Genomic DNA, 72,089 nt, shown 5'->3' on the forward strand with positions numbered 1-72,089 from the left:
ATCTCTGTGTGTGTATCTGTGTGTGTGTGTGTGTGTGTGTGTGTGTGTGTGTGTGTGTGGGTGTGTGTGTGTGTGAGTGTGGTGTACACTAATAACTGAATGTAGGTGGAGGAGGAGCTGGTGTGTGTGTGTGTGAGTGTGTGTGTGTGTGTGTGTGTGTGTGTGTGTGTGTGTGAGTGTGTATGTGTGTGTATCTCTGTGTGTGTATCTGTGTGTGTGTGTGTGTGTGTGTGTGTGTGTGTGTGTGTGTCGCATGTGAAACAGATGCAAATACAGTGAATCCATGAGTGCAGTCATCAGTTGTAACCAGTACTGGAGCGGTAAAAAATAAAAAAATCGAGGGGCACGGTGGATTTCATCCTATGGGGGCAGATCATTTGTGTGCAGAGGGGAGGAGCCTAAACTGTAGCACTGGGATTATCATTAACCCTTTCACTCCAGTGGTCAGTCCAGTGGTCAGTCCAGTGGTCAGTTCTCCTCCAGCTGTTCTCTTGTATATTCATGGGTTTAGTTGTTTCACTTCCATATGAGCCAACACAGCAGACACTAATGCACCATCCCATAATAATCCACGTACATTCAGACCAGTACTGTACCTGTTCTGTTCTTTTATCGAAATCAGCTGCTAATTGTTATTAGACTGTAATTAACCCTTTCATGCATGAATTATGAGAACCTTAATCATAGTTTTTTCCTGAGTGTTTTTATTCCTCTTTAGGCATGAAAAAAAAGATGCGACTGAAAATTTTCTTCTGAAAAATAAATAAAAAAATAAATGAAATAAAATTAAAAAAATAAAAAATACATTAAAAAAAAAAAATAATAATAATGAAAAAAATTTCTTATGAACCTATTTTTCATGAAGTTGCACAAATGTGCACTCAGCTGGACAGCACATGTTGAATTTTTGACGCAGAAACATGTATTTACTGATAAACTGTGTGAAAACTGTGGGGAGGGCTGTGATTCTGGGGGTTTATGCTCAGGAGAGATCTACATAATGTCACCAATTCATGTCAGAAAAGATATGGAGTGTCTTAAAACTTTAATAAAGATATGTGTTAAAAAAAAAAAAAACAATGAAAAGAACAACCAAACCCATGAATATATAAGAGAACAGCTGTAGAATAACTGTCCACTGGAGTGAACACTGTCCATGAAAGGGTTCATAAAGTTGTTTTTTTTTTTTTTAACAAAAAGTTGTTGTTTTTTTGGATATTATCTGAGTGAGTAATAACTGGTATTGTAGTTTGTTCAAATGTGAGAAAACATCCGATTAGCAGCATTAACCTCCTGAGACCCAGGAAAATTAAAATTTTAGCTTTTTTCCATTCAACAATTGTCTTGTTTGGAAACTGCATAATGCAACCGTTTGTTTTTTTTTTTGTTTGTTTTTTTTCAGATACATTTTTTGAAATTCTTTTTATTTCTTTATTTTTTAATGGAATGTCCTTTACAATGGACAGCATTTTTTAAGTCAAACTGTCCAACTTTGGTCCCCTACAGAGGACACAAATGCACTGCTGGGTCTCAGGAGGATAAACATGTTTGTATTTCATAGTTTTCACACAGTATGTCAGTAAATACATGTTTCTGAGCTTCAAACATTAAACCAACGGTGTTCAGCTGAGTGGACATTTTTTTAATTTCATGAAAAATATGTTCACAAAAAAAAAAAAAAAAATCAATCACATTGTGTTTTTTTCCACGCCTAAAGAGGAATAAAAACACTCAGGAAAAAAAAAATCTTGATTCAGGTTCTGATAATTCATGCATGAAAGGGTTAAAATCCTTAATTATTAGGCTATTCTCCTTAAACAGCTTGCATGTTATGGACGTTATTTATTTTATTTATTTATTTCGAACATGCAAAGAAACAAAATAAAACGAAACGAAGCAAATTAAGACGAAAACCAAATAACATTTAAATGAACAGACTCTATCTTCAAACACATACAAGTCTGAGTTTAGCTGAAGGAGCAGAAGTATCTGTCAGATGTTCTTCTGGAACTGCTCTGGAATAAGGCACCACAGGGCTGGAGTCCTCCCCTGGTTGCCATGGTTACCACTGCTCCTTTATACTCAGGGTCAAATGCAGAGGACACATTTTCCCACTCAGATCAGTCCAGGGTAACGTCATACTGATGGAGGGGCAGTTTTAGAAGGGGGCTGAATTTGACTGTTTATACTTCGGGGGTGGGGTGGGGTGGGGTGGGGGCGGCATCCCCCCTCATTTGCTGTAACATATCCTGGTCATACAGTCCTTTTTAACAGAGCACGGTTTGGTTAAATCTAATGTGACCTTTGTTTTCCTAGTGAAATCCAGTCTGTGGTGTTTTCTGTTTCAGCTGAGGACAAACAGATGGAAGGGGAGGCCATGTATCGACTGGGACTGGCCTATCAGAGCGCAGGAGACCACCACACCGCCAAACAGGTATGTGAGCATGTGCAAAAGGGATGGAACTGTCCTCCAACCCACTGAGAAGAACGGACCATGGACCAGCACCAACCTGGAAACACACAACCTCCAGAACACAGGTGTCAAACATGTCAAATCTGGCCCCCCAAAGGCTCCGGTCCGGCCCTGGGATCAATTTAACAAATGCAAAAATTACACTGAGGATATGAACAATCACAGACGTTCAAACTGTTCTAGGTCAATTCAACCTAAAGTGGTCAGACCAGTGAAATACTACCAGAATAACCTAGAAATAATGGAAACTGCTCTTTGTTTTAGTGTAAAAAAAAGTTACATTTCACAAAAAAGTTTACATTTACAGACTAACCTTTTAGAAAACATGTGAATAACCTGAAAACTCTTAATACATGTACACTGTAAAAAAAACAAAAAACAAAAAACAAAACCTTTTTTTTAATTTTTTTTATTTTTTAATGTTTAATAAAGAATATTTCCATGTATTAAAACAATCCAATTCCCTATAAATATATATATATATAAATAATTTTCAGTCAGACTCAGTTGTCCAACCCACTGATAAAAACTGTATTTGGACAGTTTATCAGTGCTTATACATGTTATACATTCACAAAAATACATTAATTCAACAGTTTTGTTGTGAAACCTCCTGTAATTACACAAGGTATTTGTCAATGAACAAACAAGTCTGGTTCAACTGACAGAACTAATACTTCTGTTACCGTTGTTATGGAAATGTTCAACTGATAACCCACACACAAACAGGAGGAGAGAAAGTTAGAGTTAAAAGAAATAAATGCATTTATTGAGAAGTCAATCACAGAGAAACTCTGTAAGTGAAGTCTGATTAAACAAGAGAAAACTAAAGATTATATAGAACCAAATCCAACCCCCTCAAACTATGATGTCATTCCTTACGTACATCGTACCACTCCCATACTACTCCTTCTCTGCTCCGTGAAGTGGTCATGATGACCTCTTCACTCTAACCTTGCTTGGATCCTATCTGAAGTACAGGCGCCATCCTCTATCTACACATTCAGACATTTAGGTGTTTGGGTTTTAACTCAAGGCAAGAAAGAACTCGATTCCTGGGTCGGGGGTGTTACAGAGTGGTAAACATCACACATAATGACTAATGACTCAGCATTAAAAGAAGATGTACTAACAGTATTAAAGATTATATTAAAAGTATAAAATATAAAGAGTATAAAATATGAAAAGTAAATTTTTCCACCACACCATTAATTGTCAGTAATTTTATCTGGTTTTATTATTTGTTTTACAGTATTAAACTTTAAATTAACAGTTTAATCTCATGAATAGAAACGAAATATTTGTGAAATTAAGCAACATTTGCAAATGTATTTTAACTGTATTTTTCTGTGAAAAAAGAAAAAAATTCTTTTAAAAAATGTAATTTTTTTTTTTGCTTATTCACAGTTGCAGTTTTTTCCTGTTCTTTTCCATTTGACATGTAAAATCACAGTCTGGTTTTGTCATTTCATTGATATTTTCCTGTATCTGAAAAATACAGGAAAAATCTGTCAAATAAACAGTGAAAATTCTGTTAAATTACAGATTTTTTTTTTAGTGTATGTGGGATTTTACTAATACTCTGCCTGTTACTAAATGTTTGTGTATTTGCAGATCCGCTGTGACCTGTTCGTTGTGATTCACATGTATAAATGTAAACTAAGGCGTATATTGTTAACATTGCACTTTGAATTTTCAGGTTGTTCATATTTGTTCATGTTATGTTCAAGTACAGTTTGTGGATTCAAACATGTTCATTATGGAATTGTACTTTTTTCACTCAAAAGTTCTTCTCCTATTATTTCTGTTCTTTTCCTGGTTCAGCCCAGATTAGATCAGATTAGTCTGAATGTGGAACTGAACTCACAGGAGTTTGACAGACCTGCTCTAGAAGCTGAGTTAGCAATATGTCAAGATCACTGATTCTATTTGTCATTGAAATAATACTAAATTTCAGTTTATGAAACTTATACAGACAGTCAAGTACAAAAATGAACTCAGTTTGTCCGCAGTGTTTCTAAAATTCTGTTCTTTGGGGGGATTCCAATGGAGACGCAGTGTGAACACTGTGTGTTAATGCACAGAAACTTTTACATCTGAAAATAGAAACAAATTATTGTGTCCACAGCCTCAGATTTACAGACTGAAATACTGAATGTGGTTTTGGGCTCTGACAGCAGTATGAAGTGGTTCAGCAGAAGAAAAAAAAAAACCTACACTGTAAAAAAAAATCTGTAATTTAACAGAATTTTCACTGTTTATTTGACAGATTTTTCTGTATTTTTCAGATCCAGGAAAATATCAATGAAATGACAAAAGCAGACTGTGATTTTACATGTCAAATGGAAAAGAACAGGAAAAAACTGCAACTGTGAAGAACCAGAAAATTTACATTTTTTAAAAGAATTGTTTTCTTTTTTCACAGAAAAATACGGTTCAAATACATTTGCAAATGTATCATACTTTCACAAATATTTCTTTTCTATTTAAAATGTTAATTTAAAGTTTAATACTGTAAATAAATAAATAAATAAATAAATAAAACCAGATAAAATTACTGACAGTTAACGGTAACAGAAGTATTAGTTCTGTCAGTTGAACCAGACTTGTTTGTTCATTGACAAATATCTTGTGTAATTACAGGAGGTTTCACAACGAAACTGTTGAATAAATGTATTTTTGTGAATGTATAACATGTATAAGCACTGATAAACTGTCCAAATACAGTTTTATCAGTGGATTGGACAACTGAGTCTCACTGAAAATTATTACCTCCGCCAAGGAGGTTCTGTTTTTGCCAGGGTTTGTTTATTTGTCTGTTTGTCTGTCCTCAAAAAGTTATGGACAGATTTGGATGAAATTTTCAGGGTTTGTTGGAAATGGGATAAGGAAGAAATGATTAAATTTTGGTGGTGATCGGGGGTGGGGGGGCCCAGGGGGGTCCCATTTCCAACCAACCCTGAAAATTTCATCAAAATCTGTCCATAACTTTTTGAGTTATGTTGCACACTAACGGACAGACAAACAAACAAACAAACCCTGGCAAAAACATAACCTCCTTGGTGTGGGGGGGGCCCACAGGGGGGGCCACTGATCAGCCTTGGCGGAGGTCTGCGCTCTCCGAGTGCTTCTAGTTTATATATATATTTATAGGGAATTGGATTGTTTTAATACATGTAAATATTCTTTATTAAACATTAAAAAGTCAAAAAAAAATATGCAAAATCTCATGTAAAGTTAGGGCAAAAAACTGTATTTGAATTATGGAAAATTACTGTATTTTTATCAGATGGTTATTTTCTCTTATTTAACAGTATTTTTTCGGTGCCCCAGCTGAAGGAATAATACTGTTTTTTTACTGTTTTTTTTGTTTGTTTGTTTTTTTACAGTGTATGATCTCCTCACTTTTGCTCTGACAGCATGAAGTCATGTTTCTACCATGTGTGTGTACATGTGTGTACATGTGTGTACATGTGTGTACATGTGTGTGTTTGTGTCCAGTACTTGAAGGCCTACACACAGGTGTGCTCAGCTCTGCAGGATGGACCAGGCCTGGCTCTGGCCTACACAGCTGTGTCTAAGTCCTTCCAGAGGTAGGACCTCAGGCTTCTGCTTTGGGGGGGGGGTGTCTGTGGTGTTACTGGTTATGTATGTGTGGACCTACGCTGCTTTCGACCTCCGCGACTCTTACTACAGTGTTTGTCAAATGGTGGCGGTTGACGTGTGTTTTTAGGCCAGCAGAGGAGGCCTTGCAGGCCCTGAAGGACCACCACTGGAAGAAGTCCAGGGGGAACTAGAAATAGACTGAACAAGTTTTCATGGACTGAAGACAACATAAACAATGAGACTTCATACTGAAATATAAAACACAATAAATACATTCATATACTCAAACTGACACTTCTGACCTTATTTCATTTCAATAGTTTCAAAAACTCAGAGCGCCCCCCCCCCCCCCCCCCCCCCCCAAGCTTTGGTAACATTTTAAGAACAATTCTATTTCATATTATTCAAGATGAGTTTATTTGAATAATTCAGTAATTCTGTTTTGTTGTTGAGGAAAGGTTCATTTATTCGTTATTTTTCTTATCCATGAAAGAGGGCACTTTTAATTTATATTTTGACAAATTTACTCATACAGGTTTGTTCTATTTCATATATTATAGTTCAATATATGTAGTTTGTTTACAAAGTACAAAGGACTTGGATATAAAATGTATTTCAGGGGGTAGTCCACTGTAAAAAGTTGAAGAACCTCTGGACTACTAGATAAGTGTCACTGCAGAGCAAGGTTCTAACAGTTCTGGATTCTTCATTCTAGTTTAGTTTGATTTAGTTTGGACTTTTTTTTCTCTAATTCAGTTCATTTTAATTCATTTTTAGAGCAGGTTGGATAGTTTTTATTAGTTTTCGTTATTTTCTAAATGCTTAGTTTTAGTTTAGTTGTAGTTTAGTTTAGTTTTAGTTTAACTTGGTTTTAGTTTTAGTTTAGTTTAGTTTAGTTTTAGTTTAGTTTAGTTTAGTTTAACTTGGTTTTAGTTTAGTTTAGTTTAGTTTAGTTTAGTTTAGTTTAGTTTAGTTTAGTTTGAGTTTAGTTTAGTTTTAGTTCAGTTTCAGTTTAGTTTAGTTTTAGTTTAATTTAGTTTAGTTTAGTTTTAGTTTTAGTTTAGTTTAGTTTTAGTTTAACTTGGTTTTAGTTTAGTTTAGTTTTAGTTTAGTTTAGTTTAACTTGGTTTTAGTTTAGTTTAGTTTAGTTTAGTTTTAGTTCAGTTTAGTTTAGTTTTAGTTTAATTTAGTTTAGTTTTAGTTTAGTTTAGTTTTAGTTTAACTTGGTTTTAGTTTAGCTTAGTTTAGTTTAGTTTTAGTTCAGTTTAGTTTAGTTTTAGTTTAATTTAATTTAGTTGTAGTTTAGTTGTAGTTCAGTTGTAGTTTAGTTGTAGTTCAGTTGTAGTTTAGCTGTAGTTTAGTTGTAGTTTAGTCGTAGTTCAGTTGTAGTTCAGTTGTAGTTCAGTTGTAGTTTAGTTGTAGTTCAGTTGTAGTTCAGTTGTAGTTTAGTTGTAGTTCAGTTGTAGTTCAGTTGTAGTTTAGTCGTAGTTCAGTTGTAGTTCAGTTGTAGTTCAGTTGTAGTTCAGTTGTAGTTTAGTTGTAGTTCAGTTGTAGTTTAGTTGTAGTTCAGTTGTAGTTTAGCTGTAGTTCAGTTGTAGTTTAGTCGTAGTTCAGTTGTAGTTCAGTTGTAGTTCAGTTGTAGTTTAGTTGTAGTTCAGTTGTAGTTCAGTTGTAGTTTAGTTGTAGTTCAGTTGTAGTTCAGTTGTAGTTTAGTCGTAGTTTAGTCGTAGTTCAGTTGTAGTTTAGTTGTAGTTCAGTTGTAGTTCAGTTGTAGTTTAGTTGTAGTTCAGTTGTAGTTCAGTTGTAGTTCAGTTGTAGTTTAGTCGTAGTTCAGTCGTAGTTCAGTCGTAGTTCAGTTGTAGTTTAGTTTAGTTGTAGTTCAGTTGTAGTTCAGTTATAGTTCAGTTGTAGTTTACTTGTAGTTCAGTTGTAGTTCAGTTGTAGTTCAGTTGTAGTTTAGTTGTAGTTCAGTTGTAGTTCAGTTGTAGTTTAGTCGTAGTTCAGTCGTAGTTCAGTCGTAGTTCAGTTGTAGTTTAGTTTAGTTGTAGTTCAGTTGTAGTTCAGTTATAGTTCAGTTGTAGTTTACTTGTAGTTCAGTTGTAGTTCAGTTGTAGTTCAGTTGTAGTTCAGTTGTAGTTCAGTTGTAGTTCAGTTGTAGTTCAGTTGTAGTTCAGTTGTAGTTCAGTTGTAGTTCAGTGGTCTCTTTTCTCTTCTTCTCTGTGCTCCTATTCAAATCAATCCCAGACAGGACTCTGCTGCTTTAGTCTCCATGTTTCCAGGTAGAGTGGGGACCAGAAGACGACTGGAAACCACAAGTGAACACAAGTGACGGAGCAAAAAGTGTCGTATGGAGACAGCACAGAAAACTGAGAGAGACAAAGAAATCCATTGAACATCAATCTGACATTGACAAAGACCAAAACCAAGGGAATTTGATCCAGAATTTTCATCTGTTTTAGTTAGTTTAGTAAACACACAATACAGTTTCAGTTAGTTCTGTTTTTTTCTGTTAATTCTAGTTTTTATTTATTTCAGTTAATGAAAATGTTTTAACCATTCTAGTTTTGGTCATTTCATTAGTTTCGTTAACGATAATAACCTTGGTACTTAGGAGATACTTCATGTGAGGACTGGTTTCTGAAAGATGAAAAGCTGTTGTTAATGCTTTTGACAGTAAAAAGACTCTCAGGAGAAAATGGTTCAAGTCTGAAGCACCCACAGCAGAAGAATGGGTGGACATGGTACAGGACATTTACACTCTGGAGAAGTGGACATCTGGTTTTAAGGGTCAAAAGGAATCTTTTTTCACTATTTGGTCAAAATGGACAAACGATGTTAAATTTGTAATGGATGTGAAGTGACCACATGGGTGATGTGAAAACATTTACATGACATTCATTTGTGTTGAAGTTCTTGTAAACATACACACCTGAACACATGCAATGACAACAGCTCAGATAAGGACATATGTTTAACATATATCCTGACAATTCTAGTTTTGGTCATTTGGTTAGTTTTTGTTTACGATAATAACCTTGCTACAGATGTTTGTTTTGTGTGTGTGTGTGTGTGTGTGTGTGTGTGTGTGTCAGTCAGGGGAAAACAGATGAGTCGATCCAGTGTCTGCAGACGTTAAAGGACATCTGCTTCAGGAACAGCATGCCGCTCATCCTGTTGGACGTCTGCATGTGTCTGGGTGATATCTACTACAGCAGGGTACGAACACAGAGAGCAAAACAAAGAGTGAAAAGGCTGCAGTCTTCTTCTGCCTGTGTCCATGAGTTTGTGGTGCACCTTCCGCACTAACAAGTGCATTTGACTGAATCCAAACCCGAAGGCTGACAGCCTCTTTGTGCAGCGCTCCCTTCAGCTCATCCAGTCTGTGTCCTTGTGTTTGTGTAGAATCAGTTGGAACAGGCTGTGGAACACTACCTACAGAGTTATCAGATAGTCACTGAACTGAGACACACTGAACTCATGCACAAAACACAGGTACGTATGGTCACGTCTGTGTGCACTGTAAAAAAAATCTGTCATTTAACAGAATTTTCACTGTTTATTTGATAGATTTTTCCTGTATTTTTCAGATCCAGGAAAATATCAATGAACTGACAAAAAACAGACTGTGATTTTACATGTCAAATGGAAAAGAACAGGAAAAAACTAGAACTGTGAAGAACCAGAAAATTTACATTTTTTTAAAAGAACCTTTTCTTTTTTTACAGAAAAATACAGTTCAAATACATTTGCAAATGGATCGTAATTTCACAAATATTTCTTTTCTATTTATGAGATTAAACTGTTAATTTTAAGTTTAATACTGTAAAAAAAAAAAAATAAAACCAGATAAAATTACTGACAGTTAACAGTAACAGAAGTATTAGTTCTGTCAGTTGAACCAGACTTGTTTGTTCATTGACAAATATCTTGTGTAATTACAGGAGGTTTCACAACAAAACTGTTGAATAAATGTATTTTTGTGAATGTATAACATGTATAACAGTGGTTCTTAACCTGGGTTCGATCGAACCCTTGGGGTTCGGTGAGTCAGTCTCAGGGGTTCGGTGGAGGTCAAGACACACACTCGACAACGGCAGAAGTCACACTGATTTGCAGTAAATATTCATTATTATTGTAGCCTGATGGAAATTAGGTGATGGGTGTGTGTTAAAATGTTCAAAATGATAAATAGCATAAATACAATAAGTTCATTATTGGAATACATAAGGTTAAAAATTAAAACCATTTCAGTGTGGTTGTATTAAAAAAGGTCATGTCTTTGTGAAAAGGTATGGAATTTGTTGTGAGTTCATGCACTGTATTGGTTTTGTTCTTTGAACACAGTGATGTTAATGCACGGTTCATTTTGTGCACCAGTAAAACATATACCTGTGTCTTGAATTTGAAAAAAATCATATTTTATTTTTTAATAAAGAAGGGTTCGGTGAATGCGCATATGAAACTGGTGGGGTTCAGTACCTCCAACAAGGTTAAGAACCACTGATGTATAAGCACTGATAAACTGTCCAAATACAGTTTTTATCAGTGGATTGGACAACTGAGTCTCACTGAAAATTATTTATATATATATATTTATAGGGAATTGGATTGTTTTAATATATGTAAATATTCTTTATTAAACATTAAAAAGTCAAAAAATATGCAAAATCTCATATAAAGTTAGGGGAAGAAACTGTATTTGAATTATGGAAAATTACCATATTTTTATCAGATGGTTATTTTCTGTTATTGAACAGTATTATTATTTAACGTTTTTTTGGGTTGTTTTTTTTTTTTTTTACAGTGTATCACAACTCTGTGGATAAGTGAGTGCATCCCTTCTCAGATGCATTTTTCATTTGAAGGTTTTTATGCAGTCCTCACCTTTGCTGTTGCTTGTCAGTTTATACTGATTCCAGGTCAAGAAGACATTTATCTGAGGAGAGACGTGTGGTTTACTGAATGTTTTGAAGTCATCTGACAGGAAAACATGGCCCTTCTTCAGTGACTCACTGCCTTCTCTTCTCTTCCTGGTGTGTGGGACTCTCTCAGGTGTTAGTGGGAATCGCTCGTGCTCGCCTCCTGATCCCAGAGTTCAGCACTAACGTACTGTCGACCTCACCCAGCGCTGTGCAGCAGCTGATGACCTGGAAGGAGACCAGACAATGGAAGGGTCCATGTGCACACCCTGAAGAACACACAGCAGACGCACAACACTGGCTCCAACCCTGATGAAAATACAAATATATACCCAGCATGGCTGTTTTTACTGCGAAAACCCATTAAATGTTAAGGGACGTCCATTCCATCTAAATAAAAAGATTTCCTCCTACACTGTAAACCCAGACTGTGTTTTTACTAAAATGCTTTAATTCCAATGTCCTTAAATGATTTCAGTTTGATTCCATTTCTATAAAATGTTCAGTCTATTCTACTCATTTGTAGACATAGTGGAAAGTATGAAACAGTTTCAGCTGAATGATTTAAATCCCTCAGTTTTAGTCCTGACCACACCTTTGTGTCTGTGCAGTGCATTGTGGGTATTGCTCATGATGATTTTTTTCTTTTTTTTTCATAAATGTCAAATATAGATGCGTATAATGCTTTTCCGAGCATAACAAAGGAAGTACATGACAGTGTTAATTCAGCACTATTCCACAGCTGAATCCCACTGATTTGCTCTAATACAAAACGAAAAACTCACAATATAAAAGTTTTATTTACACACCTTTAGCACTGTTCCACAGTTGAATCCCTTTAAAAGAAATGCACCTTCTTTAAACTTCTTTTTTGTAGCTTTTTCTAACACAAATTCACATCCATCTTTCAACTCTTATTCACTTTCAGATGCTATAAAAAACAACCTTTTGCACACAATCTGGTAGTTTTTTTTTTTGTTTTTTTTTTTTTTGCTTAAACATGATTTGCATTATTCTATAATAAATCAAATCTGTAAACTTCAAATCATGACAATTTAAAAATAATGGATTAGTATGATCATAATATCCCACTTTATTTATGACACCTATGGCTCGTTTTTGTTGTAAAACAGTTTTATCAGTTGTGGTTTTAAAAGCAGATCTCCATAAAAGTTAATAAGGAAGTCTCAGTGAGCAGTAAGCTAAATATAAACCTTTGGGATTTGGAATGTCTTTTTCTTTTTTGTGTTTTTCTCCTTTTTTTCCTCTCCTTTTTCAGTGTACAGTGTGTTGTTGTTGTCCATACTGCCTTTACGGTAATGTACATGTAGTTGCGGCACTTTTCCACTCTTTACGGCCCGGCGGTTGCCCACGTGTCCGGAAGTGGCTCTGCTTCGGTTCTTGTGTTTTCAGGCTGAAAATCCGACACTGAGGAGCCGAAGAGTTGTCAAACTTCGGTCCGGCTGGTGTGAGTGGACCTGGGGGGGGTTGACCCGGTTCAGCCCGGGTCTGGGCCTGGACCATGGGCCTGCTGGCACGGATCCGGAAGGAATGGTTCATTATCGGGATAGTCCTGGTCATCTTATCGGCCAAAGTCCAGCCGAGCTTCGGTGTCAAAGGAGGTGAGAGGGTCCGAGTTAGGAATCACTCTGAAGCATTTTATTTTATTTTATTTATTTGACCAGGTCACACCCTACAGTTTAATCGGTTTACTTTAGTCATGTGTTGAACACAGTTTGCTTTAGTTTCATGTATAGTAGTTTTAACAACACTCACATCACACAGATTAAAGCAGGACATTTTCCAGTCCATAAACTCCTCTGCACACATCAGCTCTGCAGTATTTCTCCAGTTCCAGAGTCATGTGTTAGACAGAACCACAGTGTGGAGTTTGGCTCATCAGTTCAGTCCATCACCTCCATACTCCTGGTGTGTTCTGACTGTGGGAACAATAACAGGATCAGTTAGAAAGGACATTTTTGTGCCGAAAGAGACGAAAATGTAGATGTTGAAAATGAAATGTCAATAAATGGTTATGTTTGTTTGACTGAAGAGAATCTGTAAATTTCATACTTTTGTGAATGGGAATATAAACTGTGTGTGTGTGTGTGTGTGTGTGTGTGTGTGTGTGTGTGTGTGTGTGTGTGTGTCAGTTTAAGGACACGTTGCACTCAGATGAAAACACACCATCACGCCCCACAGCGGATGCCATTATTTAATGATGTGCGATCCCGTGTGCGCGCTCACAAATACTATGCCACCGGTTAGTTTAGTTACAGACTGAAATGAGAACAGCTGTTACCCACCTGTGTGTAATCAGATTAGGACTAAAGGAGGAGAAGTTCACTACATTTAAAGTGGAAGGTGTGTAATGATAAGACTGTTGTGGTTGTAGTGTCAGAGTTCAAACCAGTTTATGACCTTAAACTGATAAATGCACTCAGATAAACTGAAGCAGCTCCTTCATATCTGACCTGCTAGATTAGATAAACCTGTTCTGCTACTGTTCGGATGATGCAGACTTCTACTGCTGCTCACACACAATAACAATTTATGTCACAGTTTCAACATTCTTCTGTCATACTGAAGTTTGTCCTGAATAATTCTAAACACCAGAAAACTTTGTGGTGGTCAGTGTTGGAAAAAGGAAGATCCGTACCCAAAATTTTAATTAGTAGGGCTGTTAGAAAATATCGGTTCTACAATATATCGCGATATTTCATTTCACAATACTGTATCGATATTAAAAAGTACTGTATGGATATTTTTAGGGATTTATTCAAATGCAGATATTGTGGAGGTTCATTTGTGTTTTTTTGTTTTTCTTTATTGTTTCTATCTTATTTCTTATTATTTAACACTGTTTTATTCAATAGTGTTTATTTGAATCCTCCTAAAAGCATTTTTTTCTGTGTGAGAGGCAGATGTTGGTTCCTTTGTTTGGATTGAACTCAAATCCTGTTCTGATGTTAGTTGTGAACTAATAGAATCTGAACATTTGAACAGGATCTGAAACTGGAATGTCTGGAAAACAGAATTTCACTTTGAACACAGTTTGAACATTCGCTGATAGAACATTAGATCCTGTTGGGATCAAATACAAATGTGTTTAGGATTTGTGCAAATTTATGGTATAATTAAATTTTTCCAGGAAATAATCATTAAAAAAAGGCCTTTTTAACAGTATCATTATATATCATGATATATCATATCATAATCCTAGTATTGTGATTTGAATCATATCACCAGATTCTTGCCCATGCACAGCCCTAGTTTAGGACATTGTTGATTGTGTTTAGAGTGAGAAACAGACTTTTGCAAATTTGCAGAGATTATTCGTTTTAGTATGACAGGATGAAGAACATAGAAGGAGGTTTAATTTGAAACAGCAAAGGGTTTGAACTAATATAAAGAAAATGTGTATTTGTGTTGTGGGTGTCAGAATGTGGAATTCTGTGGCAGTGGAAGAGAAGAGCTGTACAAATATTTTTCAGTTTAAGAGGATGTATAAGGAAAGAACAGAGAAGCTTTATAAAAGCATGAAATGAAAGAATTTAACTTATGGATTTTGGATTTGTTTCATTTGCATTGACTGTAGAGCTGTGTATCGGCAAAAATCTGGCGATACGATAAAAATCACAATATTAGGATCACGATATGATATGTCATGATACTGTTAAAAAGACAATTTTTTGTTTGCTTCATTTTTTTAATGATTATTTCTTTGAATAAGTGAATTACACGATAAATCTGCACAAATACTAAACACATTTGTATTTGATCCCAACAGGATCTAATGTTCTGTCACCAAATGTTCCAACTGTGTTCAAACTGAAATTCTGTTTTACAGACATTACAGTTTCAGATCGTGTTCAAATGTTCAGATTCTATTAGTTCACAACTAACATTAGAACAGGATTTGAGTTCAATCCAACAAAGGAACCAACATTATTGAAGAAAAGAGTGTTAAAGAATAATAAAGAAAATGTAAACAAAAAACAACAATGAATCTCCACCATATCTGCATCTGAATAAATACCTAAAAATATCCATACAGTACTTTTTAATATCGATACAGTATTGTGAAATGAAATATTGCGATATATTGCAGAACTGATATTTTTGAACAGCCCTCATTGACTGTCATGTAAACAGTTTATTGTAATAACTGTAACGGTAACATATCTGATGGAAGCAGATGTTTGAAGGAAGGGACAGGTGTTAGAAGTGTTCTTCATTCTGCTCCTGTCCAATCATTTAGGTTGGAATGAATAAATAAAATGAAAATGAACTGAAAATGTGTTGTTCTCTTGTTCTTCCCTCTTCTCTCTCTCTCTCTCTCAGGTCCTCTTAAACCAGAGGTCACCATAGCGTACATCGCCGTCTCACTCATTTTCTTCAACAGTGGCCTGTCATTAAAAACAGAGGTACAAGCGCTCATACTCTGAATTGACTTTGTGATGAATGTAGTACACTGGCAGAGGCAGTGAATTCTGCTCCAGTCTGTTAGAGGGACAGAATGAATGTGGGTTTCACATCCAGACTGGAGCCAGACCTGTTCAGACTGTTTCTGTTCCTGACTCCAGCTGCAGTGTGTGTGCACAGTAGTCCCATCACAGGTCCTGTAATGTACGAGGGAAATGAACTGAACATGTTCTCATCTGACACACACTGAGCACAGACATCCACCAATCACAAGCCTTCTGTATCAGTTTGCTGAAACAGACCACGCCCCCTGCACATGGAGTGAGTCACTGGTAACAACAATGAAAAAACAAAAGAGCGACGAACAAAAGAAAATCACTGAAAACAGACTTGGGGCCAAAAACAAAAGCAATCTGGAATGTCTGGAAATATTTCAGCTACAGAAGGATGAGATTAAAACATGTGGGGCGGCCATGGTTCAGATGGTAGAGGGGGTCGTCCAATAACCGAAGGGTTGGCGGTTCGAATCCCGCTCAGTCCATGTGCTGTTGTGTCCTTGGGCAAGACACGTCCCCCTCCTTGCCTCCAGTGCTGCTGCTCACACTGGAGTATGAATGTGTGTGAATGTTCAGAGGTGGAAGGGGCCCCAGGACAGCTGTGGATACAGATGGAGTTTACCTCCACCAGAGGGAGGATGTGAGAGTGGATGAAGAATGGATCCACTGTACGCACTTTGACTATGTGTTCACAGAAAAGCACTATAGAAATCTAATCCATTATTATTATTATTATTATTATTATTATTATTAGGGCTGGGCAAGTTAACGTGTTATTACTGCGTTAACGCATTCATTAAATAACGCCGACAATTGTTTTTTTTCATCTCCCGTTAATGCCGTTCTGCCTTTCAAGCAAGTCTTAGTTCATTTATACATACGGACTCATGCTTTTATTTTGGCGCTCCACACGCACCATGCGCTGGTGTAGCTGAGAGGAGAAAACTGTCCGAGTAATGCGGAATCAAACTGTGTGGAACTCCTGCAGTTCAACGCCTGTATGTGTCAATCATTCTGTTGTTTCTAAATAATTTCACATGCAAACGTGCCGTTAGAAACATGTTTATGACGTTATTTTGGATGTGTTTATTACAATGTGTTATTGACATGTTTACGCTAATTCGTTTATGCTAGCAGTAGCAGATGGGTTGCTAATTCTTTATACAGGCTCATGCTAAGTTTATGTAAATTCATTGGTTGTGTTTAATATGCCAGCCTTTGAACTGACCTGTACTTATTTATGATGTGATTGTTATATTAGCAGTCAATTTGAGTTTAGAATAATTACAGCTATGCATTCTCTGTGAATATGCATATCATTAATAGACATAGCTAATTGATTTATTTTGTCTTTATTTTATAGTTCCACTTTGTCAATCTGCATGATGTCAAGTATGTACATTAAAGCTGCAGACTTCAGAGCACAGATCTGGCATCGACAGTTCAGAGTTTAGCTCGCTGTCTAGCTCAGACTAAGTACAGACGTCTTAGCGAGGACAGTACAATTCTAACTCCTATTCTTCTGCTTGTGTGCATGTAGCGATTAGCTGCAGATAGACAACAGGTTTAACAAGAAAAGACGGACGCCCAAAACTTGTGTCCAAATCTGTTCCTGTAGACTCACTGTAAAACTGACGCATACAAACAAAATATGTCTGAGTTCTGTTCACTGCCTTAGTACATTTACATGGCATTATACATTTAAATGAATGGGAAAAGATCACTAGTTCGATGCTAACTTGAATGGGAAAATCCATAGACATGCTAACGATTAGCATTTACAGAGTAATTTAAGATTTACAACGTGTTTTTATCCAACAACAAAAGTTCACATCAGAGATATTTGATACTATTCATTCTGACAACAACTGAACAGAAAATACTCACAGACAAACGTTTACCTGTCCGTACAAACAGAGTGAAAGAAACGTGTCTGTTAGTTCCTTGTTATGTCTGAACTGACTACAGGAACACCAAAAGGACAAAACATACGTTAGTGCAATTTATTCCCACCACTAGAGGGCCCCCTTTGTTTACTCTGAACAACTGAACATCACATATTATTGTTCTTATTAGTATTAGTACTGATTAGTGGGACTAAGACTCCTGTCAATCACTCACAAGTGTAAATAAACATGTGTGGACATAAACATGTGTAACAGTAGCGGTCTGTTCCATGGACATTTTCATTTGAAATGTCTTCAGATGGTGGGGGGGAGAAGGACACAGGTGTTTGGAAGCACTGACATGTGCAGTTATTTTTATCAGCGGAGTACTGCAGTCTGAAATATCACTGAAAGGAAATACACACTGTTGATGCCAGCAACCCCCTCCCCCCAAATATAACTATGCGATTAATCGTGATTAATCGCAGAAATCCACGCAATTAATTGTGATTAAAAATTTTAATTACTGCCCACCACTAATTATTATTATTATTACTGTGACACTACAGAAGCATTATGTGGCGTCACAGTGAATATCTCCTGGAATCAAACCAAAGTTGGTGCAGTCAAATATTGCACGTATGACTTTTTTTTGGGGTGGGCAGTGTATTTCTGATTGAACCTGACTAAAGCTTCTGACTGGAGCACTGTAACGTCTTCAGTTTGTATATTTCATTAGGGATGTAACGATTACCAGTATAACAATAAACGGCGGTAAAATCGCAGACGGTTAGTATTAGTGTTTAAATTCTAATTCTCATGATAACTGTGTTTGATTACTGCACTTTTAGGGGAAAAAAACCCTATGTAAAGATCTGCTTTTATGTCAGATATTTGAGTATAGTTTAATTTATTACAATTTTAATGTTCTATACCTAATATTTGGAACCAATATTCACTTTTAAAGTCTGTGAAAAGGTTCATTAAACATCTGTGTGTTATATATGCAATAAATTATATACATTTTTCAAATCGAATTTTATATTTTTTGTGTTGTTTTTTTTTTGGTCCTTTTGTGTTTTTATAGTAGGTTAAAGTGAAAAAATAATAGACAGATGAGATAGATGAAGTTGTGCTGAAAAAACAGATCCAAACATGGGTATAGTAAACATTTATTTATATAGTATATAAAGGCCAAATCAAAAGGACTGAAAAACAGACAGAATAGACTCAGACCACTAAGGGTTAATATTTGAGTGTTTCTGACACAGAAGGGACATTGGGACTATTATTTTATTTTATTTTTTTTGTTGTTGTTTTTTTTTTCCAACTTGGTTAAATTCTTTCAGTGTGTGTATCAGTACTGTTGGAACATTTTGAACACAATTTCAACAATACCGCAATAATAATAATAACTGTGATAATTTTGGTCACAATAACCGTGATATGAACTTTTCACATGGTTCCATCCCTAATTTCATGATGTGTGGGGTAAAATGCTGTTTCACTGACTGCAGGACTGTCCTTATTGAATGGTACCCTTTCTGTTGTGTCTACAGGAGCTGACCAGTGCGTTGTTCCACGTTCGGCTCCACTTCTTCGTCCAGTCCTTCACCTTGGTCTTCTTCCCTCTGGCCATCTGGCTGCTGCTCAGAGTGCTGGCGCTGACCGCCATCGACCAATGGCTGCTCAAAGGGTACGAGTGTGTGAATGATGGTCTGTATTCATGTGTGTGTGCCTGTGAATGATGGTCTGTATTCATGTGTGTTCAGCTCTACCTGAGGAGCATAAAGACTCACATTCACTCTGACTACAGGCTGAACAGTGGAGGACTGTTCCACTGGTTTAAGGCAGTGGGACCGCTTTACTCTGAAAGGCTCATTTTTCTGGGAAGAGTTTGAAATTCCAAGTTTAAGTTTTAGCTCAAGAATAGACTCGATTAAAATGAATATTTTACCCAAGTTATTATATCTATTCCAAACTCTCCCAATAGAAATAGGTCAAAAACACTTCAATGAATGGGATAAAATTCTCTCCAGATACATATGGCAAGGTAAAAGGCCTCGAATTAGATTTAAAACCCTGCAATTGCCAAAAGCAAAAGGAGGATGGAGCCTTCCCTCCCTTAGAGACTATTACTGGGCAGCACAATTAAGATATATTATATGTTGGTGTAACCCTTCGTATGATGCTCAGTGGAAAAACATTGAAGAGGGTCTAACTCCTATTCCAATACAAGCCCTGATGGCTGACAGTAACTTACAAGATTTCATTAGAAGTATGGAAAATCCATGGATCAGGTTAACCTTAAAAATATGGAAAACAGTGATAACTGAATATAAATTAGAAAAAGATATCGTGATTCTTAAGTGGTGTGCATATGACACACAATTTGCACCAAATAAATTAGATAGCAGATTTAAAGAGTGGGCGAATAAAGGCATCACGGCTATATGTAAGATTATAAAGGATAATACACTACTTAGTTTTGAAAGAATTAAAGAGAAATATGCTCTAGAGACACAAGACTTCTATCGTTACTTACAGCTGAGACACTTTGTTAATGAAAAAATAAAAAATTTAGCAGAAAAAAGTAATCAGTTATTGAATGTATTCATAAGGGCTTATGATTCACACAAACATAGAGGTATAATCTCAGATCTATATAAAGGGCTTGTTAACATGAAAACACATTCCACTTTATATATAAAAACAAAATGGGAAATAGAGGGAGGATTGGATCTGACAGAAGAAGAGTGGATAAGAGTCTGGGAATATCAATGGAAGTGTAGTAGTTCACAGAGCTGGAAAGAATTTGGCTGGAAAAGCTTGATTAGATGTTTCATTACACCACATCAAAAGTCCCACTATAGAGATAACTCCCCAATTTGCTGGAGAAAATGTGGTAATACAAATGCAAATCATTGTCATCTCTTCTGGAATTGTTCTGTTATCGAAAATTACTGGAAGGAAATACATAAGGAAACACAAGAAATTATCGGGAGCCACTCATCCTTTGAATGTAAATCTTTATTTTTTGGACTTATACCAGAAGGATGGCCAAAGAGAGACAAATATTTATTTAATATCCTGTTAATAGCAGCCAAAAAAGCCATCACAAGAAAATGGCTCTCATCGGAAAGCCCAACGCTGAGCATGTGGATGGACATTACAGTGGACATATATAAGATGGAGAGACTTACTGCAGAGGTGAACTATAAGAAGGACTTATTTGTTACGCGCTGGAAGAAATGGATGGAATACATCATGCCACGCAGACCGGACTTTGATACTTTTATTTTTGAATAGAAGATTAGATATAGTAAACGTAATAACTGCAATTCACTCCCTACTTGTTTATGTTCTTTTTGTTTGTTTCATTGTTAAAAAATGGGACATTCAGATTAACATAATGTTGATGACATTTAAAATGAATATCTTTGTCAACATTGGTACAGAATGTCAATAAAAAGTGAATTAAAAAAATAAATAAATAAAAAATAAACCACCTACTGATCTAAACTGTTGAATTCCTGTTGATCCATTAATCCTATTAATCCATGTCAATAATTGGTGTCAAATACAGTTCTTCATCTTTTCATGGTCATCAGATATGACCATATTTGGACGTTCAGAGGCTCTGTAGTTACCATGGAAACACCGTCATCTTCTCCAACGTTGCTTCTCCAGTCAAACCCATGCAGTTGGATCAATGACAGTGGATGGACACACTGGGTTTATGTTCAGTTTGTAGCGACCAAGCCCAAACTTAAAGCCGCCGAGGGGCAGCGTAGACGGGAAACATTCTTGATGCGCTTGCCGGACTTCTGTGTTCGTGAAATAAACCTTCCAAACGACGTCTTCTTTGAATTATTTATTGCTCATCCTTTCTTCAACGTGCTCATGCAGAGTTATAGTCATCAATATCCAAAAGTCCCACAAATACACAACACATCACCCGGCGTGGCACTGAGTGCCGGCGTGCGGTCAAAAAACTATTGGTGCTCTCCCGTCTAGAAACACCTGACCTTAGAAGAAACGTTCCTACCTAAATAGGCATGTGTTGAAAGGTGACACCTGGTGGACAACATGGTATCCCACACATTTTCTTGAGTTGGCCCTTACACAGTTAATGAGAGATTGGACTGAAAAAGTAGCTTTTTTTAAGTTTTCTGTTTTTGATATAATAACCCTTAAATGTAATCTCATCAAAGTACATGATCAGTAAATTAAATATAGGAAAATGCTAGATTTTCAATGAAAAAAATGAAACATATAGAGGATAATATTATGATATATGGTGAGAAATCACTTAAGAAAGGTTAAATAGACAGAAAACTTCCTTTGGGAACTGCCACAGAAGTATCAGTGGGTCTGTGTGGTCTGTTATAGTCAAGTGTATCAAACTCATTTGAGTTCCAAACTCCAAATTCCAACAGTATTGTGTCTGTTACTAAATATTTTGTACCTTTGTAGATCCACTGTGATTTACACGAAATGCACTTGTATAAAAGATAAGTTGAGGCACAATATTGCAAGTATTTTTCTTCAGAAATTTCAGGTTTTATTCACATTTTTGGGAAAAGATATTCACCAGTGACCAAAACCATCTACTGAGATGAAATGTTTAATAACTTTAAAACCACTAATCCTATGAATATGTCAAAGTAATTGGTGTAAAATGCAGTTCATCATCTTTTCATGGTCATCAGATATGACCATATTTGGACGTTCAGAGGCTCTGTAGTTACCATGGAAACACCGTCATCTTCTCCAACGTTGCTTCTCCAGTCAAACCCATGGAGTTGGATCAATGACAGTGGATGGACACACTGGGTTTATGTTCAGTTAATGACAGATTGGACTGAAAAAGTCAGTTTCTTCAGTTTTCTCTGTTTCTGATATAATAAGCACCAAACCCGGGGGGGGGGGGGGCTTTTTCCATTGCTGCTCCAACCCCCTGGAACTCCCTCCCACCTTCTATCCGACACTGCTCCAACCTCAACACCTTTAAATCCCTTTTAAAAACTCATGTGTTGTTGAACCATTAGCTCAAATGATTAGACAGGAAAAGGATATACAAGGGGTGAAGACAGGAGGAGAGGAACATAAAGTAGGACTATTCACGGATGACATAGTAATCTTTTTAACACAACCCAACAAAAGTTTTCCAAAAACAATGAAACTATTAGAGAGTTATGGAAACTACTCAGGATATAAAATCATTGTAGCAAAAACGCAGCTTTTATCAATACATTACTCCCCATCACAGGAGATAAGGGAAACATAGAAGCTGAAGTGGAAGGAGAAATCAATCAAATAGATCAAGTATATGATGCAAATTACACAAAAATAAATCAAGACATTAGGAAAGACTTGGAGAGATGGTCAGTTACCTGTTTAGATTTCAGCTCCAGAGTAGAGATAATAAAAATGACTGTTTTACCCAGGCTTTTATATCTTTTTCAATCTCTACCGGTGATTATTCCACAAAAACAGTTTATAGAATGGGATCAGTGGATATCAAGGTTTATATGGGGAGGAAAGAAACCCAGGATCAGGTTCAAAACTCTGCAACTCTTTAAAGATAAAGGAGGTATGGCTTTACCAAACTTCAAAGAATATTTTTATACCACGCAAATCGACCCTCTGATATACTGGTGCATGAGTGGATACACAGCAAAATGGAAAAGTGTAGAAATAGGCACGAAAAATAAAGAAATGCTAAATTTATTAACACACAAAGAATTAATGGCCAATTTAGATAATCAAGTGGATTCAATAATCCAAACCTCAATAGAAGTATGAAATACAGTGGTGGGGAAATATAAATTAGAGAGAGAGAGGCAGACTTAGAGTTGGTTTGTGTGGGATTCAAGGTTTATATCAGGTATTCATGACAAAGGGCAAATTAGACTGTTTTATAAAGAGTGCAAAAAGTGGTGAACTCCACATAAATCTGATGGTCTGAAATTAAAAAAAATTTTTTTAGGTAATTCCAAGACACATTCTGTTTAAAAAAAAAAATGTAGACGGTACTTTCAAAATCTTTTTACACAACAAAAATGATCAAGAAAGTTGATTTTGGCTTCAGATAATGTTATATTGATCAGTGTAGGTGTAGAGCAGCCTTTCAGTGACTGTTCTGTACCAGTGAAATGTCAACACACAGTTTAAAAGGCTGTCCATACAGTCTGCTGTTGGAACGTTGGGTTTTGTGTAAATGAAGCCAAAAGGGCAGTTTGATTCCCATTGTGTTTTGGTTCATTGGATCGCTTCACAATGCAGAGTTTTACACTGAAAAAGCAGGAATTCCCACCATTAATGCTGATGTACAAAGGTTCTAAAGGATTAAAGTTCCTCAACATGTAGTTCAGTTCTGTCAAACTCATTTTGGTTCAGTTCCATATTCAGCCCAGTTTGATCTGCAGTGGACTGAACCAGTAAAATAATGACTGAATAACCTATAAATAATGACAAATCCAAGTTTTTCTTTTTGTTTTAGTACAAAAACCCCCAATTAAATTATGAAAATATTTACATTTTACAAAAAAGATGTGAATAACCTGAAAAAACAGGAATTTCATTTGAAAAATTAGTGCAATTTGAACACTCTTCTGCCTGGACTTCTTATTTCTACATGTCCATTTACACACAGTGTTTCATAAACATTTAATAACAGGCAGAATATTGTTCAAATGTTGGAGTTTGAACTAAAATGTGAACAGTTTCTCCAATATTCCATCTGTTATTCTGAACACAACTGCAGATCCCAGTGGATCCATAAATGCACCAAACATTTAGGAACAGACAGAATATTGTTCAAACTGCACAGTTCAGGTTGTTCATCTGTGCTTTTATTTATGGATTTATTTGCATTTTATTGTGCAAGAATAGTTTTGTAAATATAAATATTTTCAGTGTAATCTTATTTTTTTTCATTTAAATTTGTTCCACATAATTGTTCACAGTAAATGTGTGTTTGTCATTCTTTCTGGTTTATTGTGTTGTTCTTCTGACTGTAGATCACATGTGTCTGTATGTGGAACCTGAACCAACAGGATTAGTTCAACCTGGACTGTTCAGGTTCAGTTATGACCTTTCATCCTGCAGGGCCGCAATGGAACCTTTTGGGGGGGGGCAGATTTGGCTCCTGGGATGCATGTTTGACGCCTGTGATGTAGATAAACGTGATGATGATGGTGATTTATTTGGTGGTCCTCTTTTTCATTCCCTCATCGTCTTCCTGGTTGTGTGGTTGCCTAGGTTACAGACTGTCAGCTGTATGCCCCCTCCAGTGTCCTCTGCTGTGATTCTGACCAAGGCTGTAGGAGGCAACGAGGTAACACACACACACACACACACACACACACATATACACACATACACATATACACACACTCTTTATGAAATCTTCCAGTGTTTGACAAATGGTGTTAAACTGAGAAGTACTAACCTGTGCATTGATGTGTGTGTGTGTGTGTGTGTGTGTGTGTGTGTGTGTGTGTGTGTGTGTGTGTAGGCTGCTGCCATCTTCAACTCCGCTTTTGGAAGTTTCTTGGTAAGTTGTGTGTTTGTATCTTTGTGAGGACCAGTTTCAGTTTTCGTGCACACAGAAGGACTCAGCTTCATGAATTAAATTAGATGTAAACTGTCAGTGTGACTGTGTTTGGTTTTTCCAGGGGATCATAGTGACTCCAGTGCTGCTGCTTCTGTTTGTGAGTTCAAACACATTTACACTGAACACAAACACATACTGTTCATCTGCACATCACTGGGTAAGAGTCAATTTGCTAAAAGAGTTTTCCAGATGCATTTTTTATGTCAACAATAAAAATAAAACAAACCTGTAAACCCACTGTGGAGTTAAAAATGGCCCTGTAGGTCAAAGTTTTCACTTTTGTCACTTCAGCACATGAGAACATATTTTCTGTTATATGAACATGTCACCTGCTTCAAAAGACTACATTACCCATGAGTATCCTGGAGCACAGGTGTGAACTGGACCTGTAGGGACCTCCAGACACTGCGTTACATACATTCATATGCACTGTATAAGCTCTGGGATTGGATGGTACTCAGTGAAATGCACCATGGGAGTGGTAGTTTTTTTTAGTCTGGACCTGGAGGCCGTCAGGTCAGTTGTCGTCTGTCCGTTGTCCGTCTGCCTTTCTCTGAAACTGTCAGTCAGAATGACTTGATATTTGTTGTGGAACATCTTTGATATAATTATGACTGCATAGATAGGAGGTCACACATGGACTTTCATTTGGTGCCATGACCTTTGACCTTGAGTGACTTTGAAAGGTCAAACGAATGTCAGTGAATGTCTTTAAATCTGCAGTTGGACTACAGGAGCTGTGGTCAGACAGCTGCTCACCATCTGTGTGGATAAACCTTCTCTGTGTGGAACATGAGTGTGAATGTGACCTGTGGAAGTGAACATACCTGAAGGAGCGTCTTCCACCGCACAGCTCTGTTCATATGTGGATGTCCACCAAGAGTACAGTGGGTTTGGATTTTTCATCAGTTTACTTTTATTTAGTTTGGACTTTTTTTCTAATTCAGGTCATTTTAATTAGTTTTTAGAGCAGGTTTGATAGTTTTTATTTGTTACCTCTGCAAAGGAAGTTATGTTGTTGCCAGGGTTTGTTTGTTTGTTTGTTTGTTTGTTTGTTTGTTAAACAGGTAATGTTTTTGCCAGGGTTTGTTTGTTTTGTTTGTTTGTTTTGTTTGTTTGTTTGTTAAACAGGTTATGTTTTGTCAGGGTTTGTTTGTTTGTTAAACAGGTTATGTTTTTGCCAGGGTTTGTTTGTTAGTTTGTTAAATAGGTTATGTTGTTGCCAGAGTTTGTTTGTTTGTTTGTTTGTTAAACAGGTTATGTTTTGTCAGGGTTTGTTTGTTTGTTAGTTTGTTAAAGAGGTTATGTTGTTGCCAGAGTTTGATTGTTTGTTTGTTTGTTAGCAAGATAACTCAAAATGAAATGGATGGATTTTCATGAAATTTTCAGGAAATGTTGATACTGGCACGAGGAAGAAATGGTTACATGTTGGTGGTGCTCTAACCTGACGACTGGAAACCACAAGTGAACACAAGTGACGGACCAAAAAGCATCGTATGGTGACAGCACAGAAAATTGCTAGAGCAAAATAAATCAATTTCATATCGATCCAACGTTGACAAAGACGAAAATGAAGGGAATTTGATCCATAATTTTTCTCTGTTTTAGTTAGTTTTATAAACACACAATACAGTTTCAGTTAGTTATGGTTTTTTTCTTTTAATTCTAGTTTTTATTTATTTATTTTTGTCAGTGAATGAAACTGTTTTTACACTTCTAGTTTTGGTCATTTCATTCGTTTTCATTCATGATAATAAACTTGGTGTCAGTGTTGTCATGCCCTTCTTCGTTTCCTGTTCTTGTAGCTGGGCTCTTCCTCCTCTGTTCCCTTCTCCTCCATCTTCTCTCAGCTCTTCATGACTGTGGTGGTTCCTCTGATCCTGGGTCAGGTAGGTGATGAGCTCCTCTTCTGTCACACTAAAACTATGAATGCTGTGGAGTCACCGGTGTGTGTTTGTCATGAACAGGTGTGTCGCAGTTTCCTCAGGGAGTTTCTGGAGCGGCGGAAGCCTCCGTTCAGCGCCGTCAGCAGCGCCGTCCTCCTGATGATCATCTACACCACCTTCTGCGACACCTTCAGTAACCCCCACATAGAGCTGGACCCCACCAGCCTGCTGCTCATCGTATTCATCAGTCAGTACCAGCTGTGTGGAATCATGCATGAGGGCGTCTCAAAAATCACTTTTCTCTTCAGATCACGGTGTTATTTAAACCAGTTAATCTCCAACATGATAATAGCCCCCCCCCCCAAAAAAAAAAAATTCTGCAAAATCCGTCAACGTTGACCCCCCCCCACTGCAAAGTATGAAGGGCCCATCAAAAAATGCCAAAAACGCTGATTTTAATCCAGAAAATCACATATAATGAGGTCTGAAGTGTCCACAAATGTCTTTTTCTGGTATTTTGCAGCGTCCCTGTAATGTCAATTTCACAGGTTATTGTATCAGCTGATATAGAAGTGAAAATAAGGGGATTTTAAGATCAAATAACTCAATTATAGGCTAAAAACTGGAAATAGACAGAAGTTCAGAACAGTAAATCTAGTTGAACACAATGTCTATTTTCTAAACTCCCTTTTCAACAAAATACAGGTTTGAGTTAAAGACAAATAGAGCTGAACACTGAAGTAATAAGAATAAATACAAGATCTGAGGAAGACTTTAATGAGGACATGGTTCTGATCACCTGGACAGACTTTTATACCTGTGCACTTCACACTTTATTCACATATTACTGGCTCTGTAGTTTCTGTTCCATTTCATTCTGTTAAACTCTGGTAGTTTGATTCTGTGGAACCATGTTCCCTCTGTGGAACCATGTTCCCTCTGTGGAACCATGTCCCCTCTGTGGAACCATGTTCCCTCTGTGGAACCATGTCCCCTCTGTGGAAACCATGTCCCCTCTGTGGAACCATGTTCCCTCTGTGGAACCATGTCCCCTCTGTGGAACCATGTCCCCTCTGTGGAAACCATGTCCCCTCTGTGGAACCATGTTCCCTCTGTGGAACCATGTCCCCTCTGTGGAAACCATGTCCCCTCTGTGGAACCATGTTCCCTCTGTGGAACCATGTCCCCTCTGTGGAACCATGTCCCCTCTGTGGAAACCATGTCCCCTCTGTGGAACCATGTCCCCTCTGTGGAACCATGTCCCCTCTGTGGAAACCATGTCCCCTCTGTGGAAACCATGTCCCCTCTGTGGAACCATGTCCCCTCTGTGGAACCATGTCCCCTCTGTGGAACCATGTCCCCTCTGTGGGCTCCATCCATGGATGCACTGGCATCCTCTGGGATGTCCTGAACACCTGTCTGCAGCAGCGATAACACAGACAGCTCCCACACATTCATTCACTCATTCATTCATTTTCTGAACCCACTTTATCCTCACTAGGGTCACGGGGGCGGAGCCTATCCCAGCAACAGAGGGGTGAAGGCGGGGTTCACCCTGGACATGTGACCAGTTCATCCCAGACTGAACGTATACAGACAAACACACTGTCACATTCACACCTACTGGGGATTTAGATGAACCCATGAACCTATCAGAGCATGAGTTTGGATGGTGGGAGGAGCCAGAGGACCAGAGAACCCACAGAGACACGAGGAGAACATGGAAACTGCACACAGAAAGGCCCCACCCCCATGTCCTGGTGTTGAATTGAACCCAGGTCCATCTGTGTGTGGTTCCAGGTCTGTCCTCTGCACCACTGGGTCTTTTCTCTGTGCTGCAGTCGTGTTTCCATGGCTGCTTTGGTTTCTGTTGGTACTTCTGTATCAAACAGACTCAGTACCACAGTAGACTCAGTCAGGTCCCACATGTGACACAGTGTGGATGTCTGTACTTTAGGCACATCAGTATCCATTTAGTGTCCATTAAGCATGGGTAATGCATTTAAAAACAGCATTTTTTTGGTGTTTTTTTTTTTACATTTTTTGACAGGCCCTTCATACTTTGCAGTGTGTGTGTGTGTGTGGGGGGGTCAAACATTGATGGATGTTGCTGAACTTTTTTGGGGGGGCTATTATCTACTAGTTTTCTGGTATCTACTCTGCTGGGGTTCCAAGACTTTTTTTTTTCCAACATATTTACTTATTTAGTGTTATACCAAGTACAAAAAAGACATAAAAAGTACAATACACTATTAATATAATAACATGAACAGAACAGAACATTAGCCAGGGGACAAAACATACAAACAAAACAATAGATCATATGACACAAAGTTCCAAACTGTTCCATAAATCCGTGGTTTTGATAGTTTTCCTGTTTTTAGAATACTGAATATTTGAAATATACTGAGTAATCTCAGTTTTAAAAATTAAAAAAGGAAGGTTTGAGATTGGAGAATTTGGATTTATGAATGTGGTATTTTACTAAAAATAGAATGAGATTGATGATATAATCTTGATCTGATTTGTTATCAGGATATGAGAAAATACCAAACAACATTTTTGAATAAGTAAGACAAAAATCAGAAACAATATTTTGACAAATATAAAAACAGACATCTTTCCAGAAAACATTTGAGAAAGGACAGAACCAAAACAGATGATCTGCATTTACTTCAGATTCATTATTAAAGGAGCGATCCACACTGATGTCCTTTTATATCTGTGTAGGAACAGTTTACAAGGATAGAAACGATGAATTAATTAAAGCGAAACTTCTTTTATCTTGTTTATAATTAAATATTTAGAGGGTAGACACCAGATTTTCTTCCATTTCAGGTTTGGAATGAGATTATTCCAATAAGAATCTGTTCTTAATTACTTGCCTGGGTAAATAACAGTTAAATAAAATAAAAATAAAAAATCAGACACCACATTTGGAACAGAGACAACATTGTTTTGGAATAGCCGAGGTTCTAAGACGAGGGAACAGATACTAAAATGTGAGGCATAAACACTGCAGACACTGATTGGTCAGACAGTTGTTTCTGCATCATTGCATTTTCAATGAGTGACCTGCCATTTTAAAAACAGATGTGGAAGTTGACAGTAAATATATCAGTAGTTTAATCCACCTGATGACAGCCCACAGAACTGCACATGTGGTTGGTCCAGGACATGCAGACGGTTCTGTCCGTGGTGGATGACGAAAAAATTCAGCATGAGCTTAACAGGACAACACGCAACGAGGGAGTTTATCAGCAACTCTGAGCAGACGAAACGGAAGTAACACCCTGCGTTGCTATGACGACCAGGTACTTTAAAGTGGGTAGTATCCTGTAATGGAACTGGTCCGGAATAGGACCTGGTACCAGAGTGGAACTGGTCTGGAATAGGACCTGGTACCAGAGTGGAACTGGTCTGGAATAGGACCTGGTACCGGAGTGGAACTGGTCTGGAATAGGACCTGGTACCAGAGTGGAACTGGTCTGGAATAGGACCTGGTACCAGAGTGGAACTGGTCTGGAATAGGACCTGGTACCAGAGTGGAGTTGAGCTGGTTCCATGTAGTGGAAACATGGCAGAACCCTGTGAAAACTGCACAGTTAAAGTTCTGCCTCAGACTGGTGTACAGTACTGGACAGAAACAGCTGTCTAGTGACTTTTTAAGACTGATTTAGGGACTTTCCGTTGTTCTCAGTGTTTAGTTTGCTGTGACAGGTTGTTTAACTGTTCCAGTTCTTCAGTGCATCGTCTGCTCTGCAGTGGGAACACAGTGTTAGATTAGATCCTTCTACATGTTAGTGTAAATCTTGTCTTTGTTTCTTTGCTCTCTGCAGTTTTCTCCATCCAGCTCAGCTTCATGCTGCTCACCTTTGCCTTTTCTACCAGGTAACGTTTACTGTCCTCCATTCAACTTTTTGACCTTTTAAAAACACTCTTTATTTAGAAGGATTATTTGGAAAAGACCTGGTGTACACACACATTTTTAGCTTTGTGTTTTCTGTGTGTATTGTAAAAAACATCATCAGTTGCTTCAGTTAACCTCCTCAGACCCAGCTCTGGGTTTTCTGTCCACATTCACAACTTTATACAAAAAAAAAGAAAAGAAAACTGTCCACCACAGAGGACATTCCATAAAAATGTTAAAAACTGTATCTGAAAAAACTGTTGCATCAGGATGTTTCCAATATAGGCACTGATTGAATAAAAAACAAGAACAGCTGGTACTTTGCTGACATTTCCCGGGTCTGAGGAGGTTAAAGATCAGATTTAATCAGTAAATGATCCTTTTTCTTGCTGCTTGTGTTGAATTTTCCTGCTTTCATCCCATGTTGGGTTAATGTCCAAGGGTGTTTCTATGAAACTGGTTCTAAAAACAGGACAGAGGGCCTAAAAACTCAAACCACATGTAGACTAATGTTAAGAAACAAGTTTGGAAGCACTTTGGCTCTATTTTAAATATAAGTATTTACTGAGATTAAAGAGAAACTATTTTTCAGATAGAACACATTTTTATTTGACACACGCACACAAAAATCTGCATGTAACAGTAAAAAGGACACGAAAATTACGCGCTACTATTTTTTCCAAATATCTTTTTATTCTCTCACATGTCCATTTTGGGAATCAAAGTAAATATTCAAGGCAGAGTGTTTGACAAAGATGGTCACTGTTGCAAAATCACTCACGATTTATATGTGTTTAAATGGGCAGGTTCCGCATGTAGCGCGAGTGGACGCGATGGGTTACGCACAAAACCTGGAATGAGACTGAGATTTATAAAAAACCTACACGTGTGGATTAAAAAACCACTAAGATCCACACATTGAACACAGTGTCTGTATTTAGAGTCTATAGAAGAGCATTTACACACGTTTACACATCTAATGCACTGACACCTAGGGAGATTTAACCGTCCCAGTTTGGGTCCTATTTTTGGCCCCAATATTTGATTATAAATTCATCAATTATGGGATGGATCAGAGCGATAGTCTAATTTGTTTTGCATACTCTGAGGTCATCATTAGGTCCATCCTGGGGTAAATATGTCCAAATTTCTCTTTTATTATTGGGTCTAAAAAGCTGGAAAAGTGTCAGATAGTAAAATAAACCCAGTGTGATGGACAGACCCTCGTATCTACTCACTGATTCTTGGACTTGTCTCAGATCCACAGCCTGTGGTTCTTCTGTTCAGGTGAAAATCATTGTATAAATTCTCTGCAGGTCTGGTTCAGGATTCAGCCCAGCAGACACTGTGGCTGTTGTGTTCTGCTCCACACACAAGTCTCTCACTCTGGGTAAGTTAAAAAAAAAATAAAAAATACACTGGTAAGTAAAAAATAAAACACACACTGGCATATGTCCCACACCTGTGTTAATGACTGCAGTGTTGGAGTTTTACTGTGACAGGCAGGACTGGACAGTGACATGACCAAATGTAAGTGAATGTTTTTTTGTTTTTTTTGTTTTTTAATTATTTTCTTTCTTTCTTTCTTTCTTTTCATTTTTAATTTTTTTTAAATTTTATTTTTAAATTTTTCTTTTTTCTTTATTTCTTTTTGTTTTTTCTTATATCTTTATTTATTTATTTATTTTTTTTTGTATTTTTTTTTTTTTTTTTTTTTAATGCGAGTGAGTTTCAGCTGTGGTGTATCAGAGTCCCTCCCTCTAGCTGCTTACAGAGCTACACTCTTACATATTTATACTCTTATTTTTTTAATCACAATCTTCTCCAAAGGCATGTAGCAGCCAGTTACGTTATACCTTCCAATAATAATAATTTTGGCCATTTTAAATGCAATAACGCTTATAACATAAGAACTTATTCCATTTACATTTACTTTTTGGCTGACGATTTTTCCCAAAGCGACTTACAGGGGGAAACAAAATAAAAGAATAAAATACAAGAATAGATTAAAGACATAAAGCAGCGGTACAATTAAAGCAGTGTCGTACAGACGAATAAAAAATGAAAATGATAGACTAAAATACAAGAATAGATTAAGAAGACATAAAAACAGCTGTATAATTTAAACAGTGAAACAAAAATACCAAGTAAAACAGCAGAATAAACATAATAGCACATTTCAAATGGAATGTTTGCCAGTGTGAGGACAGGAGGTGTTCTCTGAACAGCTGGCCTTCAACTTGTTATGGGCCTAGCATTAAAAAAATCCTTTGAAAATGTGACAACTGTAGGCCACAGGTGTCAAACATATGTCCCGGGGGCTAAATCTGGCCCACCAAAGGGTCCAGTCCGGCCCTGGGGATGAATTTGTGAAAAGCAAAAATTACACTGAAGATATGAAGATATATGATGGAAACATTTAGACCACACACTAATGCAGCGGTGTTGAAAAGGCTCGTCTCAGTCCCTGTCCTCAACAATCCTTCATTATGATCAGGGAACCTCATCTCAGAGCATCATCATTAATAACATAAAAATTCCTACAACTGAGGGTACGCCATGGTGTGAATTGAGTTAAAACTTACTAGTGTTTTATATTACCACTTATCTGTCAATCACAGAGTACAGCTCTACACTGACAAACGGTGTCAGCTCGTACACACATCCACATTTATTTCACACTAATGCACTGACCCGTGGGGATCCACAGGTTCTAGATGTGGTCGTTTTTTGTACTGGTGTGTATTTGTGCATGCAGTACCACATTTGTCCAGCAGTCACCGCCAAAGCATTCTGGGTAAAGGAACGTAATTGTAAGGCTATAGTATTCCTAAATTACTAATATCTTCAAAATATTGGTCCTACGAACTTTCCATTTTCACGACTGTCTTCCTTGACCAAAAACACATAAGTTTACCAAACTGCAGCAGTCAGCTCTTTCCATATTTTGTGTGATTCCTGAGACACACACACATACACACACAGAGGCCTCTTGGCTTTAATAATACACATCAGAGCACAGAGGCATGGATATGTCACTTTGTTACGTGCTTACTAGATATAAATTGCAGATGCTTTCCTTTGTTGCCTGTTTCTTCCACAGATGTGTCAGGAATCCAACCTCCCAGTAAAGAATTCAAATAGAATCTTTGGCTACACTGGCACAGCAGGTTTTAACGCACAACTCCGATTTTTGGTGAAATCCAGTGTTTTTGTGTGCTCGTTCATATTGCACATAAAATGCGACTTTTATCAGTTTTGAGTCTGAACTGAATGTGACCCTGAAGTAATACTTGACCACACAGACACACACTGTGTTTACAGAAGGAAATATATTTTTCCCGCCACTCCTCCTCCAGGGACACAGAATTGTGGCGTTTGTTGCATTTCAATGACGTAAAGGTCTGATAAATGTGACCTGGCTGTTCAGACTGAAGCTGCATTGCAAAATGTCAGATATGCATCAGATTTAGGACCACATATGAGATTGGCCTGGGTCGGATTTGAAAAAAAATGGATTAGTGCTGTTCAAACTGTCTTTAACAGATCTGATACAGGTCACATGTGGATGAATAAATCAGATTTGGGCCACATTTACCTACAGTGTGAACAGAGCCTTCATTCTGTCAGTCTGCCCCAGGACAACTGTGGCTACAGATGTAGTTTACCACCACCAGAGGGACAATGTGAGAGCAAATGAAGAATAGACGAATAATGTAAAGCGCTTTGGGTGTCTAGAAAAGCACTATTTAAAATCTAATGCATTACTATCATTTGTGTTGGCTGTGCTTTTTTCCAGGTATCCCTATGTTGAAGATCGTGTTTGCGGGTTATGAGCACCTGTCTCTGATCTCGGTTCCTCTGCTGATCTACCATCCTGCTCAGATCCTGCTGGGCTCCGTCCTGGTGCCCACCATACGCAGCTGGATGACCAGCCGACAGAAGGTAACAGCACCCCTGCATGTGCACTACAGCACAGGATTAAACTGGTCTGCAGCTCCATACTACCCATAAACCCCCTCTTCTATAGGGCTGTGTATCGGCAAAAATCTGGTGATACAATACAAACCACAGTACTAGGAACACGATACGATATATCACGATATATAATGATACCGTTAAAAAGGCAATTTTTTTGTTTGTTTCTTTTTTTTAATGATTATTTCCGTGAAGAATTGAATTCCATCCTAAATCTGCCCAAATCCTAAACACATTTGTATTTGATCCCAACAGGATCTAATGTTCTATCACCAAATGTTCCAACTGTGTTCAAACTGAAATTCTGTTTTCCACACATTCCAGTTTCAGATCCTGTTCAAATGTTCAGATTCTATTAGTTCACAACTAACATCAGAACAGGATTGGAGTTCAATCCCAACAAAGGAACCAACATTATTGAATAAAAGAGTGTGAAAGAAGAATAAATTAAATATAAAAGCCATGATGAGCTGAGGTGTGATGTGGGTGGGGGGTTGTTTTAGGGTGTTTTGGGGTTTTTGCATTTGTTTTTTGTTCCTTTTGTTGTTTTTTTTCTTCTTTCTTTCCCTGACTTTGTATATATGCAAAATGGAAATGGTAAATTGTATTTTTGTAATTCTTATAAAACTTTTGTATTGTATATTTCCAATAAAATATTCTGGGAAAAAAAAGAAAAAATAAATAAAATATAAACAAACAAACAAACAAAAAAAAGAACCTCCGCAATATCTGCATTTGAATAAATACCTAAAAATATGGCTACAGTATTTTTTAATATCGATACAGTATTGTGAAATGAAATATGGTGATATATTGCAGAAGTGATATTCTCTTACATCCCTAGTGTTCTCTGTGTGACAGTGGTCTGCTGCTCCATTCTACCCATAATCCCCCTGTTCCCTGTATGGCAGTGGGCTCCTCCTCCACACTAACCTCCTCCCCTTGTTTCCTCTCCTCCAGTCTAGTCTGTTGTTGAGGTAGTTCTGCCTTTCAGCGTGGCGTCCTTCCCTCAGTGAGTAGAAAACTAACACATATGGAGCTAATCGACATCTCATCTAATTATTAATGTAATCCAATCCTTCTTGCCGTTCTGATCTGGTGTCATCACGAGGGAGTGGGTCCAAACGGTTTAATCTGCATGAACTGATCTGTGGAAGTCAGTCTTTGTTGTTGGAACAGCTCCCCCTGCTGTCAGAGAAGCACATAGAAAACACCTGCTGATTGCCTGTTGCATTCTGGATGACAGTGGTGGGTATTAGTGCAGCGACTGTGGTCATGATGAAGGAAATCTGCTTCTGTCAATCAACAAATCTCATAAATCCTTAAAGTTGTTGTGTTTGTTATTTAAACTTTTAAATCTGCTATGATCCTTATGTTTAAAGCACCTCAAGGTCATGTGACTGCTTGGATAAGACAAATAAAATGGAGAATTATCAGAGAAGAGCTTATGAAACTCTCATTTTTACTTTCAAATATTTAAAAAAATGACCCTAAAATTATGATTAAACCAGGATTCTCGAACTCCTGTTCTTCAGGTTCTACATTCAGTCTGATTTGATCTGCAGTGGACTCAACCAGTCAAATAAGAACAGAAGAACCGATAAATAACGACAACTGACAATTTATGTCTGTTTGAGTGCAAAAAAACACCATTAAATTATGAAAATGCTTATTTTTATAAACTATTCAAATAAAACCAGATGTGAATAACCTGAAAAAACTGACATTTCTTCAGATAAATCAGTGTAATTTTCTCAGTCTTCTTCCTCCACTTCTCATTAGTCCATGTGCATTCTGGATCAGATCTCCAAAGACACTAAACACTGAGGAACAGGAAGAAAAGAGTTCAAACTGGACTGAATTTAATACAGACATTTCAGGTTGGACACATTTGTTCAGGTTAGTCACATTTTATTGGTACAGGAGAGTTTGGAAATGGAAAGAGTTTCACAATTTAATGTTTTTTTTGCACTAAAACAAAGACAAACATTTGCAGTTGTCATTCTTTACAGACATAATGTCATATTATTTGTTCCATCAAACCCAGTGGTAAATCTGCAGTGGTTCTTCTGTGTGGGTTCTTCTGCTGTTCTTATTGGACTGTAGATCAGGTTGGTCTGGATGTGGAACCCACACTAACATGAGTTCCACAGCCTGGACTGTGGAATTTACACACTTTGGAAATTCATTCCAGGAGTCGGACTGGAACCTTTGGGGGGGTACACACATGTTTGAGAGCCCTGCTTTAGAGTATTTAGAATAAAGAGCTGTGAAGTCCTGCCAAAGATGCAGATGTATTGGATGGGTTCTTTATGTGACCACTAGGGGGAGTAGTGAGTCAGTGTGTCGGTGTCCCATGGTGAGGAAAACAAATGCCATAGGGCCTTTGAGCAAAGTGGCACAAAGTGACCAGAAGGGATGAGAACCATTAAGAAACAACTTTTAGAGTCAAACAAACTGATAAAGTGATGACAGTTCCAGGTGCTGTAGTTGTTTTCTCCACTGGACACAGTTCTAAACCAAAAGAATAGAGTTTAATGTTCAAACGGCTGCTTTTCTTCTCCATGTGTGGATCTGACTGCTGCTTATGAAGGTATGCACTTCTTCTTGGTGGTTCTTCTGGGTTCAACTGGACTGGTTTAACTCTTTCGGAAGCATTTCGTCTCTCATCTAGGGCTGTGTATCGGCAAGAATCTGGTGATACAATATAAATCACAAAACTAGGATCATGATCCGAGATATCATGATATATCATGATACCGTTATTTTTTGTTTTTTTAATGATTATTTCCTTGTAGAATTGAATTCCATCCTAAATCTGCACAAATCCTAAACACATGTTTATTTGATCCCAACAGGATCTAATGTTCTATCAGCAAATGTTCCAACTGTGTTCAAACTGAACTTCTGTTTTCCAGACATTCCAGTTTCAGATCCTGTTCAAATGTTCAGATTCTATTAGTTCACAACTAACATCAGAACAGGATTTGAGTTCAAACCAAAACAAAGGAACGAACATTAGTGAATAAAAGAGTGTGAAATAAGAAGAAATAAAATACAAACAAAACAGAAAAACAACAAAAGTAAAATGAACCTCCACAATGTCTGCATTTGAATAAATACCTAAAAATATCCATACAGTACTTTGTAATATCGATACAGTATTGTGAAATGAAATATTGCAATATTTTGCAGAACTGATATTTTCTTACAGTTCTACTGAAGAAGTTTCTTGGATGAGAGACAAAATGTTCTCTTTTTTTGACACTTAGTTTTTATTAGTTATTTATCATTTTGTTATACAAAATATAATGAAAGAAAACATAACTAGAAAAGCACTCAGAGAGCGCAGACCTCCACCAAGACAGATCTGCCCCCCCCCCCCCATGTGCCTTGTGCCAGTATCAGCATTTCCTGAAAATTTCATGAGAATCTGTCTGTAACTTTTTGAGTTATCTTGTTAACAAACAAACACACAAAGCAAAGTGATCCCAATAGGTCCTGGCAGAGGGATTAAAGCACAGTTCAGGATAATAACAGCTGCAGTAGTTGTGTTACCCATCTGTCTGGGACTGGGTGGAGGGCTCATGTGAAAAGGCCAGTGCACTTTTGTGTGATGTACCATTTGTGCTGCGCCTGAGGAGCCACCTGTTGTCAGCGCAAAAACTTTGAATGGAAAAATGAGACTTTTGGTGGAATTGTTATTTTTCCATCAGGTAGATTTTTATGAGCAGGTTGTATTTGTGCAGTTTGAAGGTCAATGGAAAAGAGACTACTGACTCACACATGGTCACATTTCACTACTTTTATTCTGGAGGAGTTTGACTTGTAGACCAGTGGAATAAATGAAAAGAAAGAAAAGAAACAGCAAGTTCCACAATCAGATTTTTAAAACAGCAGTTCACACCAGGGTTCCAATAGTTGTGGATTTTTCATTCTAGTTTAGTTTGATTTAGTTTGGACTTTTTTTTTCTCTAATTCAGTTTGTTTTAATTCATTTTTAGAGCAGGTTTGATAGTTTTGATTAGTTTTCATTTTTTCTGAATGCTTAGTTTTAGTTTAGTTGTAGTTTAGTTTTAGTTTAGTTTAGTTTAGTTTAGTTGTAGTTTAGTTTTAGTTTAGTTTAGTTTAGTTTTAGTTTAGTTGTAGTTTAGTTTTAGTTTAGTTGTAGTTGTAGTTTAGTACTAGTTTAGTTTTAGTTTAGTTGTAGTTTTAGTTTAGTTGTAGTTCAGTTTTAGTTTAGTTTTAGTTTAGTTGTAGTTTTAGTTTAGTTGTAGTTCAGTTTTAGTTTAGTTTTAGTTTAGTTTAGTTGTAGTTTAGTTTTAGTTTTAATTTAGTTTTAGTTTAGTTTAGTTGTAGTTTAGTTTTAGTTTAGTTTAGTTTAGTTGTAGTTTAGTTTTAGTTTAGTTTAGTTTTAGTTTAGTTGTAGTTTAGTTTTAGTTTAGTTGTAGTTGTAGTTTAGTACTAGTTTAGTTGTAGTTTTAGTTTAGTTGTAGTTCAGTTTTAGTTTTAGTTTAGTTTAGTTGTAGTTTAGTTTTAGTTTTAATTTAGTTTTAGTTTAGTTTAGTTGTAGTTTAGTTTTAGTTTAGTTTTAGTTTAGTTGTAGTTTAGTTTTAGTTTTAGTTGTAGTTTAGTTGTAGTTCAGTTGTAGTTCAGTTGTAGTTTAGTTGTAGTTCAGTTGTAGTTTAGTTGTAGTTCAGTTGTAGTTCAGTTGTAGTTTAGTTGTAGTTCAGTTGTAGTTCAGTTGTAGTTTAGTTTTAATTCAGTTGTAGTGTAGTTCAGTTGTAGTTCAGTTGTAGTTTAGTTGTAGTTCAGTTGTAGTTCAGTTGTAGTTTAGTTGTAGTTCAGTTGTAGTTTAGTTGTAGTTCAGTTGTAGTTCAGTTGTAGTTCAGTTGTAGTTCAGTTTTAGTTTAGTTGTAGTTCAGTTGTAGTTTAGTTGTAGTTCAGTTGTAGTTCAGTTGTAGTTCAGTTGTAGTTTAGTTGTAGTTCAGTTGTAGTTTAGTTGTAGTTTAGTTGTAGTTTAGTTGTAGTTCAGTTGTAGTTTAGTTTTAATTCAATTGTAGTTTAGTTCAGTTGTAGTTCAGTTGTAGTTCAGTTGTAGTTCAGTTGTAGTTTAGTTGTAGTTCAGTTGTAGTTCAGTTGTAGTTTAGTTGTAGTTCAGTTGTATTTCAGTTGTATTTCAGTTGTAGTTCAGTTGTAGTTCAGTTGTAGTTCAGTTGTAGTTTAGTTGTATTTCAGTTGTAGTTCAGTTGTAGTTCAGTTGTAGTTTAGTTGTAGTTCAGTTGTAGTTTAGTTGTAGTTCAGTTGTAGTTCAGTTGTAGTTCAGTTGTAGTTCAGTTGTAGTTCAGTGGTCTCTTTTCTCTTCTTCTCTGTGCTCCTATTCAAATCAATCCCAGACAGGACTCTGCTGCTTTAGTCTCCATGTTTACAGGTAGAGTGGGGACCAGAAGACGACTGGAAACCACAAGTGAACACAAGTGACGGAGCAAAAAGTGTCGTATGGAGACAGCACAGAAAACTGAGAGAGACAAAGAAATCCATTGAACATCAATCTGACATTGACAAAGACCAAAACCAAGGGAATTTGATCCAGAATTGTTATCTGTTTTAGTTAGTTTAGTAAACACACAATACAGTTTCAGTTAGTTCTGGTTTGTTCTTTTATAGTTTTTATTTATTTCCGTTAATGAGAATGTTTTTACAATTCTAGTTTTCATCATTTCGTTAGTTTTCGTTAACGATAATAACCTTGGTTCACAGTACGCTGTCAGGACTATGAGACAAAGCACACGTTAATTGTCTTTAAACAAACTCGTGCCTTTGTTCCACCTGTTCATGTACAGTTCAGTTTACAGCCTCAGCATAAATGTCAATCTGTCCATCTGGTGAATTTCATCTGTGTTCATCCAGTCCTCCAGCACCAGTGGATCCAGTTCAAGTCATTTTCCAGTGATTGTTTTTTTTTTTTTTTTTCTGCAGCAGCAAAAATGTTTGTATCAGATTCAGTTGGTTCCCTAACATCTGTCCCTGTCCTGTGTCTGTCCAGGTGGTGAAGCTGTCCACTCTGCAGCCAGTCTGACCAGTCTGACCAGTTGTGTGTCGTCCACCTCTGCAGAACAGTTGGACTGTGGTGGAAGGATACGCTTCACTCATGTGCCTTATTCCAACCAAACATACAGACCTCAGTGGATCAGAGGGAACAGTGATTTTTTTAGGGGTTTTTTTGTTTGTTTTTTACGACCATGAGAAACTTGTCTACTTTTCTATTTAAAGGAGACTGAACTATTTTTGTATTTTTTTGTATAGTTTATTAAACAAGTCTGACAAAAGAGAAAAAACCAGCCTCTGTAACAGGAATGTGTTGAGCAGAGTTCCAGGGACCAGAGTGTTCATGTCCTTTGGTTCTGAGCCTTCACCGTCACATGTGGACCTTCTGTTCCATTTGTGTTTTCATTCAGACTAATGGGACTGTACCTGATACCTCATACCTGATACCAGATCAGTCCTGGATCTGCTCTGGATGGCAGTCCTGAAACGGTCCCATTATTATCTGTGATGTTTTTAAGGTCTTAAAGCAGGGGTCTCAAACTGAACAGACCTGGGGGGTCCAGTCTGGGGGTCCAGTCTGGGTCAGGCTGGGAGGTCCAGTCTGGTTCAGGCTGGGGGGTCCAGTCTGGGTCCGGCTGGGGGTCCAGTCTGGGGGGTCCAGTCTGGGTCCAGTTGGGGGGTCCACTCAGGGTCAGGCTGGGGGGTCCAGTCTGGGGGGTCCAGTCTGGGTCCAGTTGGGGGGTCCACTCAGGGTCAGGCTGGGGGGTCCAGTCTGGGTCCGGCTGGGCTGCACCAAGTATTCCATAAAAAAGGCTTTCCTTACTTTACTTGAAGCTGGTAACCAAGGTTCTGATAGTTCTGGATTTTTCATTCTAGTTTAGTTTGATTTAGTTTGGACTGTTTTTCTCTAATTCAGTTTGTTTTAATTTGTTTTTAGAGCAGGTTTAATAGTTTTTATTAGTTTTCATTTTTTTTCTAAATGCTTAGTTTTAGTTTAGTTGTAGTTTAGTTTAGTTTTAGTTTACTTGTAGTTTAGTTCAGTTGTAGTTCAGTTGTAGTTTAGTTGTAGTTCAGTTGTAGTTCAGTTGTAGTTTAGTTGTAGTTCAGTTGTAGTTCAGTTGTAGTTCAGTTGTAGTTTAGTTTTAGTTGTAGTTCAGTTGTAGTTCAGTTGTAGTTCAGTTGTAGTTCAGTTGTAGTTTAGTTGTAGTTCAGTTTTAGTTCAGTTGTAGTTCAGTTTCAGTTCAGTTGTAGTTTAGTTGTAGTTCAGTTGTAGTTCAGTTTTAGTTTAGTTGTAGTTCAGTTGTAGTTCAGTGGTAGTTTAGTTGTAGTTTAGTTGTAGTTCAGCTGTAGTTTAGTTGTAGTTCAGTTGTAGTTCAGTTGTAGTTTAGTTGTAGTTCAGTTGTAGTTCAGTTGTAGTTCAGTTGTAGTTCAGTTGTAGTTCAGTGGTCTCTTTTCTCTTCTTCTCTGTGCTCCTATTCAAATCAATCCCAGACAGGACTCTGCTGCTTTAGTCTCCATGTTTCCAGGTAGAGTGGGGACCAGAAGACGACTGGAAACCACAGTGAACACAAGTGACAGAGCAAAAAGTGTCGTATGGAGACAGCACAGAAAACTGAGAGAGACAAAGAAATCCATTGAACATCAATCTGACATTGACAAAGACCAAAACCAAGGGAATTGGATCCAGAATTTTCATCTGTTTTAGTTAGTTTAGGAAACACACAGTACAGTTTCAGTTAGTTCTGTTTTTTTTCTTTTAATAATAGTTTTTATTCATTTCAGTTAACAAAAATATTTTTCAATTCCAGTTTTGGTCATTTCGTTACTTTTAGTTAATGATGATAACCTTGCTGGGCTGTGAGTTTGAGACCCCTGACTTAAAGGGTCAGTTTGGCTGTTTTTTAGTGGACTGGAACAGTTCCTTGTCCATAAATATTATTCTACTATTATTAGAGTGTGTGTATGGTACAGCTGGATCTGAGAGGCAGTGTTCCGTCACCTCTGTGATCAAATGTATTGTGTAGCTGCTGTCATCCACAGCAGGATGTTCTGATCATAATGGACTGACTGGAGAAGTACTTCAAACAAAAACATTCCAAAGATACACTTTTGTCCTCCTCTGTGGACATCTGAATGGACTTGGACTTTAGGCCGTCTCATTTTTGGGACTTCTGTTCTGATCCAGCTCTTCATTTGTCCACTTCATCTCTTATATTTCAGTAACTCCCAAAAAAATTTCGGCCCAATCCATAAAGTTTTAGACCCCCCCCCCCCCCCCCCCCACACACACACACACACACACACACACACACCTCCATCTTTAGGGTGTCCGTACAGTTTTAGACCCCCCCCCCCCCCACCTCCATCTTTAGGGTGTCTGTACAGTTTTAGACCCCCCCCCCCCCCCCCCCCCACCTCCATCTTTAGGGTGTCTGTACAGTTTTAGACCCCACCCCCCACCTCCATCTTTAGGGTGTCTGTACAGTTTTAGACCCCCCCACCTCCATCTTTAGGGTGTCCGTACAGTTTTAGACCCCCCCCCCCCCCCCCCTCTTTAGGGTGTCTGTACAGTTTTAGACCCCCCCCCCCACCTCCATCTTTAGGGTGTCTGTACAGTTTTAGACCCCCCCCCCCCCCCCCACCTCCATCTTTAGGGTGTCTGTACAGTTTTAGACCCCACCCCCCACCTCCATCTTTAGGGTGTCTGTACAGTTTTAGACCCCCCCACCTCCATCTTTAGAGTGTCCGTACAGTTTTAGACCCCCCCCCCCCCCCACCTCCATCTTTAGGGTGTCTGTACAGTTTTAGACCCCACCCCCCACCTCCATCTTTAGGGTGTCTGTACAGTTTTAGACCCCACCCCCCACCTCCATCTTTAGGGTGTCCGTACAGTTTTAGACCCCCCCCCCCCCACCTCCATCTTTAGGGTGTCCGTACAGTTTTAGACCCCCCCCCCCCCCCCCCCTCCATCTTTAGGGTGTCTGTACAGTTTTAGACCCCCCCACCTCCATCTTTAGGGTGTCTGTACAGTTTTAGACCCCCCCACCTCCATCTTTAGGGTGTCCGTACAGTTTTAGACCCCACCCCCACCTCCATCTTTAGGGTGTCCGTACAGTTTTAGACCCCCCCCCCACCTCCATCTTTAGGGTGTCTGTACAGTTTTAGACCCCCCCCCCTCCATCTTTAGGGTGTCCGTACAGTTTTAGACCCCCCCCCCACCTCCATCTTTAGGGTGTCTGTACAGTTTTAGACCCCACCCCCCACCTCCATCTTTAGGGTGTCTGTACAGTTTTAGACCCCCCCCACCTCCATCTTTAGGGTGTCTGTACAGTTTTAGACCCCACCCCCCCCCTCCATCTTTAGGGTGTCCGTACAGTTTTAGACCCCCCCCCCCCCCCCCCCCACCTCCATCTTTAGGGTGTCCGTACAGTTTTAGACCCCCCCCCCCACCTCCATCTTTAGGGTGTCTGTACAGTTTTAGACCCCCCCCCCACCTCCATCTTTAGGGTGTCCGTACAGTTTTAGACCCCACCCCCCACCTCCATCTTTAGGGTGTCCGTACAGTTTTAGATTCCCCCCCCCCACCTCCATCTTTAGGGTGTCCGTACAGTTTTAGACCCCCCCCCCACCCCCCACCTCCATCTTTAGGGTGTCCGTACAGTTTTAGACCCCACCCCCCACCTCCATCTTTAGGGTGTCTGTACAGTTTTAGACCCCACCCCCCACCTCCATCTTTAGGGTGTCTGTACAGTTTTAGACCCCACCCCCACCTCCATCTTTAGGGTGTCCGTACAGTTTTAGACCCCCCCCCCCCCCCACCTCCATCTTTAGGGTGTCCGTACAGTTTTAGACCCCCCCCCCCCCCCCCCTCCATCTTTAGGGTGTCTGTACAGTTTTAGACCCCCCCACCTCCATCTTTAGGGTGTCCGTACAGTTTTAGACCCCCCCCCCCCCCCCACCTCCATCTTTAGGGTGTCCGTACAGTTTTAGACCCCCCCCCCCCCCACCTCCATCTTTAGGGTGTCCGTACAGTTTTAGAACCCCCCCCCCCCCCCCCCCCTCCATCTTTAGGGTGTCCGTACAGTTTTAGACCCCCCCCCCCCCCCCCACCTCCATCTTTAGGGTGTCTGTACAGTTTTAGACCCCCCCACCTCCATCTTTAGGGTGTCCGTACAGTTTTAGACCCCACCCCCACCTCCATCTTTAGGGTGTCCGTACAGTTTTAGACCCCCCCCCCACCTCCATCTTTAGGGTGTCCGTACAGTTTTAGACCCCACCCCCCACCTCCATCTTTAGGGTGTCTGTACAGTTTTAGACCCCCCCACCTCCATCTTTAGAGTGTCTGTACAGTTTTAGACCCCCCCACCTCCATCTTTAGAGTGTCCGTACAGTTTTAGACCCCCCCCCCCACCTCCATCTTTAGGGTGTCTGTACAGTTTTAGACCCCCCCACCTCCATCTTTAGAGTGCCCGTACAGTTTTAGACCCCCCCCCCCACCTCCATCTTTAGGGTGTCTGTACAGTTTTAGACCCCCCCCCCACCTCCATCTTTAGGGTGTCTGTACAGTTTTAGACCCCACCCCCCACCTCCATCTTTAGGGTGTCTGTACAGTTTTAGACCCCCCCCCCCACCTCCATCTTTAGGGTGTCTGTACAGTTTTAGACCCCACCCCCCACCTCCATCTTTAGGGTGTCTGTACAGTTTTAGACCCCCCCACCTCCATCTTTAGGGTGTCTGTACAGTTTTAGACCCCACCCCCCACCTCCATCTTTAGGGTGTCCGTACAGTTTTAGATTCCCCCCCCCCACCTCCATCTTTAGGGTGTCCGTACAGTTTTAGACCCCACCCCCCACCTCCATCTTTAGGGTGTCCGTACAGTTTTAGACCCCCCCCCCCCCCCCCCCACCTCCATCTTTAGGGTGTCTGTACAGTTTTAGACCCCCCCCACCTCCATCTTTAGGGTGTCTGTACAGTTTTAGACCCCCCCCACCTCCATCTTTAGGGTGTCTGTACAGTTTTAGACCCCCCCCCCACCTCCATCTTTAGGGTGTCCGTACAGTTTTAGATCCCCCCCCCCCCACCTCCATCTTTAGAGTGTCCGTACAGTTTTAGACCCCCCCCCCCCACCTCCATCTTTAGGGTGTCTGTACAGTTTTAGACCCCCCCCCCACCTCCATCTTTAGGGTGTCTGTACAGTTTTAGACCCCCCCCCCCACCTCCATCTTTAGGGTGTCTGTACAGTTTTAGACCCCCCCACCTCCATCTTTAGGGTGTCTGTACAGTTTTAGACCCCCCCCCCCACCTCCATCTTTAGGGTGTCTGTACAGTTTTAGACCCCCCCCCACCTCCATCTTTAGGGTGTCTGTACAGTTTTAGACCCCACCCCCCACCTCCATCTTTAGGGTGTCTGTACAGTTTTAGACCCCCCCACCTCCATCTTTAGGGTGTCTGTACAGTTTTAGACCCCACCCCCCACCTCCATCTTTAGGGTGTCCGTACAGTTTTAGATTCCCCCCCCCACCTCCATCTTTAGGGTGTCCGTACAGTTTTAGACCCCACCCCCCACCTCCATCTTTAGGGTGTCCGTACAGTTTTAGACCCCCCCCCCCCCCCCCCCCTCCATCTTTAGGGTGTCCGTACAGTTTTAGACCCCCCCCCCTCCATCTTTAGGGTGTCTGTACAGTTTTAGACCCCCCCCCCCCCCACCTCCATCTTTAGGGTGTCTGTACAGTTTTAGACCCCCCCCCCCCCCCCCCCTCCATCTTTAGGGTGTCTGTACAGTTTTAGACCCCCCCCCCACCTCCATCTTTAGGGTGTCCGTACAGTTTTAGATCCCCCCCCCCCCCCCCTCCATCTTTAGGGTGTCTGTACAGTTTTAGACCCCCCCCCCCCCACCTCCATCTTTAGGGTGTCCGTACAGTTTTAGACCCCCCCCCCCCACCTCCATCTTTAGGGTGTCCGTACAGTTTTAGACCCCCCCCCCCCCCCACCACCTCCATCTTTAGGGTGTCTGTACAGTTTTAGATCCCCCCCCCCCACCTCCATCTTTAGGGTGTCTGTACAGTTTTAGACCCCCCCCACCTCCATCTTTAGGGTGTCTGTACAGTTTTAGACCCCCCCCACCTCCATCTTTAGGGTGTCTGTACAGTTTTAGACCCCCCCCACCTCCATCTTTAGGGTGTCTGTACAGTTTTAGACCCCTCCCCCCCCACCTCCATCTTTAGGGTGTCTGTACAGTTTTAGACCCCCCCCCCCCACCTCCATCTTTAGGGTGTCTGTACAGTTTTAGATCCCCCCCCCCCCCTCCATCTTTAGGGTGTCTGTACAGTTTTAGACCCCCCCACCTCCATCTTTAGGGTGTCTGTACAGTTTTAGACCCCCCCCCCCCCACCTCCATCTTTAGGGTGTCTGTACAGTTTTAGATCCCCCCCCCCACCTCCATCTTTAGGGTGTCTGTACAGTTTTAGATCCCCCCCCCACCTCCATCTTTAGGGTGTCTGTACAGTTTTAGACCCCCCCACCTCCATCTTTAGGGTGTCTGTACAGTTTTAGACCCCACCCCCCACCTCCATCTTTAGGGTGTCTGTACAGTTTTAGACCCTCCCCCCCACCTCCATCTTTAGGGTGTCTGTACAGTTTTAGACCCCCCCCCCACCTCCATCTTTAGGGTGTCTGTACAGTTTTAGATCCCCCCCCCCCACCTCCATCTTTAGGGTGTCCGTACAGTTTTAGACCCCCCCCCCCCCCACCTCCATCTTTAGGGTGTCTGTACAGTTTTAGACCCCACCCCCCACCTCCATCTTTAGGGTGTCTGTACAGTTTTAGATCCCCCCCCCCCACCCCCATCTTTAGGGTGTCTGTACAGTTTTAGCCCCCCCCCCCCCACCTCCATCTTTAGGGTGTCTGTACAGTTTTAGACCCCCCCACCTCCATCTTTAGGGTGTCTGTACAGTTTTAGACCCCCCCCCACCTCCATCTTTAGGGTGTCTGTACAGTTTTAGACCCCACCCCCCACCTCCATCTTTAGGGTGTCTGTACAGTTTTAGACCCCTCCCCCCCCCACCTCCATCTTTAGGGTGTCTGTACAGTTTTAGACCCCCCCCCCCCACCTCCATCTTTAGGGTGTCTGTACAGTTTTAGACCCCCCCCCCCACCTCCATCTTTAGGGTGTCTGTACAGTTTTAGACCCCCCCCACCTCCATCTTTAGGGTGTCTGTACAGTTTTAGACCCCCCCCCACCTCCATCTTTAGGGTGTCTGTACAGTTTTAGACCCCCCCCCTCCATCTTTAGGGTGTCTGTACAGTTTTAGACCCCCCCCCCCCCCCCCTCCATCTTTAGGGTGTCTGTACAGTTTTAGATCCCCCCCACCTCCATCTTTAGGGTGTCTGTACAGTTTTAGATCCCCCCCACCTCCATCTTTAGGGTGTCTGTACAGTTTTAGATCCCCCCCCCCCCACCTCCATCTTTAGGGTGTCTGTACAGTTTTAGACCCCCCCCCCCCCCTCCATCTTTAGGGTGTCTGTACAGTTTTAGACCCCACCCCCCACCTCCATCTTTAGGGTGTCTGTACAGTTTTAGACCCCTCCCCCCCCACCTCCATCTTTAGGGTGTCTGTACAGTTTTAGACCCCCCCACCTCCATCTTTAGGGTGTCTGTACAGTTTTAGACCCCTCCCCCCCCCACCTCCATCTTTAGGGTGTCCATCAGCCCAGTGCAGAAAACCCATTTTTCAGTGAAAATCCTTCATTTGTGGGTTAGTTCTGCCAGATCTGCTCATGTAAATGTCATATTAGAGGTTCTGGAGGATGGAACTGTCGTTTATGAAGGTCTACAATCATGTACAGGTCAAAGGTCACATGATTTTAGACAAGGTCAAGGTCATGTGACAGTTCAAAATGGGTCCAGTCCCAGGTTTTTTCAGATTTCTTTCTGTCCTAGTCTGATTTGACAGATCTGCACTCAGAACATCTGATCCACAGTACCCATCTGGTACCCTCCATCTGATCCACAGCACCCATCTGGTACCCTCCATCTGATCCACAGTACCCATCTGGTACCCTCCATCTGATCCACAGCACCCATCTGGTACCCTCCATCTGATCCACAGTACCCATCTGGTACCCTTCATCTGATCCACAGTACCCATCTGGTACCCTCCATCTGATCCTACAGTACCCATCTGGTACCCTCCATCTGATCCACAGTACCCATCTGGTACCCTCCATCTGATCCACAGTACCCATCTGGTACCCTCCATCTGATCCACAGTACCCACCTGGTACCCTCTCTTTAATGCACTTCAGCAGGTACCCACAAATGCAGGAGTTTCCATTAAAAGTGGGTTTTCTGCACTGGGCTGATGGACACCCTAAAGATGGGGGGGGGGGGGTCTAAAACTGTACGGACTGGGATGAAATGTTTTTTGGGGAGTTACTGAAATATAAGAGATGAAGTGGACAAATGAAGAGCTGGATCAGAACAGAAGTCCCAAAAATGGGACGACCTATTGGACTTGGAGCTGAAACGATTAGTCCAGTAGGTGCTTGAAGCGAATGCAAAAGTTCCCGATTCGATGAATCGACTGGAATTGATTGAAGGGAAATATTCTGTCAGTTTTCCTGAATTGAAGCTTCTTTGTGCGTCACAGTAAGTGTCCGTGTGAAACCCAACAGTGGAACCAATGTTGAACAGCAGAGAAAACAAAGCGGAAGATTCAGGAGAATTAACTGTGGTTGAATGATTTTTTTTTTTTTTTCTGGATCACTTTGAGTGGATTAATGCTTTCAGCTGTACTTGTACTGTTCCATTAGTGTTCCATTCCAGAAAAGCCTGTGCACATCAGGTGTCATCCGCTCGCTAACAGTGAACAGCTGATTGTGTTTCTTTGGTTGCACAGTGGACCATCAGTGTGTGACCGTCAGACTGACGCTGGAAACTCAGTCTGAAGCATTTTCACCTCCACTGTGTCAGGTTTGTTTCCTCCGTTGAACTCCATCTGGAATTCTACCGTTAACTCTGGACTCTGGAGTTGGATGTGACACTGAGCACCTGGAAAATGGTCCAGTTTTGGTGTTTCTTATATAAATGTCATATCCTCATTTTTCCAAAGCTGGATCAGTTTGGAAAAGTCTGAACATGGACACCAGGATGCCTTTGGTTTAGTCTTCCAGTCCTGAAACAGTCCAACAGAATGTGTTCTCCATTCAGAGTGACTGAACTTCATCATGTTTATCTGATTAAAGCACACACACACACACACACACACACACACACACAGAAGCTGAATCTGCAGCCGATTGTGGCTTTTTCTGTCATTCAACCAGTTTTTAAATCTGCAGGGATTAACGACTAGGGCTGTGTATCGGAAAGAATCTGCGATACGATACAAATCACAATACTAGGATCACGATACGATATATCACAATATATCATGATACTGTTAAAAAGGCAATTTATTGTTGTTGTTTTTTTTTTTTTTTTTAATGATTATTTCCTTGAAGAATTGAATTCCATCCTAAATCTGCCCAAATCCTAAACACATTTGTATTTGATCCCAACAGGATCTAATGTTCTATCAGCAAATGTTCCAACTGTGTTCAAACTGAAATTCTGTTTTCCAGACATTCCAGTTTCAGATCCTGTTCAAATGTTCCGATTCTATTAGTTCACAACTAACATCAGAACAGGATTGGAGTTCAATCCAAACAAAGGAACCAACATTATTGAATAAAAGAGTGTGAAAGAAGAAGAAATAAAATAGAAACAAAACAGAGAAACAAAAAGGAACCTCTGCCATATCTGCACTTGAATAAATACCTAAAAATATCCATACAGTACGTTTTAACATCGATACAGTATTGTGAAATGAAATATTGTGATATGTTGCAGAACTGATATTTTCTTCCAGCCCTATTAATGAGGACATGCTGTCTTTTTCTATGATGTAGAGAGCTACAAAAAATATTTAAAAAAATATATATTGTTGAAAATACTGACATCAAAAGATAACAGGCCACACATGCATGTGTATATTCCAGAAAGCAGGTTTGGTGTCAGCTGTGAAAACAGAGAAACTGTGGGTTTGAGGTTTCCAAAGGGAGTTGATTTGAACTCAGTGGTTAGTCCAGTGGTTTCCAGCCTTTTTTGGCTTGTGACCCCATTTTAACATCAGCAGTTTCTGGTGACCCCAGACGTTCACAACGGAGACATTTTTCTGATGCAGATGTCGTAGTGGGGCCAGGAGGGTGAAGAAGTCTGTCCGTTCTCTGTTGGGTTCAGTTTTCTACCTGCGACTGTGGGTTGCAGGTTGAAGCGCAGTCACATGATACGCCCTCGCAGATGTTATAACCTGCATTTTATTTGAACTTGATTTTTATAGGAAAAATGTGTGATGTTTTAATTATAATGAAATATATTTAATCGAATCATTTAAAAATATTATTAGTAATTTTTTTTTTTAAAATCAAGTACTAGAAATTTCAGGCGACCCCCAAATGAACTCCAGGCGACCCCACATGGGGTCCTGACCCCAAGGTTGAAAACCCCTGGGTTAGACACTGGACCTGTGTGTAAGCATGGCAGTAATGTAACCCCCTGCTGCAGGTTTTCATCTCCAAACCCTGAGTGTGTGTGGGAGCTCTGATGCAGTCATGTCCTCCTTCATGCAGACCATGACAGGACAGATAAGTCCATCCTCCACACATTCCTTCCAGTTCAACAGTGGAACATACAGCCTTTTCAGTGGTGCAGAGGTGGAACAGCGGATGGTTGGTGGTTCTGTCCAGTACAGATGTGGGTTCTGCACTTTTCAGTCTGTTCACTTTTCCTCTGCATTCAGACCTTTGAAAACACTATTGTTCCTTTCAGAATGTCTGATGATGTCTCCCTCTGTAAAATGATGAATAATAAAGTATTTAATACATTGCTTATTTCTTTGTTTTAATGAGCTGACTGTGATGTGTTTGGACTGTTCATGTCCCTGGAAATATTCTCTACACTCACTGAATCAGTTTAGATCAGATTAAAGGAACACTTTGTAGGAACTGAAACGATGAGTGAATCATCTGTTACACTGAAGGAAAACTGCAGAAGGATGTGAGTATTTCAGTCACAGATAATGCAGTGGTTTATTCCAGTACGTTCTACATGCGCCTGTGTGCTGCTGATGCATTCAGCTTTAACAAGACGCATTTGTGAGTCTGGACTTTATTGCTCCTTATAGTGGATTATAAAATAAATAATAATCCATTATGGAAATCTGTTGTAAGGGATGAACGAAGGACCATTAAATAATACATGAATGTTAAGATATATATTTTTGATCTATATTTTTCATATATATTTATACTTTTCAAATGCTTTACAGAGTATCTCCTTCACCATTGGACTGACAAGAATTAACTGATGTTTCATATCTTATATCAGCATTTTTTACACATGTGTATTTCATTTAAGGTCAAATTTGAATTTTCAATCAAATTATGTCAGATATGTAATCTTTCATGTTGAGATTAAGGAGGTGAGAAGGAAAACTAAAGGAATGGCTGCGCTTGACGTATGAACTGTAATGACAGAATCAGATTGTAGTTTGTGCAGCAGGAACCTGTGGACTCCAGAGCGCCCTCTGCCATGAGCAGGAGGACCGGCTGCTTCAGCCACTGCACTATTTTTAATATAGAGAATTTTTTAATATAGAAATGTGTTCATTGGATTTGTTCTTTTTTAAACACACACTTAAAACAAAATAATAAAACAAAACACAAGCTGGGAGTGGTCAGAAAATTAATAAATAAACTTTAAAATTTGTATATATATACATATATATACACACACACACACACACACACATATACATATGCACATACACATCCCTTCCAGGCTGTCCATATGAACGGTACAGTACAGTATTCAACGCAGTGGAAGGTGGGTAGAAAAAAAAAACATCCTTTTTCTCCAAATGCTCTTGTCGTTATAGCAGCTCTATTCACATTATTATAGTCAAGGAATGGGTTCCATATTTGTGCAACGGTGTTGGTCTTGTAGTGCATGAAACAGGTCAGACAGTCCAGGGGTTTGAATTCCATTGGTACCCTATGGTACCCCCCCCCCACACACACACACACACACACACACACACACACACTGCTGTAGAATATTTTTGCGAGCACAAACAGCCATAATGTTCTACAGTTTTTGTGATATCCATCAGGTCCACAGACACTAGGAAGGTCCAGAAGCAGAGGAACCAGGTCCAGTTCAAAGTCCATTTGGAGAACTTTCTGTATTTCCAATAATACATCATTCCAGTGTTTTTGGATTTTAACACAGGACCAGAGACACCAGGTGCATTTGTAGGTGGTTTTATGGTCCATGTGCAGGACTGAACCACTCACACACATTTTATACAGTATCCACACAGTAGGAAGTCAGGGCCTAGAATTCAAGTTTGAACCCATTTCAGTGACAGACAGACAGTAACACACAGTAACACTCAGTAACACACAGTAACACACAGTAACACACAGTAACACACAGTAACACTCAATAACACTCAGTAACACACAGTAACACTCAGTAACACTCAGTAACACACAGTAACACACAGTAACACTCAGTAACACTCAGTAACACACAGTAACACACAGTAACACTCAGTAACACTCAATAACACTCAGTAACACTCAGTAACACACAGTAACACTCAATAACACTCAGTAACACTCAGTAACACACAGTAACACACAGTAACACTCAGTAACACACAGTAACACTCAATAACACTCAATAACACTCAGTAACACACAGTAACACTCAGTAACACTCAGTAACACACAGTAACACACAGTAACGCTCAGTAACACACAGTAACACTCAATAACACTCAGTAACACACAGTAACACACAGTAACACTCAATAACACTCAGTAACACTCAGTAACACACAGTAACACTCAATAACACTCAGTAACACTCAGTAACACACAGTAACACACAGTAACACTCAGTAACACACAGTAACACTCAATAACACTCAATAACACTCAGTAACACACAGTAACACTCAGTAACACTCAGTAACACTCAGTAACACACAGTAACACTCAGTAACACACAGTAACACTCAATAACACTCAATAACACTCAGTAACACACAGTAACACTCAGTAACACACAGTAACACTCAGTAACACTCAGTAACACTCAGTAACACACAGTAACACACAGTAACACTCAGTAACACTCAGTAACACTCAATAACACTCAGTAACACACAGTAACACACAGTAACACTCAGTAACACTCAGTAACACACAGTAACACTCAGTAACACTCAGTAACACACAGTAACACTCAGTAACACTCAGTAACACTCAGTAACACACAGTAACACTCAGTAACACTCAGTAACACTCAGTAACACACAGTAACACTCAGTAACACTCAGTAACACACAGTAACACTCAGTAACACTCAGTAACACACAGTAACACTCAGTAACACACAGTAACACACAGTAACACTCAGTAACACACAGTAACACTCAGTAACACACAGTAACACACAGTAACACTCAGTAACACTCAGTAACACTCAGTAACACTCAATAACACTCAGTAACACTCAGTAACACACAGTAACACTCAGTAACACACAGTAACACTCAGTAACACACAGTAACACTCAGTAACACTCAGTAACACACAGTAACACTCAGTAACACACAGTAACACTCAGTAACACACAGTAACACACAGTAACACTCAGTAACACACAGTAACACTCAATAACACTCAGTAACACTCAGTAACACACAGTAACACTCAGTAACACTCAGTAACACACAGTAACACTCAGTAACACTCAATAACACTCAGTAACACACAGTAACACTCAATAACACTCAATAACACTCAGTAACACACAGTAACACACAGTAACACTCAATAACACTCAATAACACTCAGTAACACACAGTAACACTCAGTAACACACAGTAACACTCAGTAACACACAGTAACACTCAATAACACTCAGTAACACTCAGTAACACACAGTAACACTCAGTAACACTCAGTAACACTCAGTAACACACAGTAACACACAGTAACACTCAGTAACACACAGTAACACTCAGTAACACTCAGTAACACACAGTAACACACAGTAACACACAGTAACACTCAGTAACACACAGTAACACTCAATAACACTCAGTAACACTCAGTAACACACAGTAACACTCAGTAACACTCAGTAACACACAGTAACACTCAATAACACTCAATAACACTCAGTAACACACAGTAACACTCAGTAACACACAGTAACACTCAATAACACTCAGTAACACTCAGTAACACACAGTAACACTCAGTAACACTCAGTAACACACAGTAACACTCAGTAACACTCAGTAACACACAGTAACACTCAGTAACACACAGTAACACACAGTAACACTCAGTAACACTCAATAACACTCAGTAACACACAGTAACACTCAGTAACACTCAGTAACACTCAATAACACTCAGTAACACACAGTAACACTCAGTAACACTCAGTAACACTCAATAACACTCAGTAACACACAGTAACACTCAGTAACACTCAGTAACACTCAATAACACTCAGTAACACTCAGTAACACACAGTAACACTCAATAACACTCAGTAACACTCAGTAACACACAGTAACACTCAGTAACACACAGTAACACTCAGTAACACTCAGTAACACACAGTAACACTCAGTAACACTCAGTAACACACAGTAACACACAGTAACACTCAGTAACACACAGTAACACTCAATAACACTCAGTAACACACAGTAACACTCAGTAACACTCAGTAACACACAGTAACACACAGTAACACACAGTAACACTCAGTAACACTCAGTAACACACAGTAACACACAGTAACACTCAGTAACACACAGTAACACTCAATAACACTCAGTAACACTCAGTAACACACAGTAACACTCAATAACACTCAGTAACACTCAGTAACACACAGTAACACACAGTAACACTCAGTAACACACAGTAACACTCAATAACACTCAATAACACTCAGTAACACACAGTAACACTCAGTAACACACAGTAACACTCAATAACACTCAGTAACACTCAGTAACACACAGTAACACTCAGTAACACACAGTAACACTCAATAACACTCAATAACACTCAGTAACACACAGTAACACTCAGTAACACACAGTAACACTCAATAACACTCAGTAACACACAGTAACACTCAGTAACACTCAGTAACACTCAGTAACACACAGTAACACACAGTAACACTCAGTAACACACAGTAACACTCAGTAACACTCAGTAACACTCAGTAACACACAGTAACACTCAGTAACACACAGTAACACTCAATAACACTCAGTAACACTCAGTAACACACAGTAACACTCAATAACACTCAGTAACACTCAGTAACACACAGTAACACTCAGTAACACTCAGTAACACACAGTAACACACAGTAACACTCAGTAACACTCAGTAACACACAGTAACACACAGTAACACTCAGTAACACTCAGTAACACACAGTAACACACAGTAACACTCAGTAACACTCAGTAACACACAGTAACACTCAGTAACACTCAGTAACACTCAGTAACACACAGTAACACTCAGTAACACTCAGTAACACTCAGTAACACTCAGTAACACACAGTAACACTCAGTAACACTCAGTAACACTCAGTAACACACAGTAACACTCAGTAACACTCAGTAACACTCAGTAACACACAGTAACACTCAGTAACACTCAGTAACACACAGTAACACTCAGTAACACACAGTAACACACAGTAACACACAGTAACACACAGTAACACTCAGTAACACACAGTAACACTCAGTAACACTCAGTAACACTCAATAACACTCAGTAACACTCAGTAACACACAGTAACACTCAGTAACACACAGTAACACTCAGTAACACACAGTAACACTCAGTAACACTCAGTAACACTCAGTAACACACAGTAACACTCAGTAACACACAGTAACACTCAGTAACACTCAGTAACACTCAGTAACACTCAGTAACACACAGTAACACTCAGTAACACACAGTAACACACAGTAACACTCAGTAACACACAGTAACACACAGTAACACTCAGTAACACACAGTAACACTCAATAACACTCAGTAACACTCAGTAACACACAGTAACACTCAGTAACACTCAGTAACACACAGTAACACTCAGTAACACTCAGTAACACACAGTAACACACAGTAACACACAGTAACACACAGTAACACTCAATAACACTCAATAACACTCAGTAACACACAGTAACACTCAGTAACACACAGTAACACTCAGTAACACACAGTAACACACAGTAACACTCAGTAACACACAGTAACACACAGTAACACTCAGTAACACTCAGTAACACTCAGTAACACACAGTAACACACAGTAACACTCAGTAACACACAGTAACACTCAGTAACACTCAGTAACACTCAGTAACACACAGTAACACACAGTAACACACAGTAACACTCAGTAACACACAGTAACACTCAATAACACTCAGTAACACTCAGTAACACACAGTAACACTCAGTAACACTCAGTAACACACAGTAACACTCAATAACACTCAATAACACTCAGTAACACACAGTAACACTCAGTAACACACAGTAACACTCAATAACACTCAGTAACACTCAGTAACACTCAGTAACACACAGTAACACTCAGTAACACTCAGTAACACACAGTAACACTCAGTAACACTCAGTAACACACAGTAACACTCAGTAACACACAGTAACACACAGTAACACTCAGTAACACTCAATAACACTCAGTAACACACAGTAACACTCAGTAACACTCAATAACACTCAGTAACACACAGTAACACACAGTAACACTCAGTAACACTCAGTAACACACAGTAACACTCAGTAACACACAGTAACACTCAGTAACACACAGTAACACTCAGTAACACACAGTAACACACAGTAACACTCAGTAACACACAGTAACACTCAGTAACACTCAGTAACACACAGTAACACTCAGTAACACACAGTAACACTCAGTAACACACAGTAACACTCAGTAACACTCAGTAACACTCAGTAACACACAGTAACACTCAGTAACACTCAGTAACACACAGTAACACTCAGTAACACTCAGTAACTGAACGGACCCAGCACAGTTGCTCAGGCCTTCCCCAGCCTCAGGCTCAGCTCTGCTCACTGCTGCAGCGACAGACTGAAAGTGGACTCACCTGGTTTTGGAGCTCTGTCTCACAGTTCAGGCTCTCAGACTTAGTTAAACCAGTTTTTTTTAATGAGGCTTAGTGATGTGATGTGGATAAAACGTAGGTACATGCTGTTGAACATCACCTATTCTCTACACTCTAAAAAATGATCAGTTGGCTCAGTGTAAATAAAACTGATGGAACAGTTTCCGTTCATCTGTTTCAGTTTTTTCCACTTGTCCATAATTGCTTCGGTGCCTCCAGACTTGTGCAGTTCAGTAAACTCTATGACTTTAGTACAAACTACAGGATTTACTTTGTACTCTACAGGTTTAATTAAGTCCAACCAACTGAATGTGAACTGTGTAAAAACTACTGCATTTAGTTCAACTGACTTATTGTTTGACTTTTATCCTGCTCATAAATGTCCATACTAGTGTTTCCTTACATTTTTCAGTTGGTCTAACTTATGCCTGTTCATCTGAACTAACTCCACATTGAAGTTCCACTTCTATGATCCTACTGCTTATCTCTGTATGTACCTTATTTTATTAGATCTGCCTACATGTTATTATCTTAATTGGATACAACGCTGTTGTCCCCCTGGTCTGACTAATAGATACTTATATGTGTCGAACAGTGAGGAATGACATTGCACACTCTAACTGTACTCTTTAATAAACAGTTCAGTCCTGGTTTGTTCTGTGGTTCTGACTCCTGGTGCAGTTCTACACAAATACACAAACACACAAAGGCCAGTAAACATTAACATGCACACATGAACTCCAGATGAACACCAACACACAACCTGCTGAACCCTGCACACAAAAGAACACATTTACAACTATAGACCCAATACCCACAATGCACTGCAGCAAACACACCACAGTATAAACTACAGTTTAAATGAGAAAGAAGCCAAATGTGTTTGATTCAGTTCACGAATAATTCAAACTACTGCTGCACAAACAAAGCTAAATTCTATTGAGCTTTATAGTTTAGTTCAGTTCTGCGGAAAATCAGGTTTCTCCGGTTTTTTTTTTTTTGTTTCCCTCCATTTCTTGTCATGGGCGTGGTCTGTCAGTGGGCGTGGTCTGTCAGTCAAACATGTGCAGGTCCATCAGCTTTAAGAGGAAGATGAAAGAGTTTGAAGCTGGACTAACTCAGAGTTCCTCAAACTGTGGGGCGGACCCCCCAGGGGAGGCACGAAGACCTGCCGGGGGGGGCATGGGATCACTCCTGGGTGTCTTTTTTTTTTTTTTTCTTTCTTCAGGTTAGCACATGTAGCAGGTGGAACTAATGTTTTAGCGTTGGAGCACCCTGGACTCATTTTAGGGACGCACATCAAACAGATCTGCTGCCATGGTGATGTGTGACTGAACAGTTTAGGTTTGGAGAACAGACAAGGACTGGACTGCAGTGTTTGTGTTTGTGCACTTTAATGTTCTCAGACGTGTCATGGAAACAGGCTCACTGCAGCCGCTGATACTGTTCAAATCCTTGTTACCAAAATTAGTTTGTTGTTCTAAAAAAAAGTTACTTTATTGTTGTAGTTGTAAGATAATTGCACATTTCCTATTTTTATTTGGAAGAATATTGCCTCAGGGTGCAGTCTGGTTGAGTTTATTTGTATTATTCGAGCAAAAATCTAAGTTATTATTTATTCGCACAACAAATTATTCAAGGAAAAGCAAAAAGTATGTTTACGATATTAATGTTTTTTCAATAAAAGTTGTAATCGCACCACTGTTACAGTGTTGTTGGGGATGGGGGGGGCCTGGAGATCTGTCCTCCTCAAAGGGGGGCCGACAGGAAAAGACTGAGAACCACTGTACAGCTTTAATCTACTTCTATGTTCAGTTAAAGGCACAAATGTCTGTTCAAAATTGATGTTACTAAGTTCAGACTGTTTTCCTTGTTTTTCATTTAGAACAACTTAATAAAATAACTGATCCACTGATTTAAATGTGTACATGGAACAAACTGAATTTTTTAAGCAGAAAAAGCTCTGGATTTAAGCTGAACTTACCCTGAATCATTTTTTACAGTGTAAAAATGGCCCAATCAGATTGTGATCCACCCTGGTATGAGCGGTGTTTCCAGGACCATGTGACTGTAAACACAGCCTGTACTTTTACCAAAACTAACCAAACATGTCTAACCCATCAGACCGGCTGGTTTTTCAGCTTCATTACCAAAGTCAGCTCAGGTATTTGCTTTAGGCAGAAGAGAACAAACAACTGATCACAGGGGTTTTCCACAAACTCTGAGTCCAGTCCTGAACTCCAGGTGGATTTATTCTGAGCCGTCAAACGTCCAGTTCTGGAGCAGAATTAGTGAATGAGTTCAATGGACTGTGAGTCTGTTCAGCCAGAGTTAGACTCATGCATGAACCATCTGCAGAATGAGCTGAAGGAGTCTGTAAAGAAAGAACAGTGACATTATAGGAACAGTTCTAAGTTTGACATTTTACTTTGTATTTGTACTGCATCTTGTGACATATTTGTTTCCTTATTTTGGTCTGGTATAATATTTTACATCATTTCATCAGGTTTATATTTCCCTATGTTTGGTACTTTCTGCACATGTAGTTTTGCACTTGGTTTTGTTTTATCTTTGGATGTATTTAGTTTGGTTTGTCTGACTTTATACAGTATGATTTTATAGCTAGTTGTGTATGGCTAACCATAAAGGTTCTTATTATTTAGAAGAGGGCAGGAAATATCAGATTTTCTTCATCCTGCTCCTTTTCCAGCATGGGTGTGGACGTGTTTGTTCACTGGATGATTATTGAATGTTACTGATGGATTGTAGTCCAGTTCTAAGGAGTCTTCGGTTAGGAATTAATCAGTTACCGGTTGAGTTATTCTGCAACCCTGTTCTGATTATCCTCACATGAATTTGATATGGAATGACCATCTGTCAAACTTGGACGTATATGATTTATTTTGCGCATTATTTTAAACCGTGTAGGCTGTGCTAGAGTTCGTGGATATAGAAGTTTATAAAACAGTCTCCTGAATTCAACCCACTGGAAGGGTAGAGCCTATTGGTCCTTCTGCCCACTGCCAGCGTTGTAGATAGATTACAGCAGGCCTAGTCATGCAGACAGAATTCAAAAATAACTTGCTGTTTAAAGTCACCCTCGTCTTTGTATATATGTCAAAATATGTATTTTATTGTATGCATGCCGTGACAAGTTTTACAAAATCGTGCAGTGTAGGTCTGCGCATGACCGCATTTTTGGTCCTGCGGCCACCCGGTACAGCGCCACATTCTCTCCCCTTCCCACCTGCAAAAGTCCCGTAAAGGCAGATTTACTTCTTTAATCGGCAACTCAACAGTCAGTGCACAGTTTTTATGTTGATGAATAATGGCCTCTATTCAACGTATGTCCAATGAGATGCAACGCCTAGGCTATCCTTTATATGGGACCACTGAAAAATAAGCACAAGTTAAAACCTGCTTTTGAACACTGATTTATTGTAACACAACTATCGTGTTCTGTATACAACAAGTAGCCTATTATTTTATCTGGTTGGTTATGTTTGAATGAAGAGCCCTTTCATTGGGTTGTCGTAGACATCAGCATAACGGCGGGCTTATTTTGAATTCGCCAGTTGAGCTGAAGTACATTTGCAAATAAATATCAACGTCTGAAGAAAAGCTGGTACACTTGCTGCCGTGTGTTTAATCCAGTATTTAAACTGAACTTTAGTCTATTATTTGTACTCAGCAACAACACACGCTGAGTGTTACTATCAACGTCCGGAGCTTTTCATTATAGGCTATTTATTTATTTAGACTAGTTAGCCTATTTAGCCTACCTTTGCTTTGAAGTCAAACTCTTAAGCTAATTAAATCAAGTACTCGGTTTAATTTAGTAAAAGTTAGATTGTATTTGTAATTCTCAGGAGTCCCGCTGATCTATTCTATATCCCACTATTGCAAGCAGAATTCAAAACATGTCCCGCCAGCACCGCATACTACTTTTGTGTCGCAACCCACGGGAGTGCAGGACTCTTACCATAGCCTTGGCAAAAACCAGTGTGGCATTATGGGATTTGGAAAATATGAAAACATGGAATTAAGTCTTCCTTGGTCACCCAAATTGCAGAATTGCAACAAGATATTACAAAACGAAGGATATAGCCTATTCATACATTTTACTTTCATTGCCACAGTTATATCGCCTGTTGGTTTACCACTAAGTGGAAACGTGCACTACTTCAATTTGTTGGCCCTACTAATGAATTTAGCTTTGTGCGAAATAAGTTTGTGTAGATCAGTGGCGGCTGCTCATCTTTCAGACAGGGGAAGCTCATTGTCGGCTTACATAAAAAAAAAAAAAAAAAAAAAAAAAAGAATTAAGAAAATGCTCAGTGTCCTTATCGTACCAGTAGGTGTCTTTTCCAGGACTGGACCAGTGTCCTCTCTGCTCAGACGGCCTTGGCCCAGTGCATTGTGGGTGTCAGACTTCAGCCTTTTTAAACTACAGATGCTCCTTTCACTGTGACCGAGCCGACAGTCTGACTGATTTAACTATCTACAAAACCAGATTAAACTGAACAAGAAATGATTAAATTATGGAACTGAAACAAGAAAACACTGAAATTAAGTTAAATTGAAACAAGGAAGTCCAATGAGTATGTTTTATTTACAGTGCAAGAAATGAACCAGTACTTTGGTAGTGGTTTCTGTGATTTCCCAGCAGAATGTGTGACGGTATTAAACTGAACTGTCAGTGAAGGAGCAGATCTGAAAACAGCTGTCAATCAAACAGGATTCAGCCTTTCCACTGATCCTCCAATCAGCGCATGGGATTCTGGCGTCCAGCCCGGCCGAGCTCCGCCCACAGCTCCATTCACCCCCAGAGACGCCCGGCGTCCGGGGGCGGGACAACATCGTGGCATTTATCCAATTATCGTCCAGTTTAGAGGCAATGAAAAAACCAGTTCCACTCAGTCCCACTGAAGCCCACAGACGGACACAGTCTGCAGACACATGCACTGAGCAGAGATGGAGGAGAAAACAGACACGGGAACGGAGGAGAAGTGAACAACAGCCAGTCTGTTGGTTTGGGATAAAGCTGATTCTGAACGAACTCGTCTGTGAGATGAACGTGTTCTAACACATTTGGAGTCAATGAAATGTCAACACAACCGAACATATTTAACCATTTAATTTTCGTAATTTTAGGGGAAGCCGAGCTTCCACTGCAGTCTGAGAGAAATCACCACTGATATATATAAATATATATATATATATATATATATTTTTTTTTTTTTTTTTATTTATTTTATTTTTATTTTTTTGAAGTGAACTCTGGCCCTCACGGCCTAAATATTATACCGGCCCACTGGGAATTGTCCCGGTCCTCCCAGTTAGCCAGTCCGGGCCTGGTCCAACCTCAAACCAATCAGCATCGCACGTCTTCCTGCCACACTTCACTAGAGCTCTGGACACCTGACATGACTGAAGCCATCTAGCATTGGATAATTTTTGTCCACTGCATCAGACTAGACATAAAAAGTAACTTTGAGTCACTTCGACTGATGAAGTGAGATTATTCTCCTGCGTGATATCTGATGTTGGGAAACCTTTAAACCAGGGGTGTCCAAACTTTTTTTAAAGAGGGCCAGATCTGATAATGTGGACATTGCCAGGGGCCAGTGGTCCCTTCAGACGTTTTTTAAACAGTAAAAATTACACATAAATGTGCTGTTCTACAATAATTTTATTTTCATTATCACAATATAATTTTTTTAAATGGCAATGTAACCAAATCTAAGCCACTCAGGTGTGAACAAATAAAAAAAAAAAAAAAAAAACATTTCTGCCTTCCTTTCACATCTGGAGTCAGATAACATAGAACAAACTGTGTGGAGTATCTTAAACTTCCAAAAAGTCAATACAAATCTTAACCCCACATTCATTTTAAACATGACTTATATGAGTAATCAGTACTCATATATTACTCAGTAATGTAAAGTCTGTTAACGTTTAAGATGAAAACATGTGACTCTTACTCTTGTCTTTCACAAAATCATTCAGAAAGTAATATTTGTGTCACATCTACAAGTACATAACACCAGCAGTTAGAGGCAACTAACCTGGCAACTTGGTATCCTGCCTTGGTGGTGAGTTCACTGAACTCAGGTTCACATGAAGAGTCACTGTTGTGAGTTTAAAGCAGCTGGAATGTGTTTCACTTTTTCAGAACGCTCACTCCCTGCTAGCTTGTCATATGCGTTAGCATGTTTTGTCTGCTCGTGTCTCTTTACATTGAATTCCTTAAACAAGGCAACAGTCTCTCGACAAATTAGGCAAACACAATCGCCTCGATTTTCAGTGAAAAAAAATTGTAATTCCCATCTCTCCTGGAAGCGGCGGCCCTCACTGTCAACTTTCCTTTTTTTATTTACAGGCGCCGTGGTTAGAAATTAGCCAAAAGGGTTCACGGCGAGGTCACAGAGCCAGATAGAGTTAGAGTGGTGCTGCCACCATGAGGTGAAAGGAGGAACTGCATTTGGAACCTTTTGTGATTCATGTACTCGGACCAACAGTCCAAGCGGGCCATAAATAATATAATATAAAACCCAAGCTGTGGGCCGTAGAAAATCTGACCGCGGGCTGTGATTGGCCCCCGGGCCGGACTTTGGACATGCCTGCTTTAAAGGCTTCTGTCAATAAACATATTTGAGCACCTTTTTGATAAATGGACTTGGTTCTTGCTATTAATTCTGCACTTGCTGTGTTTGGATCAAACAGGCAGTGAGTGTGGAGGAGGCAAATGGAGCCATGTTGGAGGCAGAGGACTGCCTCAGAATGCTGAGAGGGACGTTCTGCTGCAGTCTACTGCAGACTTCTACCTGGAGGAGAGAATTATTGTGGCATTGCATCAGTGAGTATTTCTCTGTGAAATTAGGAAGTTAATCTTAAATCATTCCTTTCTTTGAATTTGGATGTTCCATTGTTGTCTTCATTTTTTTTAACACTTAAGTGACCTGTGTGTTTATCTGAAAATGCCTCCAATTTGTGAAGGTTTGAAGAGGGTTTAAAGACCCTCGGTGTCCTTGAGGAGCTCCACATCAACGCAGACATCTTTGAGGACATCTTCACCCACTCGCCAGCTCCACTCAGGGAAAAAGACCTCCAAGATTTATTCGTTGTCTGCCACTCGGCTCCAGGGAGTAACAGGCGACAATAAGAAAACCACATTCTATGTTTTTGGATTTTCTTGTGGACATTGAGGGTATGTTTCCATTGCATGTCAAGTCTCGAAGCATTAAATTGTTGTAGTTTCAATGATTTTCACAAGATGTTAAGTTTTCTGTTTAGTGTTTAAAGATGTACAAGTTAAAAACGTATTGTGTTTTGTTTGTGTAAAACACTTGTGTAAATTTCGGAGTTAGAGTGCGGTCCCCTGGTGCTGGCCAGGCTGCTGGAGTTTGCCTCTGGAGCATCCTCGGTACCACCGCTGGGGTTCTCTCCGGAGCCAGCGTTAGAATTTATTCACGACAGCACAAGGATTTACCCGGAGGCCAACACTTGCACCGTTGTTTTAAAACTGCCTGTCCATTCAAGCTGTAGTTTGTTTAAAGTGTATATGACTGATGGAACCCTGCAATCACCAGGTTTTGGTTTTGCATAAATGAATAAGTTACACTTTTTTTGTTAGTTTAGTGCAGTTTTGTATAAATATCCGTTACTTTTTTTCTTTTTTGGGGAGGTTGGGGTTGACTTTGGTTTAATGCAGTTTTGTATAAATAAAAGTTATGTGTGATTTTATGAATGTGATTTACAAACTTGTTTTGTTTTTAAGCCCATAATTGCACTGGCACTTTTTGCACTGCTCATGGTTAAAGAGGATGATCTCTGAAGAATAAATGAGTTCTGAGTCTAATTTTGATGGAACTGTTTTCTTGGCTTATTGGAATACCTAGTAACAACAGTTGAGTCTTATTAAGAAGTTTCTTAAACGCAGAGGTCACTAAAAATGGCCTTTTTGCATTTTATAGAACTATAGCGCGCATTAAGGTACAGTGTTTCACCTGGGCATTTAAGAATCTACATGCCTTGGAATATTTAACTTGATGGTGTTTCCATCTCCTACTAGTATTGTTACTTTGAAGGAAAATCCACAATTTGCTTAAGGGTATGAATAGTTACAGAACCGAGCTTTAATGCAAATAAGCTCAAGCAGCCTCTTAGTCTAATGGTATATTTCACCGTGACTGAAGTTTGTGATGCCCCAACATGTGATGAAAAGGTTAGCTGTGGACTGGGAGGTAAAGATTTCAATATGTTCTATAAAACCATTTTCTCTAGCTCATCAACTATGTGGAGTTAGTTATATGTAAAGATCTGCATATTTTACTGGGTTTGGACAGTTAGCCATTAAGACTGTATTCAGATATCCTTGTAGGGACTAGGCCTACTTGCATACATATGGTTTGCATCTTCAATATTTTTTCCATATCAAGAACAATAGGATTCTTTAAAGTAAACCATCTATTTGATTCAAGTAGGAAGAGGGAATGTAGGGTTTTTTTTGTTTTTTTTTTAATTTAGGAGTACTACAAAAATGAAATTTGCTTTTCCTTTTCAACTTCCAACTATGACAAAATATTGGTGCTCAACTTGCTTATCACTTATAGAATTTCCAAGACATGACATCAGACTATAAAGAGCACTCGTAGTCGGTCCTAGGCCTATTCCAGTTTTTTTTAGAGGAGCCCAGTTAGAGCAGCGGCTGGGAGCTGAATAGTGCTCTGAAAATGGACATGCCCCTACTGGAGGTATAGCAAGTTGAAACTGGTATCAAAATGAACCTTATGATCTCTAGTTTCCAGAAATGATAAACTTTGCAAAATGGGTGAGCAACATGGACATTTAACCCCTTCAACGCCAAAACACACCAAAAAACTGAACATCCACGAATACTCAGTTTATGTTATCCCAGTGACTGAAAATAAAATTTAAATCCCATATGCTGCTGTTTTCTTGATGGTAATATGGAGAAAAGATTTATAGCAGTTTTAAGACTTGTATACATTATATAGGGGGTCTGCCAACCCGCAAAATGACATTTCGGACTCATTTTTACAGATTTTTTACTTTTTTCTCATCCACTTTATCTGTAACAAAGTTATAAAATGTTATATTGAATTGAAATAAGTTTACAGATGTCTTCTCTTTACAGAAATATTATTTTGAGTAGATTTTCCGCAGTTAACAGTGTTGTAACCCCTTATCACCAGAAACACTCAAACGCTGTCATTACGCCCACTTTGTAATTGTTTCCACTTTGGTACAAGTGAATGTCTTCGTAACATCTGTTAGACTTGCATTCTGTTATTTTATGTCTTTTGATCATGCACTTTTTAATGATGTAGGAGGACTTGGCCTATGGGTAGGGATGGGCACATGAGGCCTCCAGCCAGCTGATTCAAGTAAGGGTTTAGTACTCGAAGGTTCATTCATATTGCTCTATAGTGACATTTTGTGTCCAAATACGTTCACGACAGAAAACATTTATTCGTTGGTTTTGTACTCAGATGCTGTGTCGCGTAATCCTCCAAATAACTCAAATAAAAGCATTTATCGCAATGATGGTCTGTCTCATGGTAACACAGGCACACATAGTCTATAACTTACAATTATAAAGTGCATCTGAAGGGAACACGAGAAGAAATTCTAATTTAAAATGTGTCATAATCACAGAGGGTCGACCCCGTCCCCTCCCACTTGTTAACCCATTGTTCTACTACCTGAGCTAACCTTTGGCCGGCTGAACGAGTTTGAATAGAAGTGAAATTAAATAAAGACCGATCATTTGATCCATTTTTTTCTGCCTAAATAAAGGTAGACTCTCTTGAATCCGTCCTTTTCTCCATCCAACGTAGCCTACTTGTCGGGTTGACTGACCGTCCCGTCCCGCTCAAAGGTCCTGCAGTAGTGCTGCCGAGTTTATATTTGATCTTCAGATTTGTGCAGGAAATTTGCGGCTACTGTTTGATTGGGTGGAAATTTGCATATAGGTGGGGTAATGTTAATTGGCAGGTCAGTGAATAACGCTCTGATTGGTTATTCGCTCGGGGATCAGAGCAAGGCCAAAATTCGTAATCCATAACTTGTATTTGGTGATCCGTAACTTCAGCGTTGCACCTGAGGGTGGCAGAGCTGTGCCTCTGTCAGATTTAGTTCCACATGTGAACAAAACATTCCCAATGATACAAATACAGGGGTTGGACAAAATAATGGAAACACCTTCACCTCAAGATGATAATGCCCCAATCCATACAGCTAGAATAGTTAAAGAATGGCATGAGGAACATTCGAATGAAGTTGAGCATCTCGTATGGCCGGCACAGTCCCCAGACCTCAACATTATTGAGCATTTATGGTCAGTTTTAGAGATTCAAGTAAGACTTCCATTTCCACCGCCATCGTCTCTAAAAGAGTTGGAGGGTATTCTAACTGAAGAATGGCTGAAAATTCCTTTGGAAACAATTCACAAGTTGTATGAATCAATACCTCGGAGAATTGAGGCTATAATTGCCGCAAAAGGCGGACCTACACCATATTAAATTATATTTTGTTGATTTTTGAAGGTGTTTCCATTATTTTGTCCAACCCCTGTATGGTCTACACTCGCACAAATTATTTTTACAATCTCTCTTTTTTTTTTTTTTTTTTCACGTGTGTTCAAAACTTTTCTTCAGCTACAAATCTTCTTTTATAATTCAAAATCTGATAACACAGATTTGCTTCCATAACAGTTCAAATATTGGATAAATCTGAAGCAGACAGTTCAAACAGTGTTGTTCTCTGATGCTAACTTCCTTATTGCTACTCAAATTTCTGCTCAAATGCCACTGAATCTGTTTACCGTTCCATCACTGGTGTGAGCTTCATCATGTCTGCCTCCACAGGTGTCATTTTACAGTATTTGCGTCAGTCTGCTGTTGTTTGTATAGTAACACCCTTTCACATCCACACAACATTGAACACTAGTAACAAAGGCATTCTCCACCACTGAGTGTCTGTGTGCAGTATCCAGTGACAACACACCACTTTAGTTCGTCCTATTTGATGAACTTGCTTCGCAGTAAACAGTTACTGTCCATTAGTTCATGGTTTACTACTGTTACGAAAACTAACATCATTGGTCCTGATTGGCAGAATCAGCCTCTGTTCACACTGGGTTTAACAGCTGTGGGATGGGTCCAGACTAGGGCTGGAAGAAAATATCAGCTCTGCAATATAGCACAATATTTCATTTCACAATACTGTGTCGATAATTATGGCTAAAATGTCCTTAGGGGCTCAAATGAGTGTCCATTTGTGTCCAGAACAGTTGTCCTAAAGCCATAGAAGTGTGTGTAAATAATGCTCATCCATTAGTGCACAGACTACTGATATTCTCTGACAGTGGAAGCTCTATTTTCATAAATATTGGATTTGGAATAGCACGTGGATGTGAAAACTTTTGCTGGTGGACGGACGTGACATTACCCATGATGCTCTGGTCAGTCCCAGTACTTTATTAGGAATAAACTTCTAGACTTCCTATTGCTAATTGTGCTCTTCTTCCTAAATGTTGGTATTGTGGATCTAAACAATCCCAGCTGACACAAAAACACTAAATGTGTCAGTGGACGGATGTGACATGGTTGTTGTGGATCCCATCATACTGATGCTCTGCAGCCATGTCAGCGTTTACACTAATGATCCCTGTGCAAAAACTAGGAGCACTATTATTTATTGGGTAGTTTAGCATCAGACTAAAGAGGAAAGAACAATCTAGAATTGTTCTTTGTGTCTAAAAATGCTTCTTATTGTAAAAGTGTTGATGTAAACAGTGCTGTGTGCCATTCTTCATGTATGTATTGGTGGAACAGAAGCAGGATGGATCAGCACCATACTCCAGATTGAACCTGTACAAATAAAACATGTGATATGGAGGAGAGAATCTGGGAAGAAAAACTGGGGAATCCAAAAGAAGAGAAGATTTGTTTTTCAGCTCAGTTCAGTTCAAATAGAACTTGTCCATTTGTGACATGAAAATCTAGCATTAATTGTGCTGAAATGGTTCATTTTGGAGCTGAAAACATAGTTCATATGAGCATCAACATGTTGAACAGAAGTGAAATCCTGTCCATTTGAACAACTGTCATTTACCAACACAAAGTTCCTTTGGATTCACTGAGACTGATTTAATATGAACACAGACACAAAGAAAAGCTGTGAACACATGTGAGCTGATTAAAAAGTACTGTATCCATATTTTTAGGCATTTATTCGAATGCAGATATTGTAGAGGTTTATTTTTGTTTTTTTGTTTTTGTTGTTTTATTTGTTCTTCTTTCACACTCTTTTATTCAACAATGTTGGTTCTTTTGTTTGGATTGAACTCCAATCCTGTTCTGATGTTAGTTGTGAACTAATAGAATCGGAACATTTGAACAGGATCTGAAACTGGAATGTGTGTAAAACAGAATTTCAGTTTGAACACAGTTGGAACATTTGCTGATAGAACATTAGATCCTGTTGGGATCAAATACAAATGTGTTTAGGATTTGTGCAGATTTATGATGGAATTCAATTCTTCAAAGAAATAATCATTTAAAAAAAGAAGCAAGTGAAAACATTGCCTTTTTAACAGTATTGTGATATATCGTGATATATCGTATTGTGATCATGGTATTGTGATTTGTATCGTAGCTCCAGGTTCTTGCTGATACACAGCCCTGGTCATTACATCACAAATCACATAATCAGAACAATGAATGAAATGCTTAGACCAGATTGAACATTTAGACGTTAGTTTCCCAAAAATAGTTACAGTGAAAATGAAGTGATACAAAAAAGTGAGATGTTGAAATAAACTGTTGAAAAAATACCGAAGCATTCTTTTTGCCGCTTAAATATTTCCATGAAATTGTTGGTTTAACTCTTTCATCATAAATGTTTCTCTCTTTTGTAACTGAATGGTCAGCAGTGGTTCGCACTATTTTATTCAGAAACAGGTTTCAAGCAGGTTGTGTGTTGTAGAGTTTGCATGTCTTGCAAATTGTGTGGAGTTTGCATGTTTTCCATGTTTTCCCCAGACTGTGGCTACGTCAGGGGCCTCCACTTTCCCCACTAAAAGAAACATGTGTTAGCTTAGTTATCTACCAGAGCCCACAAAAGCTGTTCATTATATTGTTTGACTGCAACTTGTAAAAATAATCTGGTAAGTCTTTTTTTTGTTTTGTTTTTGTTTTTTTTGTTTTTTTTTACAAATACTATACTGTAGGGCTGTGTATCAGCAAGAATCTGGTGATATGATCTAAATCACAACACTAGGATCATGATACGATATATCATGATATATCATGATACTGTTAAAAAGGCCATTTTTCGTTTGTTTCTTTTTTTAAATGATTATTTCCTTGAAGAATTGAATTCCGTCATAAATCTGCACAAATCCTAAACACATTTGTATTTGATCCCAACAGGATCTAATGTTCTATCAGCAAATGTTCCAACTGTGTTCAAACTGAAATTCTGTTTTCCAGACATTCCAGTTTCAGATCCTGTTCAAATGTTCCGATTCTATTAGTTCACAACTAACATCAGAACAGGATTGGAGTTCAATCCAACAAAGGAACCAACATTATTGAATAAAAGAGTGTGAAAGAAGAACAAATAAAATAGAAACAAAAACGAAAAACAAAAAATAAACCTCCATAATATCTGCATTTGAATAAATACGTAAAAATATCAATAACGTACTTTGTAAAATCAATACAGTATTGTGAACTGAAATATCGCGATATATTGCAGAACTGATATTTTCTTACACTCCTACTATATTGTACTTATACGACTACTCTAACATTTTTCACTGGGTCAGTCATCTGATCATACATTGTTTCTTTATGCTTTTGTCTTTTCATCTGTGTGGACATGAGCTTTACAAAATCTGGACTCCTATCTGTG

General features: G+C 39.2%; 2 protein-coding genes across 3 annotated transcripts; both read left to right on the top strand.

Moving 5' to 3' along the window:
- Positions 1-2,058: 2,058 nt before the first annotated feature.
- Positions 2,059-11,311, top strand: ttc29 (tetratricopeptide repeat domain 29). The gene is made up of 6 exons (XM_030162808.1): positions 2,059-2,130; positions 2,349-2,438; positions 5,975-6,066; positions 9,172-9,295; positions 9,482-9,571; positions 11,132-11,311. Exons 1-6 carry the CDS (start codon positions 2,059-2,061, stop codon positions 11,309-11,311), a joined length of 648 nt encoding a protein of 215 aa, XP_030018668.1.
- Positions 11,312-12,372: 1,061 nt separating this feature from the next.
- Positions 12,373-41,314, top strand: LOC115438139 (sodium/bile acid cotransporter 7-A-like). Of its 2 annotated transcripts, none has more exons than XM_030161549.1 (12): positions 12,373-12,620; positions 15,343-15,425; positions 18,925-19,061; positions 24,632-24,707; positions 24,888-24,926; positions 25,048-25,083; positions 26,792-26,875; positions 26,954-27,119; positions 30,712-30,763; positions 32,099-32,172; positions 34,582-34,727; positions 40,807-41,314. In XM_030161549.1, the coding sequence occupies exons 1-12, from the start codon at positions 12,521-12,523 to the stop codon at positions 40,837-40,839; spliced, it is 1,026 nt and encodes a 341-aa protein (XP_030017409.1). In that variant the 5' UTR covers positions 12,373-12,520; the 3' UTR covers positions 40,840-41,314. The 2 variants fall into 2 exon arrangements, with proteins under 2 accessions (XP_030017409.1, XP_030017410.1); XM_030161550.1 differs by lacking the exon at positions 40,807-41,314 and adding an exon at positions 35,721-35,873.
- The last annotated feature ends 30,775 nt before the right edge of the window (positions 41,315-72,089 follow it).

This window comes from Sphaeramia orbicularis, chromosome 18 (assembly GCF_902148855.1).
Source record: "Sphaeramia orbicularis chromosome 18, fSphaOr1.1, whole genome shotgun sequence".
In the NCBI taxonomy this organism is placed as follows: domain Eukaryota; kingdom Metazoa; phylum Chordata; class Actinopteri; order Kurtiformes; family Apogonidae; genus Sphaeramia; species Sphaeramia orbicularis.

Coding starts and splice junctions, on each gene's coding strand:
- ttc29 (XM_030162808.1), top strand. CDS start 2,059: ATGGTTACCACTGCTCCTTTATACTCAGGGTCAAATGCAGAGGACACA. Junction 2,439..5,974: donor CCACACCGCCAAACAGGTAT/GTGAGCATGTGC, acceptor GTTTGTGTCCAG/TACTTGAAGGCCTACACACA. Junction 9,296..9,481: donor GTGATATCTACTACAGCAGG/GTACGAACACAG, acceptor GTGTTTGTGTAG/AATCAGTTGGAACAGGCTGT.
- LOC115438139 (XM_030161549.1), top strand. CDS start 12,521: ATGGGCCTGCTGGCACGGATCCGGAAGGAATGGTTCATTATCGGGATA. Junction 15,426..18,924: donor GCCTGTCATTAAAAACAGAG/GTACAAGCGCTC, acceptor TTGTGTCTACAG/GAGCTGACCAGTGCGTTGTT. Junction 27,120..30,711: donor GCTGCTCATCGTATTCATCA/GTCAGTACCAGC, acceptor TGCTCTCTGCAG/TTTTCTCCATCCAGCTCAGC.